At 45.1% G+C, this 72,089-nt stretch overlaps 1 long non-coding RNA gene across 1 annotated transcript; it reads right to left on the bottom strand.

Moving 5' to 3' along the window:
- Positions 1 to 14,470: 14,470 nt before the first annotated feature.
- On the bottom strand, positions 14,471 to 36,350 carry LOC115481136. Its single transcript, XR_003943896.1, has 3 exons — positions 36,339 to 36,350; positions 33,566 to 33,572; positions 14,471 to 14,688 (listed from the first exon to the last, which is right to left on the bottom strand). It is a non-coding gene; the product is annotated as an uncharacterized LOC115481136 (long non-coding RNA).
- Positions 36,351 to 72,089: the final 35,739 nt, after the last annotated feature.

Genomic DNA, 72,089 nt, shown 5'->3' on the forward strand with positions numbered 1-72,089 from the left:
GTCTGGTTTGTGTCATTTGGGTGTACTGAAGCTGTAACAGCTTACAGAAATTGTTTATAATGAAAAAAATCATGAATTACTTTTCGTCTCCTATACCGACTAAAAGGAAATTAGTCGATAATGAAGACGAAATCAAAGAGCCTGAAGTACTTGCTTCATCATTGTCTTGTATTGAACAATAAAATAATGACAATCGTTGGCCTACTTGTTGGACTTTTGAACAAAAGAATGAATTTTGCCAAAAATATGATTGGCTCTCTATACAAAATAAAAAACTTGGTTGTAAGCCATGTCAAAAAGTTGGAATTCTTGGTGTTGAGAAAAAGATGGGAATGAAAATATCAAAAGAGTGGGCCAATAATGAAATCACTTATTTTGGTGAAACAAGACAGCAGCAGCTAACATCCCTACGTAAGAAATTATTTGACCACAAGGAAAGTTCATCTCATAAAGCTGCTTTGAAATTGGTGGCAGAAGCCACAAAGAGGTGCTAGAGTAAAATCTATTGGTCGTGAGAAAGAGATAACTGCCAAAATCTTTTGCACAGCTTACAAAGTGGTAAAGAAGAACCAGTGCTTTAATAATTTGAAGCTGAAATAGATGTACAGGAACTTAATGGTCTTGATATGGGCCACATACTTCACTCTACAAATGCATGCATCAACATTATTCATCATATTAGTAGTGGAATGAGAAAAAACTTGTTTCAAAAAATTGTAAATTCTAAATGTAAAATATCTCTCTATATAAAACACACCTCCAACGTTCCAAATTTGTAGTTGCAAGATCACAGCACCCTCGCGTCAAAACACGATGACGTCGAGGGCGGAGCAATGAATGACATCGCACACCCATTACTACGCGCACTGATCACCTGATCGACGCGACACTGAGCCAGACTACAGCGGGCTACTGCAACATCAGTACAGGACCGGCCTCTGCCGTCAAAGCAGAAGTGGAGTGGAGCAGAGTCCTGCGCGACTACAGCAGCTCCACTGTCGCTGCACGATGGCTTTTTTTTACAATCTTACGGGGTCGGGAAGCTGCGCAGATAACAGAAACTGATTTCTCCAGCAAACTACCGCGATGTTAAGAGGCCAGGCGCAATAAAAACAACAACGGTGGCAACACACACTCCCATCTCTGTAAAAGAAAAAAAAACATAAAGTAAATGCAAGAAGGGGAGACTAACATGAAAGAAAATGGCGGAAGGCTGTCATAAAAAACTACCTGAAGCAGGGAAGGGGAGGGGGAGGGGATGAAAAAGGAAAGGGTGAGGGGAAGGAAGGGGGGGGGAGGGAAAACAGGGGGGAGAAGGAAGGAGAGGGGGAGGGGGGGTTCCAGCCACACACACACACACTCTCATTCTCACACACACTCACACACAGCCACACTCTATGTCAAACAAACCCACACACACGCACATGCACATCAGTCTCTCTAACAAAGTCACTCACACACACTCTCTCTCAAACCTCTCAAACATACACACTACGATGAAAACCTTGCTAGCGCCTGTTTCATTGGTCTCCGAAACAGGCCTTTTTTACTAGTCATTAATAATTGATGAAGGAACAACCCTCAGTCAAAAATCCACATTGATTGTATACGTCCAGATATTTATCACAGATTGCGGAATGCCTGAACCAGTACATTTATTTCTTGATTTGATTGAATTATCAGATGTAACAGCGAAAGGAATTTTCAGCTCTTTGCTTCATAATCTCAATTCTATTGGTATGACAGAGGAATACATGCAGGATGATTTAGTTTCTGTTGCTTGTGATGGAGCAAATGTAATGTTGGGGGCTTGTGGTGGAGTTAAGAAATTGCTAAAAGACAAATTTCCTTCAGTTCTTGTATGGCATTGTGCTAATCACAGATTAGAATTGTCAGTCCATGATCCTGTAAGGGAAAATTATGTTCTTACCGTGATAATTTTCTTTCCTTTAGTCATAGCATATGCCAGCCATTACAGATGGGTTGTGTCCATCAACCAGCAGAGGGAGATAGAGAGCACACTTTTTCAGTGCCTCATACCAGCTTGCTCCACTGCCTCTCCTTCAGTAATTGAAGCTTCCAAAGCAGTATGGCAAACCGCAATGGGAATAACATGAGCTTTCCTCACAGCGAACGATGGCCCTACAACAAAGGGCATTAACTCAGAATGGAGGGAATGAAACATCCTCCCGGAGGGCATAAACTCATCCTCCACTGAGACAAACTGGAGGGAATAAACTCATCCTCCGGAGGGAATAAACTCATCCTCCAAAACATGAAACTGGAGGGAATTAAGTCATCCTCCTTTAATTGAACAAGAATCCTGAAGACTGTTTTCCGACTTTCTCCAAGGACGGAATCTCCAGGAAACATGAACAGAACCTGAAATAGATTACAGCAGATAGCAATCAGACAGGGAGGGATCATGGCTGCATCTGCTATGACTAAAGGAAAGAAAATTATCACAGTAAGAACCTAATTTTCCCTTCCTTGTCATCAAGCAGATGCAGCCATTACAGATGGGATGTATCAAAGCAATCCATAGATAGGGCGGGAACAAGCCACACCACGCGCCAGCACTTGAGCTCCAAAATGTGCGTCCCTCCTGGCAGCCACATCCAGCCTGTAATGCCGGGCAAAAGAGAGCTTAGAAGCCTATGTGGCTGCACTACAAATCTCTTGAAGAGAGAGTGCTCCAGTTTCAGCCCAAGAAGAGGAAATTCCTCTAGTGGAATGCGCCTTAAAGGCATCAGGCGGAGGCCGGCCGGCAAGCAAATAAGCTGAAAAGATAGATTCTTTAAGCCAGCGGGCAATAGTGGCTTTAGACGCTGGAGACCCCTCTGCGAGGCCCTGATAGCAAAACAAACAGATGATCAGAGGTCCTGAAAGAGTTAGTAACTCGCAGATACTGCAGCAGAGTCCTGCACACGTTCAACAGGTGCAATTGCCCAAAAGAGTCTGGAAACATCCTCCTCTACAAGGAGGCAAGAAAATAGGTTGGTTTAGGTGAAACGCTGAAAACCACCTTGGGCAAGAAGGAAGGTACGGTCCGAACCGTGACCCCGGACTCCAAAAACTGCAGAAAAGGGTCTCTACGGACAGCGCCTGGAGCTCTGACACCCGTCTCGCCGAAGTAATGGCCACTAAAAAGACGGCCTTCAGTGTCAAATCTTTCTCTGAAGCACGCCGAAGCGCTTCAAAGGGAGCACCCTGAAGGGCTTTCAGCACTAGCCCCAGGTTCCACGCTGGACAAGGTGCACGCATGGGAGGACGGAGCCGAAGCACCCCTCTAAGAAACCGTGCCACATCTGGATGAACAGCTAAAGACACGCCTTCACCTTGCCACGCAGGGAGGCCAATGCTGCCACTTGCACCCACAGGGAATTATAGGCCAAGCCTTTTTGTACACCATCCTGCAAAAAGTCCAGAATCGGCGAGACAGGAGCCCGCAGGGGTGTGATCTCTTTAGAAGCACACCAGACTTCAAACTGGCGCCAAATCCTGGCATAAGCCACGGAAGTGAACGCTTGCGGGCTTGCAGGAGAGTGGTAATTACTTATTGGAATAGCCTTTGTCTCTCAATTGCACCCTCTCAATCGCCAGGCCATAAGACCAAATCGGCCGGCGTCCTCCATGGTCACCGGACCCTGTGACAACAGGTTGGGAACCAGAGGTAACTGAAGGGGATCCTCTACGAGCATCTGTCGGAGGTCCCCATACCAAGGCCTCCTGGGCCAATCCGGGGCGATGAGAACCACTTCTCCTGGATGCTGCCAAATCCGCAGGAGCACTCGCCCTATCAAGGGCCACGGAGGGAACACATACAGTAGGCCCGGAGGCCAGGGTTGAGCCAAGGCATCCACCCCGCCGAGCGAGGATCTCTCCATCTGCTGAAGAAGCACGGGACTTTGGCATTGGTGCTTGTCGCCATTAGATCCATCACGGGCTTGTCCTACTTGGCACATATCTGCAGGAATACTTTGTCTGCAAGTTCCCACTTCCGCTGGATCGATCTGATGCCTGCTTAGATAATCGGCTTGCACGTTGCTCTGACCTGCAATGTGAGCTGCCGACAGAAACTGTAGATGCAGCTCGGCCCAGTGGCAAATTTGTTCAGTCTGCACGGCTAGAGCTCTGCACTGAGTGCCGCCTTGTCGATTTATGTAGGCCATTGCTGTTGTTTGTCCGACATCACTCTGACAGCCAATCCTTCCAGGGTCACTTGAAAGGCCAGAAGCGCCTGAAAACACCGCTTTCAACTCTAGGCGGTTGATGGACCACTCCGACTCCTCGGGTGTCCATAGACCCTGGGCATGCTTCCCCTTGCAATGTGCGCCCCAGCCTTTTAGGCTGGCATCTGTCACCACTAGGCACCAATCGGGGAGCGCCAGCAGCATTCCTCGCCGCAGCATGCTGTCTGAGAGCCACAACTCCATGCTGAGTCGGGCCGCAGGGAGCCAAGAGAGTCTGCATTGATAACCCTGAGATACTGGAGACCATCTTTGGAGTAGAGCATACTGTAGAGGTCTCAGGTGCGCTCTCGCCCAGGGCACCAGTTCCATGGTGGCCGTCATCGATCCAAGCAGCTGGACAATGTCCCAAGCTCGCGGGCGGGGCATCCTCAGGAGCAGACGGACCTGATTCTGAAGCTTGCACCGCCTTTGCTCGGGTAGGTACACATACCCCGAGGCTGTGTCAAACCTGGCCCCAAAATATTCTAGAGACTGCGAGGGGGGTCAGGTGACTTTTGGCCAAATTGACGACCCAGCCCAGAGATTGAATTACTGAGACCACTCTGGCTGTGACATGCTGACTCTCTGCAGCAGAGTTTGCTCGAATGAGCCAGTTGTCCAGGTATGGGTGAACCTGAATACCCTCTCGCCTTAGAAAGGCAGCTACTACCACCATAACCTTCGAAAAGGTGCGGGGAGCTGTGGCGAGGCCAAAAGGCAAGCCCCAATACTGGAAATGCTTTCTCATCACCGCAAACCTCAGAAACTTCTGGTGCGGGGGCCAAATTGGAATGTGCAAGTAAGCTTCTTTGGTCCAGAGACATGAGAAACTCTCCTGGCTGTACCGCCGCAATGACGGAGCACAGGGTTTCCATGTGAAAATGCCGCACTCTCAGGGACTTGTTTAATTCTTTTAAGTCCAGAATAGGGCGAAAAGACCCTCCTTTTCGCGGCACCACAAAGTAGATGGAGTAGCGGCCGCAGCCGAGTGTTCGGCGGGAGGTACCGGGGACACGGCCCCTATCTGAATCAGACCTTGCAAAGTCTCCTCTACTGCCGCCCGTTTGGCGGCAGAACCGCATCTGGACTCCACAAACACGTCTCTTACAGGGGCGTGGAATTCTATTCTGTAACTGTCTCTGATCAGGTCCAAGACCCACTGATCTGAGGAAATGTTGGCCCACTCCTCGGCAAAGAGGGAAAGACGTCCTCCGATGACAGGACTCGAGAGAGGGCCGGCGCACCATCATTGAGAGGGTCACCCCTGAACTCCAGGCCTTGAGCCAGCGGCTGCGGAACGTTTGTCCGAGCGAAAGGAGTTCCTCTGCTGAAAACGGACACGAGAAGTGAACCCAGCAGAATGCCCGGGCAGTACCTTCGAGCTTCACGGAAGCGAGGTCTGTAAGAGGAGTGGACCGCCGCACCCTTAGAGGAAGGCCGAGGCCTATCTTCGGGCAAGCGCTGGGGTTTAGCCTCACCCAGGCCCTTCACAATTTTCTCCAACTCCTCACCAAACAGGAGAAGGCCTTGAAAGGGCAACTTCACCAACCTTTGCTTAGAGGCCATGTCCACCGCCCAATGCCGTAGCCAAAGAAGACGGCGAGCCGCCACTGCTACTGCCATGTGTTTAGCCGAAGCTCAGACAATATCATAAAGGGCGTCAGCAAGAAAGGACAAGGGCCGACTCCATCCGCAGAGCCACATCTAAAAAGGGCTCCGCTCCATCATCAGGCTGTTCCACTGCCTGTTGCAATCAAGCCAGGCAGGCTCTAGCAGCATAACAACTGCATGCAGACGCCCGAATAGTGAGACCTGCAAGTTCAAATACCGTTTAAAGTGCTGATTCCAGTCTACGGTCTTGAATATCCTTCAGGACAACACCTCCTTCAACAGGGAGGGGTAGTTCTCTTTGTCACAGCTGTGACTAGGGCATCCACTTTAGGCATAGCAAAGCGAGCCATATGCTCCTCACTTCAGAGGGTATAATTGCCCCATAGCCCTGGAAACTTTCAATGGTCCCTCGGGGTCAGCCCATTGAGCCGAAATAAGCTCTTGGATGGAGTCATGCAAAGGAAAGGCTCAAGCAGACTTTTTGGTACTAGCCATCCTAGGATTCACAGAGGAGGCTGAGCCACTGTCAGGGTCCTCAATAGAGAGAGCCTGCAGGGTATCAGAAATAAGCGCTGGCAGCTCATCACGGTGGAAAATCTCACCGCGGAGGGATCGTCTAGATCCTGAGTCACTTCTGCACCAGACTCTGGCTCCTCAGACCATGAAGGCCTGCCAGAGTCCTCCGAATCCTCACAGCCCGACCACGGGGGGGGGGGGGGGGGGGGGGGGGGGGGGGGGGGGGAAATGGAGGTGCAGCACTCTCTGAAGGGGAATGAGCCCTTCTGTGCTTCATATTCTGCAATTATCAGGAAATAACACCTCAGAGGGCATACCCAGGCTAGAATCCACCGGGGGGGGGGGGGGGCATTAGAAGAGGCCCCTGCAGGGCTTTATGGGAGAGCTCTTTTAAAACATGTATGCTTTATGCATTAATAAGACAAAATCAGGGGAGAAAAAACTCACCCTGGGCAACCGGATCTCTGCCGAGGCTAGTAGCTCTCATATCAGCCTCACTCCGAGGCCTCCCCCCGGGCTCAGGACTCTCCGTCTCAGCGGAGGTCGCGCCATGTGGTAAATTCAAAATGGTGTCCGCTGCCAGCTCAGAGCGAGAAGAATCGTCGCTCGCCATGCGCGGGCCAGCTCTAATGTCTGTACAGCACGATTACAGAGCCCCGCTGCTGATCTGCGCTTGCCACACTTGGAACAGCGTTTTACATTCTCTGCAGCCATCGCCGAAAACGGCGGTAAAATTCAAAATGGCGGTTTCGCGCCAAAATCGCCCCAATCGTGGGCCCACCCCGGAGGAGTCATAATATCACAGCTCCGGTCCCACAGAAAAAGGCAAGGAAAAACCTCTGTTCCTTTTTTTTTTAAACGCTGTGAGGAAAGCAGAGGTAAATAGAAACTCCGGAGGCTCAGGTGAGTGGGAAAGGCAGGGAAAGGGCGAACCTATGTGCCTGCATCCACTGTTGGTGGGGAAGGACAGGGAAAGCTAAGCAATGTGTCCACATCCACGGAGGTATGGGTAAGGCAGGGAAAGGGCGAACCTATGTGCCTTTAAAGTGAAGCTGCTATAGCCTCCAACACCCCGGCTAACAACTGGCAAGCGAGGAGCCACCTCCAGGCAGATTTTTGATGGAGCTCGAAGATGCTACAACCACTCTGCTAGGGAGATAGAGATTACTGAAGGAGAGGCAGTGGAGCAAGCTGGTATGAGGCACTGAAAAAAGTGTGCTCTCTATCTCCCTCTGCTGGTTGATGGACACAACCCATCTGTAATGGCTGCATCTGCTTGATGACAAGGAAAAGCTGTTTCAGGAATAAATAGATTCAAATCATTCATTGATAAGCTCAGTGGCGTACCAAGGGGGGGCGGGGGGGGGGGGGGCGGTCCGCCCCAGGTGTCAGTGGTGGGGGGGTGATCCGCTTCACTCCCGCTGCTCCCACCCTACCTTTAAAAAAAAAATTTTAAGCATCGTTGCAGGCAGCGCCTCGCGTCTGCCCTGCAGAAGTAAATCTCTTCGCTTCGAAGTTCGTCGTCGTCGGGCCTCACTATGTCCCGCCCTCCTATGAGGAAACTTCCTATGTCCGCAAGGGCGGGACATAGTGAGGCCCGACGACGACGAACTTCGAAGCGAAGAGATTTACTTCTGCAGGGCAGACGCGAGGCGCTGCCTGCAACGACGCTTCAAAATAATTTTTTTAAAGGTAGGGTGGGAGCAGGAGAGTCGGGTCGGGGTCCTCAGATGGGAGAGGGGTATTGTGGGGGTTCTCACATGGGGAGGGGAGGGGGTTTTATATGGAGAAGGGGACTGAGTGGGGAGGGGGGTCTCAGATGGGAGAGGGGTGTTGTAGGGTTCTTACATGGGGAGGGGAGGGGGTTTTATATGGGAGAAGGGGACTGGGGTGGGGAGGGGGTTCTCAGATGGGAGAGGGGTGTTCTGGAGGTTCTTAGATGGGGAGGGGGTTTTCAGATGGGAGAAGGGGACTGGAGTGGGGAGGGGGTTTCCAGATGGGAGAAGGGGACTGGGGTGGGGAGGGGAGGGGGTTCTCAGATGGGAGAGGGGTGTTCTGGGGGTTCTTAGATGGGGAGGGGGTTTTCAGATGGGAGAAGGGGACTGGAGTGGGGAGGGGGTTTCCAGATGGGAGAAGGGGAACTGGGGTGGGGAGAAGGGGACTGGCTGGGGAGGAGGTTCTCAAATGGGAGAGGAGAGGGGTGTTCTGGGGGTTCTCAGATGGGAGAAGGAGTGGGGAGGGGTTCTCAGATGGGAGAAGGGGTGGGGAGGGGTTCTCAGATGGGAGGAGAGAAGGGGTTCTCAGATGGGAGGAGGGGGCTCTCAAATGGGAGAAGGGGGCTGGAACTGGGGTCTGAGAAGGGGTCATGATGGAAAATGGGGCATGCCTGGGTCAGGTGGGAGAATGGGTCGGGCTGAAAAGGGGGGCAAGGCATGTGGATGAAGGTGGCTGAAACTGGGGGCTGAAGGAGGGTAGGTGGGATAAGGGGGCTAGTACTGGGACTGGGGGCTGAAAGGCAGCAGGGGCTGAAATTGTGGGGACTGGTGGCTGAAAAGGAGACAGGGAGAAGTGGCTGGGGCTGAAGCTCAGGACTGGTGACAGAAAAGGGCTGGGGTTGAAAACTGGGGGCTAAAAAGGGGACAGGGAGAAGTGGCTGGGGGCTAAAGCTCGGGACTGGTGGGAGACAAGGACTGGGGCTGAAACTGGGGACTGTGGGATAGTGGGGCTGGAACTAGGGGCTGGAAAAAAGGGGGCAGAGAGGGGACAGATCCTGGATGGAAGGGGGAGTGAGAGGGAGGGCAGACCCTAGATGGATGGGAGAGGGAGGGCAAATGGTGGGATTGAGCGGACAGAGAGAAAGGGCAGACAGTGGATGGAAGCGATAGAAAGGGCAGAAAGTGAATGGAAGGGGGAGAGAGAGAGGGCAGATGTAGATGGCAGAGAGAGAAGAAAGACAGGTGCTGGATGGAAGGAAGACAGTGAAAAGAAGATGAGGAAAGCAGAAACCAGAGACAACAAACTGTAAATAAAATATATATTTTTATTTTTTTGCTTTAGGATAAAGTAGTATTGTAGCTGTGTTAATGTTTATAATAGAACATGTAAACAAGGTAATCTTTTTATTGGACTAATTTTAATACATTTTGGCTAACTTTCGGAGAACAAAACCCCCTTCCTCAGGTCCGGATAGGATATTGTAACAACACTATACTGTATTGACCTGAGGAAGGATGTTTTGGCCTCTGAAAGCTAAATGTATTAGTCCAATAAAATGGTATTATTTTATTTTCTAGATTTGTTTATTTCTATTTGTTAATTTGTAAAGTGGTGATTGGTACTTGTTAGTTTTTTCAAATTTACATCTGCTGTCTTTATGTTTTGCACAGTACTAGGGGACATTTCTGTTTCTGTGGTGTTTGCATTGTATGCAGAGTCTGGCATCTTGGGGGTTCAGTTTAATTTTTGTCTAAATAGAAAGTTTATTATTGCTTATTCTATAGTGGATTAGGGTGTATCTGTGTTTGTGAAAAAGACATGGCTTTCGGTTGGCATTGACTGTGCAAGATGGACGATCTGTGTTATTCTGCCTGGTTTTGTTTTACAGTAGGTGAATTGATGTTCTAGTGCTCACTGTAGTGTTTAAGATGCTTTCCTTTTCCTTGTGTGACTTGCTTATGGTATGCTAGAATTGCTCTATAGGTCCTGAGTGTTTTGTATTCTCGGCATGCCTAGTACTAGATTTTGGAGGGGGGGGGGGTGTTAAAAAATGACCGGCCCCGGGTGTCAACTACCCTAGGTACGCCACTGGATAAGCTATATGTGCTGTACCATGCTTCGCCGAAAATGTAGAGAATTACAATTGTGTGCAAAAACACTAGATATTCAGCTTTTGAAAATTGGTCGGATTTTAAGCACTCGCTGGGTAGCGTCCAGTTTTCGATCTGTTTCTGCAGTATGGCAGGACTATGAAGCACTGGTACTTCATTTTGAAGAAGCTAAGAAGGATTTTACCAGAGACAGTAAAGACAGAAGCATGTATGATGGTCTACAAAGGAAAATTACATCTGTAGAATTTGTGTTAGACTTAGGATTAATGTGTGATGCACTTCAAGAACTATCTGAACTAAGCCTAGATCTACAAGAATGTAATATGGATCTGTACAAAGCAAACAACAAATTAAAAGTCTCATTCAAATTTTGAAGAGAGAAAACAAAATCCTGGACCTTACTACAAAACATCAATTACTGCTGCCAGTAGTCTCGTATTCAAAGGGCCTGCCCTCCACCAAAAAGATAGGAAAGACGACCCTCCAATCTGTCCAGATGCATTTTATGAAAACCTGAAAATCTTTATAGCAAAGAGACTGCTTGACGATGAAGAAGCTGATCTACCTAAATGGGCCAAAGTGCTTGATCCCAAACAGTGGCCAGAGGACATCCAGAAGCATTTAACATTTGGTGAAACAGAAATAAGAAACTTATCCAAAAGGTTCCACCTGAATGAAAGGGAGATGATTCATGGATTCCGAGAATATCTGAATGAAAAAACAATTCCAGACAAATTGTTGCCTTTAAAGCTTACTCTTGACACCATTCCAATTTCCTCAAGTGAGTGTGAGCGAGGTTTTTCACAGATGAACCTTATTGTGACTACATCGAGATCTTCTTTGTTGGTAACCACAATATCAGCACTGATGTTCATCAAAATAGTTGGGCCTCCTCTAACTCAGTTTGATCCAACAAAATACATTCAGTCTTGGATGCTTTGTGGACATCGTTCTGCAATAGACACAAGAAGCAAGCAATGAAATCGAGACACTGAACCTATTCCTGGTATGACGCAGATTTGGAGCTTCATGTGGAAAAGCAATTATTAATATTTTACTTTCAGAATTTACAATTTTAAAAATACATGGTTGACATATTCAATAATATGAGTAGTGGACAAAACAAGAAGAATTTCTCACAACCTCAAGAGAGTATCAGAATGCCAACATGGACTTTAAACAAGTTAGGCACGATTTATACCCTAGATTTGGATTTACGGCTGACATCATATTCAAGGCATCTAAAAATGGCTATATAAAAGAGGCTGCTTGTTGATTAAAAAAAGGAAAAAAAAGATCTGTCATCTACCTAAATGGACCCTGGTGGTAGATGCACAGATGAACTTTATTGTGATTCTAAGATCCCTAGCCTTTGCTATTAAACACATGTGTATAAGATAACTGGAGACTTCTTGAGTTGAGGACATGAACCTCAAGTAGCAACTTATCGTGAAGGATTATGCCTATCTGTGGCTAGACATGCAAAACCTGGTCACCTGCAGTAATGATGTTCATCGAAAAATCATTGGGCGAGTTTGCAGTAGACACCAAAAGCCAACAAGCTGCAGTAGACACACTATGACACAAACCAGACTAGCAAAATTCAGACATTGAACCACCTGAATCAACTCATGGTGTTGCTCAGATGTAGAGCTTCTTCTGAACATGGCCAAAGGTATGTGTATTCAAAATTACTCTGGATTTATATGTAGTCATTTCAGTTCCATGTTTCCCCTTTATGCCTGCCCTATATGATGGGATATATTGACCTATGTATCCAGCAGCATAAAATAATTTGTGGTCACTAATCCATGTTCTGTGTATATATGACTGAGGTACAGTGTTCTTCTGATATATAGTTTCTGTGTGGAAAATCCTGTGTGTTATGTTTTATCAGTATGAGATGTATTGGTATTCTAGGGACTGGTGTAATATTCTCAAAGATGCTTTTTTATATGCTCTATGGCTGGTAAAGGGTGTGTGGCTGCTGTAGGGGTGTGGCCAATGTAGGGCAGAGCTATATGCAGGGGCGGAGCATTTATAGTAGCCCCACCCCTAAGGTTGCCCTGTATGAGTACCGGTACCTTTTTTCTTACAAAAAAAGCACTGCTCCCGTCTCACATGCTGAAACCTCCTCCGCAGGGACTCCAGGTCCCTGTGAACACCGAATCTTCTACAAGATATATGTTTGTACAGCAGGAGTCAGGGGATGGGCCTTCTTGCCTTCAGCACACAAATTCATTTGGCAATCAAATAGCACAGGCGCACAGCACTGATTTTTTTTTTTTTTTTTTTGGGGGGGGGGGGGGGGGGACATTCCATTGGTACAGGTGATGTCATAGAGGTGGCCATGAGGCCAGAGAGTACCATTTGTATGCATTATTGTAGGTATGTGGGAATGGTTTTCCTTTCTAGTACATAGATTTTATTAATGATTGTGCATGTACACATATTACTCATTATCCTTGAATGCAGACTCAAGTTAGTGCTTACATTGATGACAGAGCTCTTATAAGTGTAGCTACAGGAGGGGGACCTGATAGCCATGGGGGGGGGGGGGGGGGGAAGCAAACACTTACCTTTCCAGCCTGTCCCTGATGTGGGACCAGGCTGTCATAGACTCTATTCTAGGGGGCAGGTGGTGGTGGTGGAGGAAGAGCCTGTGGCGGTGCCTGAGGCACAGCTGCATGAGCAGCAGGCACTCGGCCTCAGTATAATTTGGCTCCCTACGGGGCTCCATGCTTCTCAGTGACTAACCGATAGAAAACATGGCGTTGCCTTATATGGACGGCCATCCGTGAGGGACGTGCTTTCGTGCACAGGTCCATAAATGGATGAGCATCCCATATATGGACGAGTGAGCACGTGGACGCTGTAAGTATAGACGTCCATGACGTGCATGAATGGTTGTCATGCATGTGGGCCCTTATTTGAATGATGCTTGCGGGGCTTACCTTATATAGATCAGTATGAAGAATGCGAACCTCTTCAGATATACCCAATATGCATATAGCTGCATGTTCCGCAAGTACAGTGCATGCAGTTCCGGACATCTAGATACGGGAAATATGAGGATATTGCTGGGCCTGCATGATCCTTCGGCAGTTCTGTGAGGAAGACGTCCTTGATTCCTGTATTTGACGCTTCTCATATTTCCGTACCTGGATGTCCGGAACTGCATGCACTGTACTTGCGGAACAACTAGGTACATTCTTTTTAGTATAGTTTGTGCGGGCGTGATTTGGTCATTTCCAACTGCGATAATCGAATGTCTAGGGCGCCCTTCCTACTACCCTTTGTCTGGTTGTTTTTTGGACGTTTTCAACTGCAATAATCGACGTCTAAGGACGTCCATATTAGTTTTCGATTATACCTACCTGATTTTGGGCGACTTCGCAAGGGCGTCCTAATTCGTACTTGGACGACCTTTCGATTATGCCCCTCCACATTACCCCTGTAATGCCAATTCTGTTTTAGCGATTTCCAGGAAAGACCGGCTGAGGAAGGGTGTTTGCTGGTAGTGGTACTGGTAAAAGCAAGCAGCCTTCCACAAACAACAAAATGCTAGTCAGGAAAAATGTTTGCTCCTACAAGAAAAGGGGATTTTAGGGAGGTTGTGTGATGGGGATAGTGAAAGAGAGGATGTGTTTGGAAATATGTGTGTCTGGATATTGAGTGTACTTTTGTTGCTATTGAAATCCTTCAATTTACATTTGTTAGAAAAATATATATATATTTCTGGTATGACTAATAAGAAAATATTGTTATTTCTATGGGTTTGGCTAAGCAGTAACATCAGATTAGCCCCCTTTGCAAAATTAGCCTCTGCATTCAGGCCCTTGTGGTTCTTTGGAGCTTCTAGAATAACTTTCTCATTTAATTCTGCTGGGTTTTATATCTTGAGAACTGGGACAGTGTCCCTTGGAGACAGTCCCCGATGGCACTAGTGAAATTTCATACCAGCTGTTACAAAGGCAAGCCTGCAGGGTATGTGTTTTTTCACATCCTGGTATCCTTTCATACAGAAATCCAACTGCTCTGCTAAAGAGCCCTGCCACGCTGTAAACTTCCAGTGTATGTACTTCTTGCTCACATGAGCTGAATCCCTTGTTTACAACTGCTGCTTTTTGAAATGAGGCGGAGGGCCAAAGTGCACAGAGTCGACATTAACGTGGCGCTGTGCACCCATGAACTCATGCCCTAGTGGTGGTGGGGTTGTTGCAGTGTCAGGGAAGTCCAGTGGCAGAAAGCAGGTTTCGTGCTCAGAGCAGGGGATTAAAAACCTGCAAGCTCAGTAGAAGAGCCCTCTTTTGCACCCGAGGACACAAAGGAAAGATGCCTACCCTCCTTCCCACCCACTGCTTTGCCAAAAATTTGCTCTTTTGTGCAAGTCGCAGCTTGGAGGGTGGGAATATCCGAGCCTGGGTGAGTGGAGTAGTGCTAATTCATCAAGCTATGACTGGTGCAGCTGGGTTCACTGAACCTGGATTGGGCGCACCTTGCTGCACAGCGGTAGCACCCTGGGTACAATGTTGAGCGCATTGATCAGTCTTGCTAATGGTGATGGACTGGGTGCATTACTTATGGAGCTTACAATGGATCGGGTATGCTGTTTGGCTGTTGTTGTGTTTGAACACAGCCATGTCTTGATAATAAAGCTGCAGCCAACTTGTTGCCATCTAATCTACAAAGTGTATGTGTTGTTATTTATTATATTGGTTAAGTGGAATGAGGGGCTGGGTTAGGGTGTCATGGTTGCCTATGTTATGACTTATTTTAAACATATTCACCTACTGTGCTATGAATGGCATATACAAAATTTATTTTGTGCTCCTTTGTGATCTGGCAGCAGGGAGTCAGTGGCATTAGGACACTAAATAAAAACAAATTCTGAGCTTTAAAATCTTTTGCACACTATAGAAAGTGTGTAAGAAATCACAGACTGAACCTGTTGTAAAGTCATCTCATGCGGGCAACCCAAACGGTTATTTTGAAGAAGATTATTTAGTTAATTCTAATCCTGAGCTTCCAAATGTCCCCTGTTGCTGGAGAAAATCTTCCACTGTCCTGGGTTTTGACGATCTCCTCAGTACAGAGTTGCATGGGGACAGAAATATCCCCTATCCCTTTCCCCATCCCCAATGGAATCTAACCCTTAGCTACTAAGATCCATTCCATCCCCACCTGTACCCGCAGGAGTTAACTCTATTATTTACAGTCCTCTGTTTTCTACCAACCCCAACAGCCTCCTGTGGTTTTTTGGATGGTATTCACTATTCAACCAGTGAGTTTTCCAAGTCTGAGTCTGGTGTTCCGGCTGCCTCTCAGTGCATTCCAAGCCTCATTCTGGAGTCACCAGAGATTTGACTACACTCCTGTGGGAATCCCATGGCAATTTCTTCCATCCCTGTGGGAATCCCACAATCCCCACTCTCATGCAGCTCTGTAATCCCTTGTGCATACATGAGAATTGTGGTTCCTGCTTCTACTGGATTTTGGGACCATAGGTACCACGGCAAATGGAAATGAAGACCAGAAACACTAGGACCATTCTGACATTTCCCTTGAGAAAACTTTCTGTAGGCTGTAGGGTTTATTTTGCTGGGAAATGGTGCACTTTGGACAAGGCGTTTTCAGAACAGCCTGTCACCAGTTCCTGGCTGCCTAAGTCATATCATTGTTCCTGATGTGAGTCAGTTGAGCTGTCATTCATTTGACCTCCACGTTCAGCCTTATCTTTGCCTAGTCCACAGCACAATTTGCACCTGTGACACCAAAGCCTCTGAAGGCAGGAACAGGACAAGAGAGTGCCCTCTCACATAATTTCTTTTCACTGTAGAAAGATTTTGGTTTCTCTGTTCTCTTGAAGTTTCAGTATTGCTAGCTTGACTACTCATTAACTTTTTAATTCAGGCATGCTTTTCTCACTCCTCTGTTATGTGAGAGGAATACTGTCTGGGCTCCCAGTAAAATGCAGAAGGAGCATGGAAGGCATACAGTGCTGATAATGAACAGCACAAGACGGATTCAGTTCTCTTCTGGGAGATGGCAAAGGCCGTTCTCCGAGGTGAGATCATATCGTACTTAGCCTTCAAAAAAAAGGCCAGGAATAGGGAGGTATTCCGGCTAGAGAGGACGGTGGCAGCCTTGAGGAAACATTATGGTCAGGGGCATTCCTTGAGTATTCGAAGACAGCTATTGGAAGCACAACAGGCCCTAAATGAACTTCTACAGGAGACGACACAGAAAGCGAATCTGTATTATACCAACTATATAGATTCGCTAATAAAAGTGGGAGATTTCTAGCCAGGCTTGCCAATAAGAGGCTTAGTGCTAAGAAGATACTGACAATGCAGACTAACGCAGGAGAACGGGTTAATATGATGAAGGCATAGTAGCAGCCTTGGCAGACTTCTTCCGCCAACTGTATACACAACAGGAGGATCTAGTGAGGCCCAGTGCTACATATCTTCATAGTATGGCTCTACCCAGGGTGTCCCCAGAGGACGCAGAGGTGTTGAATGCTCCGATAGAAGTGGAGGAGGTAGAATTAGTGATCAAGTGGAGTAAACTAGGGAAAGCTCCAGGGCCGGATGGCATGAGGAATGAATTTTACAAAATTCTAAACACTGAAATAAGTCCATTACTTACGGCAGTGTTTAATGTAGCCATACAACAGAAACAGATGCCCTTACATCTTAATAGAGCACAAATAAGTGTTTTACCCAAGCCTGGTAAACCAACGGATCGGCCGGATTCATATAGGCCGATTTCACTATTGAACGCAGAGCTAAAATTTTTGGCCAAGATACTGGCAAATCGATTAGCCAGAGTCTTACCCTCCTTGCTCCAGGATTCGCAGGTAGGGTTCACATGCGGTAGGGTAATAGCGAAAAATATGCGACGAATATGGGCAGCATTAGAACAGGTACGAACACAACAGACCCCGACATTGTTAATAAGTTTCGACGCTGAAAAAGCGTTCGATAGAGTGGATTAGAGTTTCTTATTCGGAGTGTTGAAAGAATATGGAATAACCTAAAGGCGGTTAGAGCCTTGTATGCAGATCCCAAGGCACAGATTTTTGCGAACGCGTTACGGTCGGAATGGTTTCAAATTAGGAGGGGTACGAGACAGGGATGTCCATTGTCTCCATTATTATTCGTTCTAGCTCTAGATCCCCTACTGAGAGAGATATAAAATAATGTAGATATTCGAGGAGTGACAATACGGAAGCACCATTTCAAGACAGCGGCATTTGCAGATGATCTATTGGTATTAATCATAGATCCCAGGCACTCACTACCGTATCTGATGGAAAGTCTAGAGGAATATGGGGACTTTTCAGGATTCAGGCTGAACCTCACGAAATCAGAGGCGTTAGCAAGCTCTGAAGAACTTCAAGGTGGGTGGGCAGATTGGTTTCCCCTTAGATGGGCGCAGGGGTCTTTCTGATATTTGGGGGTACACTTCCAATGGATACGCGGCGGCTTTATGATATCAACATAGCCAAGTTACTGCGGGATACAAACAATTGTCTCGATGGGCAATGCTTCCCCTGTCCCTCATGGGGCGGATACAGCTCTATCGAATGATAGTATTCCCTCGATGGTTATATGTGTTACAGGCTTTGCCATTACGACTGGCAAAATGGGATGTAATGGCACTTAGGAGGCTGGTGGTCAAATTCTGCTGGGGGGGAAAAAGTCTAGGATGAAATAGCAACATCTCATAGGGAACTGGAGACAGGGTGGGGCTGGGATTGCCAGACATCTGACTGTATAACCAAGCATGTCTTATGTCATCTGAGGGACTGGATACTAGGTACAACCACATACACGGATATGGGGATGGAACGCGCATTTTTCCATCCGTGGCATTTGAACTATTTGCTACACGTTGAAAGGAAAGCTGCCAGAAAGAATAAGGGACAGTGTATTGCTGGGGCCATTGTGGCATATGTGGAGGGAGCTATTGCAGCGCTGGGGTCAGGACCCTACAGCTAGTGTATTGATGCCGTTAACTGGGAATGATTCTTTCACCCCCGGTAGAGAGAATGTGGTGTTTCGTAGACTTCAGGAACAGGGGGTGGAACTGTTGGAAAATTTTATTCAGGAAGACGGAACCTTGGTACCAGTAGAAGATTTTGTGCAAAGGTGGTCAGGGGGACCGGCGATAATATTGGCCTATCATCAACTAGCCCACTACACACGTAGCTTATCGAAAGAAGGACTGTCTCTGCGATTTGGGAGACAGCTTTGGGAATTTATAGGGGGAGATGCGTTGGGTCAGGTCTCGGTATCTTGGTTTTGCAAAGAACTAGAGAAGGGACAACCAGAAAAACAAGTCCTAGAGATGGCTACTAGATGGAGCATTGAAGCACAGCAGCCAATATCTGAGTGCCACATAAAACAATCGCTGAAAGGGATATCGGGGATAGTGCATAGTGCAGAACTCCAAGAATGTCAGTTCAGGACAGTACACAGAGCCTATTTCTCTCCCAGAAGGGCATTTCAAGCAAAAGTCATAGAATCTGACCATTGCCTAAAATGTAAGCAGGGAGATGCTACATTGACACACTGTATGTGGCAATGCAGGAGTATTAGATCCTTCTGGGGGGGACTACGTAACTACTTAAGTGGGGTATTAGGGTATCAAATTGATATTACCTTTGATAGAATGCTATTCGGAAACCTGGGACAGTGGGGGGTGGGGACACAAGGAGAACGACTGTTTATAAGTAAATCTTGCATAGTGGGGAAAAAGTGTATCCTTAATCATTGGGTAATGGACATGCCTCCCTCCCATTGGTACTGGAGAAATAAACTTCATCAACTTATGCTCTGGGAGGCGAGAGGGGCACGATTGACACCAAGAAGGCAGGTCCGGTTTCTGAGTATTTGGCAGAAATATATAAATACAATTTCTCCACAAGCACGCAGCCAAGTACTTAATGGGCTACCTTGGGGTAGAGGAGGAGATTAGAACTGATAATGTTACCACCCCTCTCGGCTGGACTGTAGTGATGTGCTCCCAGATACCTGATGGTTGTAGTCGTGGCGAATATCCAGGGAACACACACTCACAACCGAGGGAGTGGAACAAATAAACTAACCTCGTCCTTTACTCTCAAAGAATAAAGGAGGAAAAGAATCTAAATTTAGGATTTGTTCCTTATCAATATCAATAGAAATCAAACAAATAAAACATGGAAAAGAAAATAAGATGATACCTTTTTTATTAGACATAACTTAATACATTTCTTGATTAGCTTTCGAAGGTTGCCCTTCTTCCTCAGATCGGAAATAAGCAAATGTGCTAGCTGACAGTGTATATAAGTGAAAACATTCAAGCATTACTATGACAGTCTGACAGGGTGGGAGGAGGGGAGTGGGTAGGAAGTATGCATGGGGACATCAAAGCATATCATTGATATTCTAACAGGATGGGTGTGGGTAGGTGAGGGGTGGGGTGATCAACAGAGACATACAGCTTTATGGTTTATAATGGGCTAGGAACCCCAGATCCTTGTTAAGTTCTTTCTGTTGGGTGTTAAAATATTCAATCATTCTGACTTCAAGGTCTTACGTTCTTTTATGGTTTAAAGTTACCTTTCAGTATTCTCACTGTGAAATCACTGGTACAGTGTCCTGGTTCTGTGAAGTGCTGTCCCTCCGGGGTGGGGGCCCTAATGGCTGTATTGTTCATGTGATGTCTATGCAAATTGAATCTTGTCTTAAGCATCTGGCCTGTTTCTCCAATATAGCATCCTTCGTTACATTTTTTACACTGAATGATATATACCACATTGGAAGATGAGCAAGTGAAAGATCCCTTTATGTTGAATATCTTTCCTTTGTGGGTAACTGTGGGGTCCTGTGAAATATTTTGGCATAGTTTGCAACTGGATAAATTACAGGGACGTGTGCCCTTCTGTTCCTTTTCAGTCTGTGATGGAAGTTTACTTCTGATTAGCTTGTGTTTTAAGTTGGGTGGTTGTCGGAAGGCCAGTACTGGTGGGGATGGGAATATCTCTTTCAGTAATTCATCTTCCTGGAGTATAGGTTGTAGATCTCTTATGATTTTCCTCAGTTTTTCCAGCTCTGGATTGTATGTCACTACAAGGGGAATTCTGTCTGTGGATTTTTTCTCCTTGTACTGTAACAGATTCTCCCTGGGTGTTTTGAGGGAGGAGGCAATATTCTTGGAGATTATTTTGGGGTTGTAGCCTTTCTGTTTGAAGGATGCAGTCAGGCTTTTAAGGTGTCTGTCTCTGTCCCCTGGGTCAGAGCAGATACGGTGGTATCTTGTGGCTTGGCTGTAAATGATGGATCTTTTTGTATGTGAAGGATGGAAGCTGGAGTTGTGGAGGTAGCTGCATCTGTCTGTGGGTTTCTTGTATATAGATGTTTGTATACAGCCATCACTGATTGAGACCGTGGGTGTCCAAAAAATTGACTTTTTCTGGGGAGTAGTCAATTTTGAATCTGATTGTAGGATGGTATGTATTGAAAGCAGAATAAAATTGTTTCAGAGTTTCTTCACCCTCCGTCCAAATCACCCTTCTGGTCACGATGGATGTAGAATCACTATACAGCAACATTCCACATGCGGATGGCATAGCTGCATGTGGAAGACTCCTAAAAAAATCCACACTGGACCATCAATACTCACCAGAAACTATTACAAAATTAATCAAATTCATTTTAACTCACAACTACTTCCGCTTTAACAATGATATCTATCTGCAAATAATGGGCACTGCGATGGGCACCAGGACAGCACCCCAATATGCCAACCTTTTTATGGCTGAGCTGGAAGAGACATTTCTGAATACACACCAGACCAAAGCTCTAAAATACTACCGATACATCGATGGCATTTCAATCTGGAGAATACAGCACACTCAGACAACAGCAGCGCTGGATTTTCTTTATTCTGAAGTCAGATTCCAAACCTTGCTTGCACTGAACTCAGACCTCTCACAAACAACACACCTTCCCCCCAGACACAGTTTAATGGCTTCTTTCTTCAAATCACAGATTCACCTCTCAGTCCTTCCCCTGGGTCAGAGTTAAAATCCTTACACACTTTTTCCTGACACCCTTATAGTTTCTTTCACTTAGTATAACTACCAGCAGAAATCACAGTCTCTCAGAACCTGAGTCTCAACTGTTTTCCCCCATTCTAAAAAGAGTAGGCAGCCATGTGTCCACTTAATACCTGAGCCTACAGACTCTCATTCCACCTTCCATGACCTTAAATTCCCTTAGAACTTAACCATTCCATTCACTGCATGCTGGGACATACATACTCCTGTTTCACTTCAAACCAGGGCCGTGCCTAGGGTCTCTGGCGCCCCCCTGCAGACTATCAGTTGGCGCCCCCCCCTGCAGACTATCAGTTGGCGGCGCCCCCCCCCCCCGTGAAAATGATCGCTCACCACTTGCCACACTGACAGAAATTGTCAGCAATATTCTTAGAAACAAATTGCTATACATTGCAAAATAAGATAGCAGGTGTAAATTCTCAAAGTGGACATATTCCAAACACTAAAATGAAAATAAAATGATTTTTTTCTACCTTTGTTGTCTGGTGACTTTCTTTTTCTGATCATGCTGGCCCAGTATCTGATTCTGCAGCTATCTGTCCTCTTAACTCCGTTTCCAGGGCTTCCTTTCCTCCTTTCTTCTTCATTTCTGGTCCTCAGCTTCTGCCTATTTTCTTCATCCATGTGCAGTTTTTCTCCTCTCTTCCTTTTCCCTCATTTCATCTCTTTCATCTTTCTTCCCTCCCCTCTATGTCCAGCAATTTCTCCTCTCTCCCTGAGCCCTGCCCTCCCAATCCATGCCCATCCATGCTCCTCTGTCCCCTGCCCCCTCCATTCATCCCTTTCCAGCAATTCCCCTCTCTCCCTGAGCCCTGCCCTCCCAATCCATGCCCATCCATGCTCCTCTGTCCCCTGCCCCCTCCATTCATCCCTATCCAGCAATTCCCCTCGCTCCCTGAGCCCTGCCCTCCCAATCCATGCCCATCCATGCTCCTCTGTCCCCTGCCCCCTCCATTCATCCTTTTCCAGCAATTCCCCTCTCTCCCTGAGCCCTGCCCTCCCAATCCATGCCCATCCATGCTCCTGTCCCCTGCCCCCTCCATTCATCCTTTTCCAGCAATTCCCCTCTCTCCCTTCCATGACTCCCCCTCGCATCCATGCTCTCGTCTCTCCCCTGCCCTCCCGCTCCCATTGTTCAACTGCCCGTCCTCTTCTCTCCCCCCAACATCCCTTTTCTTTTTAAATTTACCTCCGTGGCGGTTCCGGCAGCGCAGCGTCAGTGAAGGAGGCGGTGCTGCGCTCCCGACGTCTGTAGCCTTTCCTTCGCTGTGTTCCGCCTTCTCGGATGACGTCAGAAGAAGGCGGAACACAGCGAACGGAAGGCTAGAGACGTCGGGAGCGCAGCGCCGCCTCCTTCACTGACGCTGCGCTGCCGGAACCGCCACGGAGGTAAATTTAAAAAGGAAAAAAAAAAGAAAAGGGATGTTGGGCGGGGGGGGGGGGGAGAAGAGGGCGGGCAGTTGAACAATGGGAGTGGGAGGGCGAGCGAGGTGAGCATGGTGCGGCGGCGCCCCCCAGAGGGAAGCGCCCCCCCTGCCATGCTTACCTCGCTTACCGTGTTGGCACGGCCCTGCTTCAAACCAAACTAAATTTGGTTTAAAACTTCTCACAGCTTTCTATTAGTACAGCTCTCTCCCACCCAAAATACATCAGTTTTTCCCCACATGTATTCAGCAACACAATCATGAAAAAGGCAGTCTGTTTATTGAAGTACTCACTTTTAAGCTCAAATCATCTCATTCTCAGCACCAAAGCTCACCTTCACTCACTTTCAATATTAAAGTACCCTTTTTCAATATCACATTTCACTTTAAACTCACAAAATCAATATTTTATTCTTACTTTTACACAGACACACACTATACGTTTTTTCTTTCTCAATCCATGTTCACAGCCCTGGTCTCTCTGCTCACTCCAGTCTCCCTGGCAACTCACCCCCCCCCCCCCCCAGAGGATCTGACATCACTCAACCAATCAACTTGTCAGAGAAAGACAGTTTTTTTTTTCTGATCTGTTTAGAATCTCCCTCCCCCATAGAAGCAGTGTTGCCAGGTGGGCGGTTTTCCCGCCCAATTGGGCGGTTTTCCGCGACCCGCGGCGGGAAATTTTTGCCCGCGGCGGGTCGCGGTTTTTTGGGCTTCTTTTTTTCTTTTCCGCGGTTTTTCGGGCGGTTTTTTCGGCCGCGGGGGGCGGGGTTAGTGACGTTTTGGGTGGGGTTAGTGACGTTTTGGGCGGGGCCGATGACGGGGGAGGCGGGGCCGGTGACGTGGGAGGCGGGGCCGGTGACGGCGGGGGCGGGGTTGATGACGGCGGGGGCGGGGTGATGACGCGGGGGTGGGGGTGTCAGGGGCGGGGTTTAAGTTTGGGCGGGTTTTGGGCTGTTTTTACGCTGGATTGGGTGGGAAAAAAATTTTCCACCTGGCAACACTGCATAGAAGTAAATGCAAAACTTCCTATACAGAGAATTTTAAAGTCAAATATTAACCTGACTTGTACCCAAAACAGCAAGGAACATTTTAAAGTACAATCCCCACTTAATCATGCTTTATTTCTTGAAAAATAAAACCACATTTAAGAAACATCTCACACTTTCTTCAGCTAACTCCATTAACAATTCCCAAACTAAACTTTAAACCTTTTCCAGCCAGCAGCCTCCACCAAAACCCTGGAACAGCCCCCCCAGAGCCCCAGGAAAAAACATTTAATATATGTTACCATATATTACAATAAGTTATGAGATATGGAACAGGACAAGAAGGGGAGGGGGGATGAGGGGAGGGGGGAAAAGAATGCATACTATCAGATAGCGAAGGCCTGAATGTTGGAGCTTTTAATTGACAAGCATTGTTGAAGTTAAAGGAACACCTTAGTGAAGTTGTAATATCAGGGTACAACATTGACAGAATAAACAATTGGTTACCAGAGGAGAATGGGAGAGGAGGGGAAGGGGGGAATTGGGAGGGAGGAATTGGGAGGGGCAGACTGTAAAATTAAAAGTTAAAAAATTGATGCCTGTTAGTTAGCAATTACTGTACAGCCACATTGGGATCTGGTGTTTGATCTGTGCAGAGTTTGTTTGAAAACGTTTATTGTGTTGCAGCATCAAATAAAAAATGTTTAAAATTAAAAAAAAAATGCAGAAGGAGCATGGGCTAAAAATGCCAGAGGAGACCCCCCAGCAAAAATGCATAGGGGGTAGGGCCTGAAAATGCCATAGGAAACTCCAGTAAAATGCAGAAGGGGCAGGGGAGTTAAAATGTAGAGGAGAGGCCAGTAAAATACAGAAGGGGTAGGGACTAAAAATGCTGGATATTCAGACTCCAGAGTTAGTGCAGCTCCTGTCTGGCCTTGGCTCTTCCACTCAGGTGCAAACTATGAATTATGGAAACCAAGACTGGAATTGCATACTGTGAGAATGTGGTGTGAACTTTGCAGGATTCATTTTTTATTTCCTTTTGTCTGTCTTTTTCTATATTTTGGACTACTAATTGTTTGAAATGATTGTGTAATGCAGATCATTTTCAATTGTATGACAACTTGTTATAATGTCCTGTGTAACTTTTTTTTAAAGTAACCTTTAATACAACCTTCAACAGCAATGAAGAAAATCTCCAATTATTTATCTCCAGTTTGCTTAACTGAGCTGACCTTAGAGTAATTGCCGCACCCCACACAGTAACATTGTATTATGAAATCCTTCAGGCAGTAAACTGTAGGGATGGGCATCCAGAAAATGCTTGTTTGTGTTGCTGTTGTTTTGTGTGTGTGTGTGTGTGTTGTTTACAGGAATTTTCATTTTAGTCAGGTTTTGCTGGCCATTTCATCATTTTGTCAGTTTCCAACTCTTTGGAAATAGTGCACGCCATGTGGAAACAGGATTGGCATAAGTGCTAGTACCCAAAGTTAGGCCCCCCCCCCCACTCTCTCCTTCCTGCCCAGAACCTTCCCGAACGGGCCCAGCCCTCATTTAACTGGGCCCGTTGAGACAAGCTCTTGGGCCTTTCTATGGACTACATTATCCCACAAAAATGATAATCACACTGAACAATAACACACACTGTTATATTGAACTTGAGGAGCTGAAGTCTTTCATCAATCAATACAATAACACAGGCATGTCGAGCTAATATTCGTCTCTTGCTCATACAATCACTGTGAATTTGTTATTTCCCTTTATTAGCAGTTGCTGAGTTAACTATTATCTCAGTCAGATATTGCACTTTCATTTGTTCTCAAGTATTTAACATGTTGTTCAACTAATGCCTTATTTGGATTGTATGCCAGGTTTTGTCTCTAATTTACTGTTTGAGGGATTGAGCTATAACTACCCTGCCTCTGTTTCCATTCTCTTCCCCGATTGATCTCTATTATAGGGCTGAACATTTTGCTCTTTATGCCTACAAGATTTTCAGTTTTCTCTGCTGATTTTATGATTTGTTTTTAGGAGTGGAGGAGTAGCCTAGTGGTTAGTGCAGTGGACTTTGATCTTGGGAAACTGGGTTCAATTCCCACTGCAGCTCCTTGTGACTGTGGTCAAGTCACTTAACCCACCATTGCCCCAAGTACAAAATAAGTACCTGTATATATGTAAACCACTTTGAATGTAGTTGCAAATTATCACAGAAAGGTGGTATATTTATTTGCTGCATTGAGGAGGGTTTTAGATTTGTTAGGAACTGGGCAACATTCTGGGAAATGGGGAGCCTATTCCGAAAGGATGGGCTCCACCTTAACCAGGGTGGGACCAGGCTGCTGGCGTCAGCATTTAAAAAGGAGATAAAGCAGCTTTTAAACTAGAAATGGGGGGAAGGCCGACAGTCGCTCAAAAGCGCATGGTTCGGGATAAGGTATCTTGCAAAGATACCTCACAAACAGGTAAGATAGGATTTCTGGATAGTGAGGTTGCACAACAGACCGTGGTAGGCCAGGTGCCCTTAAATACAACTAAAGATCAGGCAAAAGATGGCAAATCAGTAGTGTCCAGTACTAAGCATCAGGCAAATAGGAACAACAAACATACTCTGAAATGTCTATATGTAAATGCTAGGAGTCTAAGAAATAAGATGGGAGAGTTGGAATATATTACACTAAATGAAAAACTGGATATAATAGGCATTAGTGAGACCTGGTGGAAGGAGGATAACCAGCGGGACACTGTCATACCGGGGTACAAAGTATATCGTAGTCATAGGAGCCAACTTTTCAAAATTATTTGGGGTGCTAAGCACAATGGAAATTACCCCTCCCTGGACACATACAAGGAATTTTCTCAATATTGGGGGTGCTCAAGCACCCACAGCACCCACAGAGTCGGCTCCAATGTGATAGGGTGGACCGGACTGGTGGAGGGGTAGCATTGTATATTAACGAGAGCCTTGACTCAGATAGATTACAAATTCAGCAGGACACAAATCACACCTTTGAATCATTGTGGATTGAAATTCCATGTATAAAGCGGAAAAGGACGGTGATAGGAGTGTACTACCGTCCGCCTCGCCAGGATGAGCAGGTAGACACAGAAATGATAAAAGAAATCAGAGACGCAAACAAAATGGGCAATGTGATAATAATGGGTGACTTCAATTATCCAAATATAGACTGGGTAAATGTAACATTGGGACACGCTAGAGAGGTACAATTCCTTGATGAAATCAAGGACAGCTTTATGGAGCAGCTGGTGCAGGAGCCGACGAGAGAAGGAAAAATTCTAGATTTGGTCCTTAGTGGAGCACATGATCTGGTGGGGAACGTTAAGGTACTGGGGCCGCTTGATAACAGTGATCATAATATGATCAGTTTTGATATCAACCTTGAAGTAACTATACATAGGAAGTCAAATACATTAGCGTTTAACTTTAAAAAAGGAGACTATGATAAAATGAGAAGAACGGTGGAAAAAAAAACTTAGGGGGACAACTGAGAGGGTAAAAACTGTACAATAGGCTTGGACACTGTTCAGAAATACCATCCTGGAGGCCCAGGCCAAACATATTCCACTAATTAGAAAAGAAAGACGGAACTCCAAAAGACAGCCGGCCTACTTGAAAAGTGAGGTGAAGGAAGCTATTAGGACTAAAAGAAATGCCTTCAGAAAACGGAAGAAGGAACCGTCTGAAAATAACAAGAAGCAGCATAAGGAGTGTCAAAGCAAATGCAAGGCACAGATAAAGAAGGCCAAGAGAGATTACGAAAAAAAAGATAGCATTAGAGGCAAAAAAACATAGTAAAATTTTTTTTCGGTATATTAAAAGCAGGAAGCTGGCAAAAGAATCGGTTGGGTTGCTGGATGACCGAGGGGTAAAAGGGGCGATCAAGGAAGACAAAGACGTAGCGGAGAGATTGAATGCTTTGCTTCGGTCTTCACCGAGGAAGATTTGGGTGGGATACCGGTGTCGGAAATGATATTTCAAGCGGACGAGTCAGAGAAACTTACTGACTTCACGGTAAACCTGGAGGACGTAATGGGGCAGTTCAGCAAACTGAAGAGTAGCAAATCTCCTGGACCGGATGGTATTCATCCTAGAGTACTGATAGAACTGAAAAATGAGCTTGCGGAGCTACTGTTAGTGATATGCAATTTATCCTTAAAATCGAGCGTGGTACCGGAAGATTGGAGGGTGGCCAATGTAACGCCCATTTTTAAAAAAGGTTCCAGGGGAGATACGGGAAATTATAGACCGGTGAGTCTGACGTCGTTGCCAGGGAAAATGGTAGAGGCTATTATTAAAAACAAAATTACAGAGCACATCCGAGGACATGGATTACTGAGACCAAGTCAGCACGGCTTTTGTGTGGGGAAATCTTGCCTGACCAATTTACTTCAATTCTTTGAAGGATTAAACAAACAGGTGGACAAAGGGGAGCCAGTTGATATTGTGTATCTGGATTTTCAAAAGGCATTTGACAAGGTACCTCATGAAAGGCTACAGAGGAAATTGGAGGGTCATGGGATAGGATGAAAAGCCCTATTGTGGATTAAAAACTGGTTGAAGGGTAGGAAACAGAGAGTAGGGTTAAATGGGCAGTATTCACAATGGAGAAGGGTAGTTAGTGGGGTTCCTCAGGGGTCTGTGCTAGGACTGCTGCTTTTTAATATATTTATAAATGATTTAGAGATGGGAGTAACTAGCGAGGTAATTAAATTTGCTGATGACACAAAGTTATTCAAACTCGCAACAGGATTGTGAAAAATTACAGAAGGACCTTACGAGGCTGGGAGACTGGGCGGCTAAATGGCAGATGACGTTTAATGTGAGCAAGTGCAAGGTGATGCATGTGGGAAAAAAGAACCCGAATTATAGCTACGTCATGCAAGGTTCCATGTTAGGCGTTATGGAACAAGAAAGTGATCTGGGTGTCGTTGTCGATAATACACTGAAACCTTCTGCTCAGTGTGTTGCTGCAGCTCGGAAAGTGAATAGAATGTTGGGTATTATTAAGAAAGGTATGGAAAACAGGTGTGAGGATGTTATAATGCCGTTATATCGCTCCATGGTGCGACCGCACCTTGAGTATTGTGTTCAATTCTGGTCGCCGCATCACAAGAAAGATATAGTGGAATTGGAAAAGGTGCAGCGAAGGGCGACTAAATGATAGCGGGGATGGGACAACTTTCCTATGAAGAAAGACTAAGGAGGCTAGGGCTTTTCAGCTTGGAGAAGAGATGGCTGAGGGGAGACATGATAGAGGTATATAAAATAATGAGTGGAGTGGAACAGGTGGATGTGAAGCGTCTGTTCACGCTTTCCAAAAATACTAGGACTAGGGGGCATGCGATGAAACTACAGTGTAGTAAATTTAAAACAAATCGGAGAAAATCTTTCTTCACTCAACGCGTAATTAAACTCTGGAATTCGTTGCCGGAGAACGTGGTGAAGGCGGTTAGCTTGGCAGAGTTTAAAAAGAGGTTAGACGGTTTCCTAAAGGACAAGTCCATAAACCGCTACGACTAATGGACTTGGGAAAAATCCACAATTCCAGGAATAACTTGTATAGAATGTTTGTATGTTTGGGAAGCTTGCCAGGTTCCCTTGGCCTGGATTGGCCGCTGTCGTGGACAGGATGCTGGGCTCGATGGACCCTTGGTCTTTTCCCAGTGTGGCATTAATTATGTACTTATATTATGTACTTATATCCCACATTTCCCACCTATTTGCAGGCTCAATATGGCTTACATTGTTCTGTTATGGTGATCGCCATTCCGGAGTGAGAGATACAAGTGGTATTACATTAAAGATCATGATTGACATAGTAGATTAAGCAGTCAAGTATAAAGAGTTCATATTCAGAATAAGAGATAAAGTAGTATTGCGTTAAAGTTCGTTCGTGGTAGAGTAGGCTTTGGTAGGTGAGTATAGAGAGTTAGGTTTTATTCAGTTCAGGCTTGAGTTTCGCTGTCTGGTAATTAGGATTGATCGTTGCGGTATGCCTTGTTGAACAGGCAGGTCTTCAGTGATTTCTGAAAGTTGGTTAGGAGGCTTATTTTCGAAAGAGAAAAACGCCCAAATTCCGACCTAAATCGGGAGATGGACGTCTTTCTCTTGTGGGTGCCCAAATCGGTATAATCGAAAGCCGATTTTGGGCTTTTCCAACTGCACCGTCGCGGGAACGCATAAAGTTGACGGGAGCGTGTTGGAGGCGTGGTGAAGGCGGGACTGAGGCGTGGTTATCGGCTGAGCAGAGATGTGCGTGCTCGGCCGATAATGGAAAAAAGAAAGGCGTTTTCAGAGAGAATTTAGGTCACTTTTGTTGGACCCGTTTTTTTTCACGAACAGGTCCCAAAAAAGTGCCCTAAATGACCAGATGACCACCGGAGGGAACCGGGGATGACCTCCCCTGACTCCCCCAGTGGTCACTAACCCCCTCCCACCAAAAAAAACCCGAATGTTAAACACTTTTTTCCCAACTTGTAAGCCAGCCTCAAATGTCATCCCCAGCTCCATGACAGCAGTATGCAGGTCCCCGAAGTAATTTTAGTTTAGTTAGTGCTGTGCGGGACCCATGCAGAGAGGAAAAATCGGAAGAAAAAAAAAAAACAAGCAAGTGCAGTCAGGGACGTCTAAATTAGCAGGATAGTAAAAGGGGGAATCAAACCAGCAACCTTCTGATTACAAACTCAGTGCTCTAGCCAGTGAACCACATTATTCAGGTGCTTAGATGTCCTTCCCCTTCCATTAAGTCTCTTCAAGTTTCTGTCAGCCAATCACCGCTATTTAGCTGACACAGATGTCAGCTAAATGAGCTGTGATTGGCTGACAGAAACTTGGAGAGACTTAATGGAAAGAAACTTGGAGAGACTTAATAGAAAGGGAAGAACGTCTAATCAGTGGTGCACTGGCTAGAGCACTAGAGCTTGTAATCAAAAGGTTGCTGGTTCAATTCCCCCTTTTACTATCTTTTAATTTGGACGTCCCTGACTGCACTTGCTTGCTTGTTTTTTTTTTCTTCCGATTTTTCCTCTCTGCATGGGTCACGCGCAGCACCAACTAAAGTAAAATTGCTCTGGGGACCTGCATACTACTGTCATGGAGCTAGGTATGATATTTGAGGCTGGCATAGAGGCATCTCAGGGGGACCAGTGCACTATGAATGCTGGCCCCTCCCATGACCAAATGCCTTGGATTTGGTCGTTTTTGAGCTGGGATGCTTCGGTTTCGATTATCGCTAAAAAACAAAAACGCCCAGCTCAAAAAACGCCCTAATCCAATGTATTTTCGAAAAAAAAAATGGACGTCCATTTTTTTCGAAAATACAGTTCGGCCCGCCCCTTCACGGACCCGTTTTCGGAGATGGACGTTTTTACAAATGGGCGTTTGCGTTCGATTATGCCCCTCTAGGTCACGCATTTTTTTCACGGCGAGTGGTAGTGCATTCCATAACTGCATGCTTATGTAGGAAAAGCTGGATGCATATGTTTTATATTATACTAGTAAAAATGGCCCGTTTCTGAGACCAATGAAACGGGCGCTAGCAAGGTTTTCATCGTAGTGTGTATGTTTGAGAGAGTGTGTGTGAGAGTGAGTGTGTGAGAGAGAGACACAGAGTGAGTGTGTGTGTGTGTGTGTGTGTGTGTGTGTGAGAAAGAATGAGTGTCTGCCTGAGGGGCCCCCCTCCATCTGCCACCCTCCTTCCCCCTCCCCCCGTCTTCCCTTCCCCCCTTTCCTTTCCTTTCCCATCCCATGTTTGTTCCCAGCGCCCCCCCTCCCTCCGCCTTTCAGGATCGTGGCCCCTCCGTCTCCTGGCCTTTTTCCCCATCGTAGTGTGTATGTTTGAGAGAGTGTGTGTGACAGTGAGTGTGTGATAGAGACAGAGTGAATGTGCGAGTGTGTGTGTGACAGAGTGAGAATGTCTGTGTGAGAGTGTGTGTGTGTGTGAGAGAATGAGAGTGTGGCGCAGGGCCCCCCCCCCCTCCGTCTCCCGCCCTGTGTTCCCTTTCCCCCTGTCCTTCTCCTCCCCCTCCTATTTCCTCCCCTCCCCCTCCCAGCTTCAGGGTCATGGCCTCCCCTCCCTACGCCTTTCAGGATCGTGACTCCTCCGTCTGCCGCCCTTTTTCCCTTTCCCCCCTGACTTCCCTCCCCTCCCCTTTTTCCTGTTCTTCCCCCTTCCCCCCTCCCAGCTTCAGGTTCGAGTGCCCCCCTCCCTCTGCCTTTCAGGGTCGTGGCGCTCCCTCCCACTGTGACGTTCGAGCTGGCTCCCTTCCTCCGACGTTGAGGCAGGCAGGCTGGCTCCCTCCGACGTTCAGGCTGCCTGCCTGCGTCCCTCCCTCCCTCCGACGTTGTGCGGGGCGATGTTATTCGTCCGTTTGTGCGTCCCTCCCTCCGATGTTGTGCAGGGCGATGTTATTCGTCCGTGTGTTGCAGGTCGTCGATAGCGCTCCGTCAAAATGGGCACGGAGAGGGGGAGATGAGATCACGTTTCGTCGAGTCGCTCCGTGGAAATGGCCGCTGAGAGGGGGAGATGATATCCGGTTTGCCCAACAGTGTCTGCTCCGCCCTCGACGCCATCACGTTGTGATGCGAGGGCGGGGTAGACACTGCTGTGCAAACTGGATATCTAGACCGCCTCAAAGTTCCGGCTTGAGGCTTCATTAGAACATTGGTGGTGCCTTTTATATATAGAGATAATATTGTGTATCTGTTTTGTCCCTGGTAAATAGTTTCAAACTGACTCACAATAGAACCAGAACAGCAATCTTCAACCAGTGGTATTCCTTATCAATAGATATTACTTTACTTAAAGAGCACCCTCAGATAATCCCACTATAAATACTACACAGTAAATTACTGTGACATAGTGGTGTAGCATCTCATTCATCGGGTTGCTCCTATATATTTTGTAAAATGCTTAATCCGGAAGGGTAATTTTGTTGAAGCAGAGGTGGAGCTCCTGGTCCAAGAATAGTACAGCGGCACCGGAGTCTGTTTGCTCCCACAGGGCAGAGGCTGGCTGCAACAATAAAGCAGCGCGAATGGGAGGCAGTATGGGACAGCCTGAATGCTGTCTTCCATGCTGGGAGAGACGTGGAGGACTGCAAGAGGAGTGGCAGAAGCTGAGGAGGGATGTTCGGAGGAAGGCGGGGGCCAATCCCCCAGGCAATGACACTGCCAACCTCACGCCCATGGAGCTGATGGTGCACTCCCTCCTACCCCAGGAGGGCATCCACGGGATTGGCTCCCTGGACACCTCGGGCCAGGCTGAGGACTCAGGTAGGTGTTTCATTATGCAGTTGGGGTATCTGTTGTGCTGCAGTACACTTGTGTTATAGAAGTTGGGGCCAGGGGGAGGGAGGTGAGGAGTGGGGGGCAGGAGGAGGGAGGTTGGGGGGGGGGGGAGTATCTCTGGCTGTCTTTATGTATATTAATAGGCCACCTTTATGATGCTGTTGTGACCTGGTAACCCCTACTCACTAGCTCTCTACCCTTACTCCCTATCCTACCGTTGTCATTGGTTTCCTCTTACTTGTCCTGTGTGCCCATATTTATTGAATTGTAAGCTCTATTTGAGTAGTGGTAGTGGTCATGTGTGTTATAGGAGCAAGCAGACAGGGTGGGTGCTGTGTGTGTGTGTGAGCACCCCCAATATTGAGGAAAGATCATGTAGCTGTGCAGGGAGGAGTGTTGGTCACTGGGCTTAGCACCCCCAATACTACTTTCCAGTTGGCTCCTATGGGTGTGTGTAGGTTACTACTGTGGCAGAACTTTGGGGGCCGTCCTTCCCTACTACTCCCTCCTATTTCCCATTAACAAACTGTGCCTAGTTCCTCCTGTGACCTCTGTGCTCTACTGAGTGTGGGCCACATGCATTCAACTGAAGGAGCCTGTAATGGGGGTCATAAAGCAGTTCTATGCAGTTTAGCAAGTCAGTAGTAACACAACACATGCTGCAATGTTGTTCAATGTAACAATTATACAACTAACAGCTTGTCCACAACGTTGTGAGTGGTGTCCTTCTCTTGGCTGCTCATCCACCACCTCTACCCAGCTGCCTGTGGGGCTCTCTCTTTCGCACCCGTGTCAATTCCATTCCTCCTCACCATCTCTTTGCTGGGTCATTAGGTTGGGGGACATGCCAATGTATATGAATGCTGAAAGACAAAAGTGGGTTATTTGCACCAACACTATTCCTCACTCTTGTGCTATACAGGTGATGACTCAGAGGAGGCTGGCCCTAGTGGCCTGCAAGGCCAACGCCCTACACCAGCAGTCCAGCCTCAACCTCCACAGCCTGCAGCACCAGCAGTCCAGCCTCCACCACCTGCACCAGCTGTGCAGCCTCTGCGTCCACCACCACCTGCACCAGCTGTCCAGCCTCTGCCACCACCACCACCACCACCTGCAGCACCAGCAGAGGCCGCACCTCCAGCACCGGAGGACTTTGGTGAGGAGGAGGAGGGCCCAGCTCCCCGCCAGAGGCCATCCGGCCAAAGGAGGCAACTCCTGCGGCTGGCCACGGAACTACTCCGCCACAACGTGCGCTTGGAGGAGTACCGGCAGCAGAAACTGGAGCTGCAAGCGCCAAGCACTGGAAGCACAGCAGCAAGCTCACCAGGAACTCCTCCAGGCGCAACGTGAAGGCCACCAGGAGGTGCTCCAGCAACTGAAACGGCTGAGCAGAGCATCCACACCTGCGCCCTCAGGGCAACCGCGCCTACTCCAGCCCCCGTGCTGCTGGAGCAGCCCCCTGCCATCAACATCCTCCTCCACTGACTACCACCACCACCAGCTAAGAGGTGGGCATTGCGATCCTCAGCCTCCGCACCCACTCCTGCAGCACCCACCAAATCTGCTCCCATTCTGGGTCCATGTGGCCAGACCACTAGAACCAAGAAGGTGGCCCGATTTCCACGGTGCAGCCGAAGCCGCAGGCTGCCGTGGGGATAGGGAGGAGGAGGACACTGGGAGCAGCAGCTCAGAAGAGGGTGAAGAGACTTCCCGTGCAGCACCAGCTGCAAAGGAAGGGCGTGGGAGGGGTAGGAGGGGACGGGGGAAGGGAAGGGGAAAATGATGGGACATGCTGTAGGGTGAGGGTTGGTGGGAGGGGGGTGGGTGTGGGAGGGGGGTGGTGGTGGTGGTGGTGGTGGGGTTGAACACACACATGCATTTAATGTAAAAAATAAATGTTCACTTACTTTCACCTAAAACTTGTTTCAATGAGTCTTTGTCTTGCTCTTACGCCAAGCTGGTAGGCATTGAGCTCTGCTCTGTGGGCTGGGGGTGGAGGGGGCTCCTCTTCCAGCTCATCTGGGGCCTCTTCTGGTGGTGGCTGTGGCTCCTCTGGGAGAGGCTGTCCTCTGTGCTGGGCCAAATTGTGTAACATGCAGCACGCCACAAAGATCTTGGCCACCTTTTCTGGACTGTAGAGCAGCTCTCCTCCAGACCGGTCCAGACAGCGGAAGCGGGTTTTTCAAGAAACCAAAGGTGCGCTCAATGATCCCCCGGGTGCTGCGATGTCGCCTATTGTAGGTTTCTTCTGGCCCTGGTTGTGGTGGATCAGGGGGGTCATGAGCCATGTCCTCTGCGGGTAGCCTCGGTCACCTTTGCAGAAAAGCAGAATGAGATAGATGAGTGTGTATCGCTTGGAGCAGGTACAGGGGGGGCGGGGGGATTTGGATAGTGGGTTGTGGTGGAAGAAGCCAGGGCGGAGGGTTGCCCAGTGGAGGAGGTCTAGTATGGGTGGTACAATGCATGTTGCACTTACCTAGTAGCCATCCACCAATGAACTCCCCTCGCTCGAACCTGCGGAAGATGCCCGAGTGCTGTAGGATGTAGGCATCGTGGCTGGAGCCGGGGGTACCTGGCACACACATCTAATATCTCCCCCTGGGCAGCACATACAACTTGCATGTTCATAGAATGAAATGCCTTCCTATTTCTGTAGGTGGCTTCGTGTGGCCGGGGGGGTCTGAGGGCTACGTGTGTGCAGTCTATCACACCGATGACCGAGGGGAATCTAGCAAGAGCATAGAAGGCGGCCATGTTGTTGTGCAGGGCCTGGGGGGTGGTGGGGAAAGTGATGTAGTGTGAGGTGTGAGTGATAAAGGCATCCAGGAACTGGGTGAGACAGTGTGAAATAGAAGCCTGGGTGAGGCCTGTGTTAGCAGCTAATACGGATTGAAAACTGCCAGTGGCCAGGACAGAGAGAGCGGAAGTGATTTTGAGGTGGGCAGGGATGGGGTTATTCCTACGTGTCTGGGGCTGAAGGAGGGGTTTCAGCTGCTCACACAGCTGACGAATGGTGGCCCTATCAAACCTGAACCTTGTTAGACACTGCTGGTCAGTGAGTTGTAGGAAGGTGGTGCGGGGCCTAAACACTCGGGGCCGTGAATACCTCCTGCGGTGGGTGGCCTCTTCGTGTAGCATGCATGCCACAAGTGCATTAAGTGCATTCATATCCCCACCACCAGTGCAAGTATTAGGACTAGTAGTCAAACAAACAACAACACACAGATCTTTCACTTCCAGCCACCATGCCCTCTGGCCACTCACATCGCCAAACAGTACAGGAACACAGAGACAAACGAGGTCAGGGAATAGAGGTATACACGTGGGAGGAGTGAATGGGGGAAGGGGGGAAGGGGGCGATGGAGCAAAGGAGTAGGAGTAAGGAACGGTCAAAGGTAAGTCACAAAAAGAGGCAGGCACACAGACGACCGTCACAGGTACTCAACACGCTCGGCTTTCTCTCTGCAACCACCACTTCAGCTCTTCCACCAACAATATCGCCACTCTCCAACTACACACAATCGCTAATGGGTCTAAAGACCGCTTTCCCCCTTGCTCTGGTCGCTTTTATTTCGGGTCCATCATATTACGCCCATCTTCCCGCTCAACCAGAGCCATTTCGCTATTCTTATACGTTGTACCCGTCCAGGTCGTATCACCGCCCCTAACACGCCCCCGACACGCCTCTTATTTGGACGTTTTTACGTGAACGTACAAGCGACACGGACGCACTGAAACATTGCTTTCGATTATATGGATTTACTCGTTTTTGTGAGATAAACGTCCATCTCCCGATTTAGGTCGGAACTTGGGCGTTTTTCTCGTTCGATTATAAGCAGGATAGCCTCCCAAAGTTCCATAGAAACCTATGGAACTTAGCCTCCCAAAGTGCTTTGAAAATATGCCTCTATGTGTCTCATATTTGGCAGACCAGGTGGAAATATGACCCAGGTTTGTTGCTGGGCCACCCTGTACTCGTCAGACCAATACCGAAAGGATTTACAACTTTTGTGCACAAAACCATAGTAGTTGCCATGCAAGTGATCCTGTCGGAGTGGGTATCCTATAATTATCCATCCTATTCCCAGTGGCGGACACGTATGATCCTGCTGTTGAGAGTCAAAAGGATGGGGGTGCACGACTTTAACTCTGGACCTGGTCTGCGGTTCCTAGATACTTGGCACCCATTGTTAGATACACTGACCCCAGCAGCCAGGAGTAGGTTGCTGAACCTTTAATAGTTTCCCAGGCAATGCATAAGAAAGGGGAGGGGGAGGGATTGTAAAAGGGAGGGAGGGAATTTTGGTAAATTGGGGGGGAGGGGGGAAGAGAGGGGTGGTAGGGAATTTATTAAAAACTGTATTAAGTTGTGGACATGGATGATGTTCTTTATTCCTGTTGTGATATAGACTTACAAATCTGAGTGTATAACTATCGCTTAGTATTTTTTTGTTGTACAGGATATTTGTCTTCAATAAAAAAGATAAATCATTTGTTTCCACAGTTTATTAAATTTAATGCTTGCTTCAATAATGTGTGTTTGATCCCCATGTGGTACTACTGGTAGAGTTTGTCGGAAATCTCCACCAAGTAGAAGAACTTTTCCACCAAAAGGTTTGTCATTCTTCATGATGTCTTTAAGTAGTGTATCTACAGCAGTAAGTGCCATAGTGGGAGCCATAGTAGATTCTCCCAAATTAGTATGCGAGCATCTCTAAGAATTGTAGCATTATTGGAGTTTAATCTTATAGTTGATGTTGAGTTTCAAGTAGAGGAACAGGTAATTTGAATTGTGATTGATAGGTGCGTCCTCCAGGAAGTAGGTTTGCTGCATTCCTGTTGATGCAACAGGAAGTGGCAATGTCACCATCTCCTCAGATGGTGGAGAGGATAGTTTTACATGTATAAGTTTTGCCAGTTCCAGCTGGGCCATCTAAGAAAAAGCAGTTTTTTTGTTGTTGATTTTCTTTGCATGCAGAAAGTATAGTATTGAGAACTTCTTGTTGCTCATGGTTTAGGTTTTGTTGCATTATTTCTGCCATGTGCTTTTCATCAGCAGCTTTGAATGCAAGGTTTGGATCTTCCACTTTGTGTATTGTTGGTGGTAATCCAAAGTGTTGTAGGTTTTTGCCATGTGTGTGGAAAATACTTTGAATTTTGAGAAGGCATAACTGTTCACAAACAGTGCATTCTTGTGTGCAACCATGCATATGTGTAAAATCTTCAAGCATGAAAGTTTTATATTTTGATAAATTTGTAAAGCATTACATGGTGCAGCAAAAACACAAATGTATGCTGCATGTGACTGCATCGTCTAATGTGTTTTCCCCACACAGCTTCATCGTGAATGAGTCCCATTTTCTTGGCTGCATCTTGGAATGTATTGTAAACAGTATGTTGAACTGTTTTTAAGTCTTGAAAACACTTAGCAGCAGGTTTGTGTAGTAGAATGAGTCTTAAGGAATAACGTTCAGGATCTGCTGCCAAAATGTACTGCATACATCCTGCCAATTGTTTTATTATTTCAGTTTTTCTCTGTTTCCACTTTCGTTGTGTTTTGTTAAAGGTATAGTACATAGGAATATCACTGTACAAAACATTATTTGCATGAGGATGTTCAGCATTAAGTTTAAAACCATGCTGTTAAAGTTGTGTCCCTTGTTTTAGCTGTTTCTACTGCAATGTCAATATTTTTGGATGGAAAACAATGCTCTGTTCATCTGGCAAATGGACTTCTAATCTCTGGATAGTGTGGGATTGTTGATGCATTTCAAATGCGTTAAGTCGCCATGCAGCTTCTGGTGCAGTAACATATCTTGAGTCTGTGAAGGTTTTAATTTCATCATGTTGTTGAGTTTCGTGCTCCGTGATGACAACATTAGCACAATCATGTCCTTTATACACATATTTAAAAAGGTATTTGACACTTTTAATAGATGCACAGACTTCTACATTAATATGTGAATTGTATTTCAGTAGTAAGAAAGGGTTATAAGGTACTACCCAAGTGTTATTAATGATTTTTCCATGTAAAAGTGTACCAACTCCATTATCCCGTCGACGGTATTTTGGGTATCCATCACAGTTTTGAATAGTTTCATTTTGAAATGGTTTTGGGAATTTTTTAGAACATTTCCCAGAAACCATGCATGGTAAATGTGAGGTGGTGTCCTTGCAAGGGCCATGTATCATATGTTTTGCAACAATAGCATGGAGACGTGGGAATTTTTCTTTGTCAGGTATTTCTGCACATACAATTTTATCAATTAACTCTGTATTTTTTGGCTTGTGCTCTTCTTTTAAGATAAGTAGAATATGTGCATGAGGTAAACCACGTTTTTGAAATTCTATTACATGTATTTTGGCAAGAGGGGTACCAAGTATGTGTTCTTTGCATATATCATGTGATAATTGTTTTAGTTTTAAATGAAACACCCTTGCCAATAAGTCTGGTCGAAATTCTGGTGTTTGTCCTTTTTGTAGGTTTTCATTTATCTCTTCCCATCTAGGGTTGCAGGTCATAGTGATAAATAGATCTGGTTTTCCATATTTCCGAATTATGGCCTTTGCATCTTGATAATTTTGGTGCATATTTCTTGGGCTGCCTGAAAATGTTGATGGTAAAATGAATGGCTGTCCAGGTGTAAATTGTGGGTCTGTACTTTCACTTGCAAGGTGGTCCATTAATCCTTTGTATTTTCTACTCGTAAAAGTTTTTGATTTTGTCTAATATAATTGAGTCTGTTGGGTTAGTTTTCCAGCTGAAAGGAAAGGATTGAAATCATCTCTTATAGCAAAACGGTATCCATAATACTGCATTTGTGTAACTCTATTTCTTTATTTGTTAGTTTTTTGCACATGTTCCTGAGACATTCAGGTTGCTCTGACAAAGGAATATTTATCCCCCAACTCTGATCTCCATGTGGGAAGAGTAATGGATATACCATAGGTTCGAGGTTTGGATCCAACACACTTATTATTTCTGTTTTGTTTTTTTTTATTTTCTGTGTTTCGACAGTGTATTATGAGATCTCTTTGTAAAGGAGGTTCGCCTTCACTGTTTTGAAAAATGAAAGCAACCTCATTGGCTCTGGGTGCATTGTATCTCCTGGGATCATGTTTCCGATCTTGAACAATTGCCATAGAAATTATAGGTGGTTCTATTGTTAGTCGTTGTGCTTCAGCTATACTTTCATTCTCTACTTCATACAGCATTTTACAGGCATCTGCAAATGGATTTTCAGATGCCATAAAGTTGCTTAATTGTGTCATTAATGTCTCATGGATGTGTGCATTTGGTAAGATTTGTAGTCTTTGAACAGCTGCTTCATCTGGATCTAGAATATACAGTATAGTTGAGCAAACTGTCTTTGTTTGTTTTTGTCCGGATGGAGTGATGCTGTTCTGTGGTAAATAGTGCCATTGATTCTAAAGCAGTAAGGGCCATATCCAGGTGGAAGTGAAATGTTAGCTCCCATAGATGCAAAGGCTAATGAACTATTAATGGAGTGAATGTTTTCAAAGAAATTTTTCGAATACTGATGTTCTCCGGACATAAGCTGGTTTATAAATTCATTTGATCTAATAGGTGGAAGATGTACTTTTCCTTTACTGCAGCATTTTGTAAATAAGTTGTCAGTAGGTGTTTCTTTTTAAAATGTTTAGCTTTGCAAAATATACATATAGCATTCATTGGTCCACAATTGTAATACTGAGTGGTGTTCTCATTTATAGAGTGTGTAATTGCAATTCCTGTGTTTGAAGTTGTAGTATTTGTTGTGTTTGTTGGTTGTTTGTCATTTTGTAATGTTTTTTGGTGGTGGTTGTTTGTGTCTGTAAATTTTTTTTTTTTTGCTGCACGCCTTTTTCGTTGTGCTTGTGTTCTTTTTTGTTTACGCATACTGTGTTCCTCGTCAGTTAGTGTTTTACTTTTTGTTTTCCTGGTCATTTTGCTTCCTGTGGCTTGTTGAGTTAGACATACATATTTTTGTTGAGTGGTAGTAGCACATGTTTTTCTTTGTGTTTCTGTTGTTTTTTCTTGACGTTGTGTCAGTTGTTTAGTACTTAGTGGTGTTTCCTTTTCTAATCTTAACCTTTTTGTTTCAGTTGGTTGTTGACTTACATGTGCCTTTTGCTCCTGGGTCATTGAGGCATGTCTTTTTCTTTGAGCTTGTGGTGCTTGTTCTTTACCTTGTTCCAGTTTTTGTAATGTTGACTTTTGTTTTTTAGTTGCTTGTTTGCGTTGTTGTGTCTTTTGCTCGAGGTGTCATAGAGGCACGTCTTTTTCGTTGGGCTTCTGTTTTTTGTTGTTGTAGTTGTTCTGGAGTTAGTGTTGTTTGCTTTTGTCTCTTGTAATTTTTTTTTGTAGTGGCTTGACGTATTTTGTCATGTTCTTTTAGGGATGCTCGCCATTTTTTTGTGCTTTTTGTTTTTTTTTTTTACGTGTTGCTATGTCATCAGAAGGTATTGTTTTTTTAAAGTTGTGTTTCCTGTACTTTTTGCTTGTAGTGGGTTGTTGATGTTGTACGTGTTCTTCGTGTGTAAAAGTTGTTTCACTTTTGCATTGTCCTTCATCTGTTTCCTGATGTTGTAGCTGTTGTTTTTCAGTTGTTGTTTTCCGTGTGTGTTTACTTTCAAAGTGTTCTTCATGTTGACGTGTTGTTTTGCAGTCAGTGTTTGTTTGCCATGTTTTTTCTTTGGTTTTTGCTTGTTGAAATTTACGTTCAGCCTCTTCTTCAGCAGGTAGTGGTTTTTGATAGTTGTGTTCTGCTGCTAGACTACAACTGGTACTGTCTTTGTTTGTTTTGTTTGTGGTATCCATATTGTTTTGGTGGTGCTGTCTGCTATGTGTAGATCAATGGCTGAGTTCAATTCTGGTTTTGGCAGTATCCTGGTTGGTATGTGTTTGTCCAGTATTCTGAAAGAAATTAAAGGGGTAATATGTAAGTCTTTTAGTTATTTATGATTTTGGGATGTTTGATAATATGTGAAAGACTGTGTACGTTATAGAAATAGTGTCATTGTGTCTCAGACAGTGTAAAGATTTTCTATTTGCAGGGGTTTTTTTGTCCCCTACATGTTTGATGATGAAGCTCCATACTGGTAGTGTATTGTGTAACAGCAGTTGTTCTCCGTTGTGTGGTTCATAGGAAGCTGTTTGTTTTCTCTGTCTGCTTTTCTGAAAGAAATTAATTTGCATGTTTAGAAAGTACTGTCTAATAAGAGTTATATAGGAATCATGAAGGTTATTAAACCAATGTTATGATAGTTATTAAAAGTTAGTATGTGTCGTAGAGATAGTGAGTGTGTGTGTGGTAGAGTTAAAGAGTGAGGGGGAGTCTGTAACAGAGTTGTTAGTTGTTTATAGGGAGGAGGTGGGAGGGTGGTTATTGTCAGGGGTTAGGGGGGTTGTTGTTTTTGTTACAGTAGTGTTTTCAATCTCTTTGTTTGTTGTGGTGTTTATTTTCAATGTTGAGGTGAGGTGAAATTATTATTAGAAAGAGAGAGAGATTTTTAATAAATTGTTGTGGGTTATTGGTGTTAGAAATGGAGTTTGTGATAGAGGGACAGGGGGTGATATTGTGTACATAAGTATTTGATCCATGAGTGTTCATACCTGGTAATAGACTGTGTGAATGCAGTTGTTGTGCATATATTCTTTCACAGTGTGAGCGTAGAGAGGGGGTGTTGCCACGGTGCTCATTTGGTTGTTGTTTTTTTTGTCTTGTTTTCCTGTTGTAAAAGAAATGAAGCAGGCATTATTTGAATGTTTGTGAACAGTAAATATGACACTGTGTGGAGTTTATGATGTGTGAAGGTTGTTGCTCCTTTCAGTTATGTTGCCTTCCTCTGTGGTTGCATTCCTGTATTAAAGAAAGCAAAATGGTAGATTTTAGTCAAACATTTGCGGCATAGGTTCCATAGGTTTCTCTTTGGAGTTGAATTTCTGAAGAGTTGTTGCATGACGCAGAGCCAGTAGCAGCTGTCTGATAGTGCTTCTGTGTTATTGCGTTGCTTGTTGAAGTTTGGTGTTGGTAGTTGTTTTCCCTTCTACTGCGGTGCCATTGCTGCATTGAATAAGGTAAAATAGGAGAATTAAGGAAAACATTGATGTCATAAGTGCAATACAAATATCAATGAAAGGTGTGGTTAGGGCTTGTGAAGTTGGAGGCTGCATTAGTATGTTTGTGTGTGTGAGTCAGTAATTGTGTATGGGTGTGAGAGTCTCGGTAGGGGAGTTGCGGTGATGGGGAATTGTGTCCGTGCATGAGTGTGTGTGTGGGGCAGTGACACAGTATGTCTGAGAGTGAGTGTAGTTGTAGTTTTTTTTACGTAGTGTGCTTTGTTTCAGTTTTTGGTTGAAGGGGTTTTGGAGGGGGGAGGGAGTGTTTGTGTGTGTGAGTGAGAGAGATGTTAAAAGGCATGTTTTAGTGCCAGTAATGTTTCAGCTGTAGTATTAGTCAACCCCACCGCCATTTGTGAATTTATAATGCATGTGTGTGTCACAGAGAGAGATCTAGTGTGTGTTTCTGTGTAAGTGAGATCAGTGTGTGTAACTGAGCGAGTGGTGTTGAGTGTTTGTGTGTCAGAGTTTTTTTCTGTGTGTCAGAATGTAAGAGGGGTGAAGGGCTCAGTGTTTAATTGCTAGTGTGTTGTGGGGTAGTAGGGTTTAGTTATGTTGTTCCTATGTGTGTTTTTGAAAGGTGTGGTTAGTGCTGGCAAAGTTGGAGGCTGCATTAGTATGTGTGTGTGTGTGTGAGTCAGTAATTCTGTATGGGTGTGAGAGTCTCGGTAGGGGGTTGTGGTGATGGTGAATTTTTGTTTTTGTTTTCTTGCATGAATGTGTTGTAAGTGATTTTGTGTGTTTGTGTGAGTGTGTTTGTTTGTGAGGGTGGGTTGTATTGGGTGCTTGTTTGGGAGTGTCTTTTTTTTGTGTTATTGTATGTGTGTGTGAGGATGGAGGGGGGGGGTGTTGTTGTTGAACTGTGAAGGTATAGGTGTATGAGGTGGAGGAGAGGGTTTCCTTGTATGTCTGTTGCTCCCAAAATTGGAGGAAGTGTCTGGGTGCTTTGTGGGTTTTTTTTTCTGTTTTGCAAGTCCGTTGGAGCATTTGCCTTTAGTAGGAGGGGGCGTGGTTTAGTTTGTTTCTGCTTCTCTCAGGTTAGTCCAAATCGGAAAAAGGTTGGTTCATTGGGCTTTTTTTGGGGCGTTGTTGTGGGCCACTGGATTCCGGAGAAGCGTTTCGGTAGACTGGTGGACCTGTACTTTGGAGTTATCATGTTTGCGCCTTTGGAAACGGCAAAACCGCTGTTCGTTCTGTGGTTTTTGAAGGTCGGGGTTTGGAGGCGTGCGAGGAGCGCGCAAAGGCTGGGGCACAGTGCAGGAAGCATAGCGGTGGAGCCGACGTTGCGTTTGTTTGCTGGGGAAGGATTTCCGTCTGTGGCGGGGAAGCAGGTACAGGCCATTCGCGCGTGGCTACGTTCGCTGCCTATTGTGGTCAGGCTGGCATCGGCGGAATCGCAGGTCACGCCAAGTGCAGTTTCTGAGGGGGGGGTTGTGTTCGGAGGGTTCTTCTGGCGTTGGAGGGGTCTTTTTGAGGCTGTGTTTTTTTTTTTTGTTTGCTGGATTGCGTTTGTGATTAGGCATCAGATACCTGGATTTCAGCGCGGGCATCAGTGGTGTTCCTTGCTTCCTCCTGTCCAGAATGTGTTCTGTTTGTTTGTGGTGGTATTTGTCCTCCCTTAGTAGGTGCACGGGCATCAGTAGTGTTCCTTGTCTCCCTGCTGCTCTGAATGTGTTTGTTTGCGGTCAGTCTCCTCCCTTATTCCAATGCATTTGGTTTTGGTTGGTTCGTTTTGTGATGTGTTTCGTCGCATGGCAACCGTTCGGCCATCTCCCTTGGAGATGCCATTCATTCAGTGTCAGTGCTCCGCCCTCGACGTCATCAAGTTTGACGCGTGGGCAGGGCAGACACAAAGTGATCTCACCCCCTTCACTTTTGGAACGTTGGGTAAGTGAGGCTTCATTCGAACATTGGAGGTGCGTTTTATATAGAGAGATGTGTACTCCACCAGTTTCACTATCACTATTCAATCTCACTTAATGACACAATGTGCTTCTATCCTCAGAGATATATAAGGCAGGTGCTGTCTCAGCAAAACCAGTCACTTATCTGAATCTTGCATCTGAGGTGTGCCGTGACTGCATAATTGTAAAAGTTTCACATTCAATCCTTTGCCTTCCCCTGAAGACGCCCGAGACCGCGGGTTTCATTTATCTTTCCTCAGGGACTAGAGTTAAGGCGGTCTAGTATTCGTCCAGATTTCAAAATGCCAACTGCAGTCTTCTGAATGTTCCACATAGGTGATTTATAAAGCGCTTCTTAAATGGCTGCAATGTAGGTCCTCCCACTTTTGACGTCACTAACGAATTTAAAACTTTATTAGCATTTCAAAATGAGACGAATGAAGCTAATGAGGTAACCTAAAAACAGAATAATGAACTGCAACATCAGACTGTTATTATCATATCCAACTATGTTATCATATTATAGTATGCCACTCAATATTTTCATTAAGGCCTGCTGGATTAATGGTATTCAACTTAAAGATCCACCATTGTTCTCTGCGGGCCAAACTATTGGTTCGATCTGTGCCTCCAGGAACATCAATAATGTGGTCAATTATAAATCATCGTAGATCGCCAAATTTATGATTTATTTGAAGGCAGTGAGATACCAAAGGAGCAGTAATAGTTTGTGTGGTTAACCGACTTTTGTGTTCCGTTAGTCTAACCTTCATCTGTCTAATAGTACGTCCCACATAATATAACTCACAAGGGCACACTATTGCATATACAACAAAGGTAGTCATACAAGAGGTATTGTGTCTTAGTTAAAAGTCTGTTGAGTATATGGGTAAAACCCATTCTGTCATGCATGTAGTTTGGGAGCAAGGGCGATGCTCCCCCATCTCAGTTGTTTGAATGGTAAAAGTCCCACTTGTGTGAACAAGGTTATCCCGCAAATTGCGACCTCGAGTGTATGCTATACATGATGTCTGTTTGAACACTAAATGAAGAGATAACATTTGCCAATGTTTAAATATCAAGCGAGCCACTTGAGGGGCCATAGTAGAATAGCCCAGCACACAAACAAAATTATTCATCCGTTCCTTTGGTCGATCCAGTAACAGCAATGATCTCTTAGCATAAAGTGCCCGTCTATATGCTTGTTTGATGCAAGATTGAGAATAGCCTCGAGCTTGAAGCTTGGCTGTAAGTTTCACCGCTTGTTGCTTAAACATAGTGTCTGTGGAACATATTCTCCGCAACCTTAAAAATTGTCCAATAGGCAAAGACCACTTGAGTCCATGTGGATGATTACTATCAAATGATAGCAACGTATTTCGATCTGTTTTTTAATGAGAAACAGTAGTATGTAAATGTTCAGCTTCTTTAATAACCCACGTGTCCAAAAATGCAATGTGGGTCTTGTGTTTGGTCATAGTAAACTTTAAGCATGAATCTTTGGTATTGATCCAATTTAGAAACTCTGTCAACCGTGTTTCCATGGATGTCCAGATGAAAAAGACATCATCTATAAACCAATGTCAATGAACTATATCCAGAAACCACTGAGATGAATAAAGATAAGTCTCTTCAAACCGACTAACATATAAGTTGGCCACACTGGGGGCTGCCGCTGTGCCCATAGCAACCCCTCGTGTTTGAAGAAAAAACTGTGAATTAAACATAAAATAATTTTTCTTCAAAACCAATTCGGCCAAAGATATTAAAAATGTGGAAGGTATTCTCTCTTCTATAGAACGGGTGTTCAGTGTTTGTTCCACTATAGATAATGCTAACTCCTGAGAAATATTTGAGTACAATGACTCTATGTCCATAGTGACCAACCACGCTTCCATAGATACATCATTAATTTCAGATAATTGTCTCAAAAAATGAGAGGTATCACGAATATATGATCTGGCTGTGACTACAAACGATTGTAAAAAATGATCAAGAAATCTGGATGAAGGTTCCGCATAATGATACTATAGGACATCCAGGAGGTGTCTCAAGATTTTTATGGATTTTAGGCCTTGTGTAAAACACTGGTGTACGTACATTAGTTGGCTTCAAGAACCGAGTTTCTGTTTTTGTTAAATAACCTGCACTAGTAGCTTGATCTACTAAAATAGTGATCGCAGTTTGTAACCTCTTAACTGGGTCTTCCATTAATTCTTGATAATAAGATGTATCACGTAATTGACGATAAACTTCTGCTATATAGGACTCCACATCTTGAATCACAATGGAGCCCCCCTTATCAGCCGAACGTACCACAATACTCTTATCCTCTTGTAATTCTTTCAAAGATTGTTTATCTTGTCTGGAAAAGTTAGAATAATTTTTTCGGTGTTTTCTTTGAATGACTTCTCTTTTTTCTAATTCCTCCAAATCCTTAAACACCAAAGCTTTAAAAATAGCTTTGTGTGGATCCATAGGACCAGGGGGAATCCATCTAGATTTTTGACGAAGTATAGATAAATCCGCTGCCACATCTGATTGTTGAGAAAATACAATTTAACCTGCAAATTGCGGATAATAAGTGTCAAATCTACACGTTTAAAAAAATGGATTGTGTTGAACAGTTGGAACAAATGACAACCCTCGTTCTAACACTCTAGATTGTGCCACAGTCAGTTGTTTACTGGAAATATTTATGACATTTGAGTCCAAAGATGACTGGATTTGGTTATCAGTCCCCCCTGGGCTAAAAAAGATGTTGTTGTTGGAGGTATAACTGTATTTTGCTGCAAAGGATAATGTACATTCAGAATTGTAGCATTGTTCATGCTAGGGATTGAAGTTTGAGATAAAGACCCAACATGAGGTACATTGCCGGCTACTTGCACAAAAGTTGTTCTAGGAGCTTCTGAATAAGATTGTTGATATTGATGTTGATAATATGGCTGTTGTTGTTGTTGCTCCCATTGATCTCTACGACGTCCACGACTTCTACGTCGACTCCCTCTTCCACAGCGTCTCCCGCGCCTAAACTGGCTTCCATCTGAACTCTCATCAGAACTCGAAAATCCTGCTGGTACATTAAATTGGTTTCCTTCTTGTGTTACATTAATTATATACTGGTCCTAATGAGTAATCTTGTTGATCACGCTGAAATTTTTTGAGTTTAGTTTGACGTAAAAATTGATAATATTGGTCCAAAGCTGACAATTCCGAACTTAATTGTTCTTCTGGTTTAAATAATGTGTCCAGTGTAGAAGATAATGATTGCAATTGAGTTATAACTCCATCTAAATTGATCTGCAATTGTTTCACAACCGTTTCTTGTGCAGTTTCTACCACTAACAACATCAAGTCTCTAGAGCAGCGATTTAAAATAGCTGCCCAATGCTCCAAAAACATCATATTATCCTGAAATATTTTTGGTTCTTTTTGAATGCGTAACCCCCTAGGAATCTTTTGATGTTTAATGTATTCAATTAGTTGCTGTTCATGTAATTGTAATCTGATTACATTGCGTCTGTGTTGCACATAGCATTTTTCAAAGTAAAATAATTAATATCCCCTGCATACGGAGTAGTACTATAACGAAGCAGAGAAGATCGTTGTAGCCAAACATTGCTTGCCAATTAGCTACAATCAGGATACTATAAGTCTGCCCACAGAAACATATAATATTGTGTATCCATTTTGTCCCTGGTAAATAGTTCAAACTGACTCACAATAGAACCAGAACAGCAATCTTCAACCAGTGGTATTCCTTATCAATAGATATTACTTTACTTAAAGAGCACCCTCAGATAATCCCACTATAAATACTACACAGTAAATTACTGTGACATAGTGGTGTAGCATCTCATTCATCGGGCTGCTCATATATATTTTGTAAAATGCTTAATCCCAATGCAAGTGCTACCAAACTGGTGCTGTTATTTTAATATGTTTTTTATGTGACTTAATTTATATATATATATGTGTGTACTCCACCAGTTTCACTATCACTATTCAATCTCACTTAATGACACAATGTGCTTCTATCCTCAGAGATATATAAGGCAGGTGCTGTCTCAGCAAAACCAGACACTTATCTGAATCTTGCATCTGAGGTGTGCCGTGACTGCATAATTGTAAAAGTTTCACATACAATCCTTTGGCTTCCCCTGAAGACGCCCGACACTGCGGGTTTCATTTATCTTTCCTCAGGGACTAGGGTTAAGGTGGTCTAGTATTCATCCAGATCTCAAACGCCAATATGTTTTATATTCGGCTAATATTCTTAATACTGTAGCAAGTTTTAAATGATTGAAAAACTCAAAAACACTAAGATGGAGTCAGCAACAGGGGCGTAGCTACGGGTGGGCCTGGGTGGGCCCAGGCCCACCCAAACTATACTCAGGCCCACCCAGTTGTCCTGATAGGATGTGCGCTTTGGCGCCGAGCCTCCACGACGTGCAGCGTTTCGGTAGCCAGCAGCCCTCCAGTCCTCCTAGACTTAACTTTTTTTTTCTTAATTAGGGTCCCCTTTCTTGATCTAGACCTGGCCAGTCTAGCGCTGCACTCCCACGACGCTACTCACTATGAGGTCTGTTCTATCTTCACTCTGGATTCTGCTGCTTTGCCTTGCTCCCCCCCCCCCCCCATGTGCACGCTGGCGCCACAGTGCACTGCAAGACCCGGGAAGCTGTGAAACCTGTAATCCTTTCAGCACAGAGCAATTTTCTACCAGCAGAATTTGCTTAGGAAAATTCCTTTGAAAACTGCCTTAATTTCTGCCTCTGCTTTCTCTTTATCCTTTCAGAGGCACGTCTATGTTGCTTCTTTCATTTGCAAAGTGACCTGGTGCTTAAATTAGTGTTGCTGGGGCTCCTTTACTGTGCCCTCCAGAGCAATATCAGCCGTTTCTTGACCCTCCCCTGACCACCCTCAGCACTGCCCTGGGGCCCCAGGCCAGAACAGGCATAGGAGCCAGCACACACAGAACGAGCAGGGTGCTCGAGTCTGCACTGCCTGCCACCACATGCAAGCCAGCTGTCCTCCAGGTAAAATAAATAAAATGTTTTAATTTTAATGTGTACAGTGTAATGTTGGCTGGTGGTGGCTTCCTGGTGGGGGTAGGCTGTTCACTGCCTAGGACAAAAAAAGGTATGCATAATCATTAATATACCTATTTTTCCTAGGCAGTGAAGAGTCCAAAATATACCTTCATTTTGCCCTAGACAGTGAAGAGCCCACCCCCCACCCAGAAACCCACCAACAATAAATTTTAGTAGTGACCAGGTTAAAATTTTTAAAAGGTTGTAAATGTTGGTGGGTTTTTGGGTGAGGTTGGTCTCTGCATTGCCCAGGTTTAAAAAAAAAAAGTGTTCTAAATTTAATGTAGGCAGGTCTCTGGGTAGAGGTGGGCTCTGCAGGGACCAGGACATTAAAAAAAAAATTATATTTAGTGCTGGTGTCCTTTGGGGGAGGGGGGAGGAGATGACAGACCATGGGGGATGGCTAGGGGGTAGGACAGGGCTGACACTAGGCTACAGGGAGGAGTGGGGGAGGGGGTAAGGTAGGGCTGATGCCTAGCTATGGGATGGATGGTGGGGATGGTTGGGGAGGAGAGGGTAAGGTACAGAAGGGAAAGGCTGATGCTAGCTAAGAATGGACTTATGTCTGGTCAAGTTTGATATGGCATAACATAACTATATTGTTTTTTCCATTAAATATGTTTGGGGTTTATGTTGATGCAGGGCAGCTGTTGGGCAGAGAAATCCATCATCAAGTGCATTCTAAGGCATTATTTTGTAGTATGCCAAGAAACACTACTCATGCTTTTTATACATAGTGCCCACCCATGTTAGCTCTGGGCCCAACCAAAATGTCAGGTCTGGCTACGCCACTGGTCAGCAGTCCAGCAGTGAGAGGGGTGCTATCCAGTCTTTTAAATTGAGTGTCACATGTATGATTATCTCCCAGTTGATGAGATGTCATATGTCATATGTGTGTGCCCGATGCAAAGAGCTCCTAGCTCTTAGAGAACATGTACATTCTCTTGAGGCTAGAGTAGCAGACTTGGTGGAGCTGAGGGAGACAGAGAGGTACATAGAGGAGACCTACAGGGATGTTGTAGAGAAGACCCACCTCAAGTCTGGTAGCCCTTGTGCTACCTTGGAGGAGGGAGGTCTCCTAGAAGGAGAGCATCACCCTGGTGAAAGAGGAAGTACTCCTGTAGCCAGGACCTGCCCACAGGGGATGTACTATCCTCTCGCACGAGGAAATGTCTCCAAGTGTTGCTCTGGGAGGGAAAGGTTAGGACAGCTGTTGTAGTTGGTGATTCGATCATTAGGCCTATAGATAGCTGGGTGGCTGGTGGACATGAGGATCACCTGGTGACTTGCCTGCCTGGTGCGAAGGTGGCGGACCTCACGCGTCACCTAGATAGGATTTTAGATAGTGCTGGGGAGGAGCCGGCTGTCTTGGTACACGTGGGTACCAACGATGTAGGAAAATGTGGGAGAGAGGTTCTGGAAGCCAAATTTAGGCTCTTAAGTAGAATGGGCAACATTCTGGGAAAGGGGGTGCCTATTCCGAAAGGATGGGCTCCACCTTAACCAGGGTGGGTCCAGGATGCTGGCGTCGGCATTTAAAAAGGAGATAGAACAGCTTTTAAACTAGCAATGGGGGGGGGGGGGGGGGGGGGGGAAGGCTGACAGTCGCTCAAAAGCGCATGGTTCAGGATAAGGTATCTTGCAAGGATACCTCACAAACAGGGAAGATAGGGTTTCTGGATAGTGAGGTTGCACAACAGACCGTGGTAGGTCAGGTTCCCTTAAATACAACTAAAGATCAGACAAAAGATGGCAAATCAATAGTGTCAAGTACTAAGCATCATGCAAATAGGAACAACAAACACACTCTGAAATGTCTATATGCAAATGCTAGGAGTCAAAGAAATATTTGCTGCATTGAGGATGGTTTTAGATTTGCTAGGAACTAGGCAACATTCTGGGGAAGGGGGAGCCTATTCCGAAAGGATGGGCTCCACCTTAACTAGGGTGGGACCAGGCTGCTGGCGTCGGCATTTAAAAAGGAGATAGAGCAGCTTTTAAACTAGAAACGGGGGGGAAGGCCGACAGTCTCTCAAAAGCGCATGGTTCGGGATAAGGTATCTTGCAAAGATACCTCACAAACAGGGAAGATAGGGCTTCTGGATAGTGAGGTTGCACAACAGACCATGGTAGGTCAGGTGCCCTTGGAGGGGTAGCATTGTATATTAACGAGAGCCTTGACTCAGATAGATTACAAATTCAGCAGGACACAAATCACACCTTTGAATCATTGTGGGTTGAAATTCCATGTATAAAGGGGGAAAAGGACGGTGATAGGAGTGTACTACCGTCCGCCTCACCAGGATGAGCAGGTAGACGCAGAAATGATAAAAGAAATCAGAGACGCAAAACAAAATGAGCAATGTGATAATAATGGGTGACTTCAATTATCCAAATATAGACTGGGTAAATGTAACATTGGGACACGCTAGAGAGGTACAATTCCTTGATGAAATCAAGGACAGCTTTATGGAGCAGCTGGTGCAGGACGAGAGAAGGAAAAATTCTAGACTTGGTCCTTAGTGGAGCGTATGATCTGGTGGGGAACGTTAAGGTACTGGGGCCACTTGATAACAGTGATCATAATATGATCAGTTTTGATATCACCTTGTAGTAACTATACACAGGAAGTCAAATACGTTAGCGTTTAACTTTAAAAAAGGAGACTATGATAAAATGAGAAGAACGGTGGAAAAAAAAACTTAGGGGGACAACTGAGAGGGTAAAAACTGTACGGTAGGCATGGACACTGTTCAAAAATACCATCCTGGAGGCCCAGGCCAAACATATTCCACTAATTAGAAAAGAAAGATGGAACTCCAAAAGACACCCGGCCTGCTTGAAAAGTGAGGTGAAGGAAGCTATTAGGACTTAAAGAAATGCCTTCAGAAAATGGAAGAAGGAACCATCTGAAAATAAGAAGCAGCATAAGGAGTGTCAAAGCAAATTCAAGGCGCAGATAAAGAAAGCCAAGAGGGATTACAAAAAAAAAGCATTACAGGCAAAAAACATAGCAAAAAGGAAGCCGGCAAAAGAATCGGTTGGGCTTGCTGGACGACCGAAGGGTAAAAGGGGCGATCAAGGAAGATAGAGACGTAGCAGAGAGATTGAATGAATTCTTTGCTTCGGTGTTCAGCGAGGAAGATTTGGGTGTGATACCGGTGTCGGAAATGGTATTTCAAGCGGACGAGTCAGAGAAACTTACTGACTTCACAGTAAACCTGGAGGACGTAATGGGGCAGTTCAGCAAACTGAAGAGTAGCAAATCTCCTGGACCGGATGGTATTCATCCTAGAGTACTGATAGAACTGAAAAATTAGCTTGCGGAGCTACTGTTAGTGACATGCAATTTATCCTTAAAATCGAGTGTGGTACCGGAAGATTGGAGGGTGGCCAATGTAACGCCCATTTTTAAAAAAGGTTCCATGGGAGATCCAGGAAATTATAGACCGGTGAGTCTGACGTCGTTGCCGGGGAAAATGGCAGAGGCTATTATTAAAAACAAAATTACAGAGCACATCCGAGGACATGGATTACTGAGACCGAGTCAGCACGGCTTTTGTGTGGGGAAATCTTGCCTGACCAATTTACTTCAATTCTTTGAAGGAGTAAACAAACATGTGGACAAAGGGGAGCCGGTTGATATTGTGTATCTGATTTTCAAAAGGCGTTTGACAAGGTACCTCATGAAAGGCTACAGAGGAAATTGGAGGGTCATGGGATAGGAGGAAATGTCCTATTGTGGATTAAAAACTGGTTGAAGGATAGGAAACAGAGAGTGGGGTTAAATGGGCAGAGGACATGGATTACTGAGACCGAGTCAGCACGGCTTTTGTGTGGGGAAATCTTGCCTGACCAATTTACTTCAATTCTTTGAAGGAGTAAACAAACATAAGTACATAAGTAATGCCACACTGGGAAAAGACCAAGGGTCCATCGAGCCCAGCATCCTATCCACAACAGCGGCCAATCCAGGCCAAGGGCACCTGGCAAGCTTCCCAATCGTACAAACATTCTATACATGTTATTCCTGGAATTGTGGATTTTTCCCAAGTCCATTTAGTAGTGGTTTATGGACTTGTCCTTTAGGAAACCGTCTAACCCCTTTTTAAACTCTGTCAAGCTAACCGCCTTCACCACGTTCACCAGCAACAAATTCCAGAGTTTAATTACGTGTTGGGTGAAGAAACATTTTCTCCTATTTGTTTTAAATTTACTACACTGTAGTTTCATCGCATGCTCCCTAGTCCTAGTATTTTTGGAAAGCGTGAACAGATGCTTCACATCCACCTGTTCCACTCCACTCATTATTTTATATACCTCTATCATGTCTCCCCTCAGCCGTATCTTCTCCAAGCTGAAAAACCCTAGCCTCCTTAGCCTTTCTTCATAGGGAAGTCGTCCCATCCCCGCTATCATTTTAGTCGCCCTTCGCTGCACCTTTTCCAGTTCCACTATATCTTTCTTGAGATGCGGCGACCAGAATTGAACACAATACTCAAGGTGCGGTCGCACCATGGAGCGATATAACGGCATTATAACATCCTCACACCTGTTTTCTATGCCTTTCCTAACAATACCCAACATTCTATTCGCTTCCGAGCTGCAGCAGCACACTGAGCAGAAGGTTTCAGTGTATTATCGACTACGACACCCCAGATTCCGTTCTTGGTCCGTAACTCCTAACGTGGAACCTTGCATGACGTAGCTATAATTCGGGTTCTTTTTTCCCACATGCATCACCTTGCACTTGCTCACATTAAACGTCATCTGCTATCTAGCCGCCCAGTCTCCCAGTCTCGTAAGGTCCTCTTGTAATTTTTCACAATCCTGTCGCGAGTTAACGACTTTGAATAACTTTGTGTCATCAGCAAATTTAATTACCTCGCTAGTTACTCCCATCTCTAAATCATTTATAAATATATTAAAAAGCAGCGGTCCTAGCACAGACCCCTGAGGAACCCCACTAACTACCCTTCTCCATTGTGAATACTTCCCATTTAACCCCACTCTCCAATCCTTCAACCAGTTTTTAATCCACAATAGGACTTTTCTTCCTTTTCCACATGTACCAAGACAGCCGACTCCTCCCCAGCACTATCTAGAATCCTATCTAGGTGACGCGTGAGGTCCACCACCTTCGCACCAGGCAGGCAAGTCACCAGGCGATCCTCACGTCCACCAGCCACCCAGCTATTTATATGCCTAATGATCGAATCACCAACTACAACAGCTGTCCTAACCTTCCCTCCCGGGCAGCACTTGGAGACATATCCTCGGTGCGAGAGGATAGTACATCCCCTGGTGGGCAGGTCCTGGCTACAGGAGTACTTCCTACTTCACCAGGGTGATGCTCTTCTTCTAGGAGACCTCCCTCCTCCAGGGTAGCACAAGGGCTACCAGACTGGAGGTGGGACTTCTCTACAACATCCCTGTAGGTCTCCTCTATGTACCTCTCTGTCTCCCTCAGCTCCACCAAGTCTGCTACTCTAGCCTTAAGAGAACGGACACGTTCTCTAAGAGCTAGGAGCTCTTTGCATCGGCCACACACATATGACATCTCACCAACTGGGAGATAATCATACATGTGACACTCAGTGCAAAAGACTGGATAGCACTCCTCTCGCTGCTGGACTGCTGACTCCATCTTAGTGTTTTTGAGTTTTGCAATAATTTAAAACTTGCTACAGTATTAAGTATATTAGCCTAATATAAAAGTGGTCTTTTAGTTTATGTGAGTACATTTTATGATTTATTTAGTGTTTCTTTCTTAGATGGTAATGAAATGTATTTAAAACTCTGTGAGAGCACTCCTTGCTTGTTACTCTAATTACAATAACTGAGTATAAATGAAGAGTTGTCGTAGGGTGGGTGGGAATACTAATTAGATCCTGCAGTGGCTGTTATATTCTATCTGTTAATGCTGTGGTACAAAGCTTTTAAAACTAAGTGGAAAAGACTATGAAGATTAGTGTTCAAATTTGCTTTTTATATTTTTATTTTTGCCTAACACTAGCCTAGAATTCCTCCTTTAAACCCCAATCTTTAAGTTCCCAAAGCACAAATCAAAGTAGCGTTCACTTACCAAAGAAATGTCCTCTTCTCTCAGAACTTCTCAGAAATAAAGTTCAGTGGGACCTTTCCTCTTTATATAGTTTGAATCTAAGGGGCCTCTTTTAAACAGGCTCTTTGGAGCTGATTCAGCAATTTATGCAAATATTCTACTTCCCCACACCCTAATTATCAATTAATTGAGGTCGCTGTATGAGCTAACTCTCCAGCAGCCAAGGAACAGAAAATAACTGCCTTTTAGAACAAAGGAGCTTTGGGCTGTTTAGTTTCTACCTCTAGAAAAGGTTTCAGTTTAAAACTATGGGGAAAGGGTTTGTACACTATCCAGCTTACAATCGAAAGTGATCGCCGGCCATTTCCTGACACAAATCGGGAGATGGCCGGCGATCTCGGAAAAGCGGCGAAATCTGTATAATCGAAAGCTGCGTTTTTGACAGCATCGCTGCTTTCCCGTCGCCTCGCCAGTGAAAGTTCAAAGGGGCGTGTCGCCGGCTAAGCGAAGGTGGGACATGGGTGGGCGTGGGCGTGGCTACCAGATGGCCGGCTTTCGCCGATAATGGAAAAAAAAAACCCGGTGATAAGCAGTATCTCGCCGGGTTTACTTGGTCCTTTTATTTTCACGACCAAGCCTCAAAAAGGTGCCTCAACTGACCAGATGACCACTGGAGGAAATGGGGGATGACCTCCCCATACTCCCCCAGTGGTCACCAACCCCCTCCCACACTAAAAAAATAAAATTAAAAACCTTTTTTGCCAGCCTGTATGCCAGCCTCAAAAGCCGTACCCACCTCCATGACAGCAGAATGTGTTCTGTCCTCCGACAGCCTTTCCCTGGTTGTGATGTGGCTCTCGGGTGAGTGTGACACCTTTTCTGTTAGGTGCACTGCAGAGTCACATCAGCAATGCATTGTGGTGGGTGTAGGGTACTGGGTTGTACTCCCATGGTGCTTTTCCCCCTGATAACTGGGGTCAGAGTGTGCCCTGTTTTACTTCCGTTAGTCCATGAGGTAGTGGCCATGTTTGTAAGCCAGTTTTAGATCCCTTTCATGTGTTAGCCACGTTAGAGAACTTAGTTCTTACCTTGAATGTGGCTGAAAGAGGGCATTGTACACGATTCTGCCAGCTCTGACCTACTGCTAATCTCAGGACCAGGAAGACTCTTTGCCAGTGGGGCACAACCTCTGATCTGCAGTTAACTGTGAGTAAACGTGCTTATTCAAATAAAGGACTTTTTCAAAGAGATTAGTGTTCAGGTGTCAACTGGTGTGGCAAGCTTATACAGCAGCAACAAGTCCTGTCCCTGGAGCACTTTTAGTGGGTACCGCAGTGCACTTAAGGCAGGCGGACCCAGACCATCCCCCCCCCCCCACCTGTAACACTTGTGCTGGTAATGGGAGCCCTCCAAAACCCACTGTACCCACATGTCTAGGGTGCCCAGTTGGTGTCCTGGCATGTCAGGGGGACCAGTGCGCTACAAATGCTGGCTCCTCCACGACCAAATGGTTTGGATTTTGCCGGGTTGGACATCGCCGGTATTTTTTTCCATTATCGCTGAAAAACAAACCCGGCCATCTCAAACCCGGGGAAATCCACGCCATTTGGCCAGGCTAAACCGTATTATCGAAAAAAATGGCCAGCCATCTTTTTCGATAATACGGTTTCCGGCCAACTGTAGCACCACTGCCACTATAGATCGCCGGCGACCTATTTGGCCAGCGACGTTCGATTATGCCCCTCCACGGCAACTAGTTAAGTACATACATAAGTACATAAGTAATGCCATACTGGGAAAAGACCAAGGGTCCATCGAGCCCAGCATCTTGTCCACGACAGCGGCCAATCCAGGCCAAGGGCACCTGGCAAGCTTCCCAAATGTACAAACATTCTATACATGTTATTCCTGGGATTTTGGATTTTTCCAAGTCCGTTTAGTAGCGGTTTATGGTCTTGTCCTTTAGGAAACCGTCTAACCCCTTTTTAAACTCTGCTAAGCTAACCGCCTTCACCACATTTTCCGGCAATGAATTCCAGAGTTTAATTACACATTGGGTGAAGAAAAATTTTCTCCGATTTGTTTTAAATTTACTACACTGTAGTTTAATTGCATGCCCCCTAGTCCTAGTATTTTTGGAAAGCGTGAACAGACGCTTCACATCCACCTGTTCCACTCCACTCATTATTTATATACCTCTATCATGTCTCCCATCAGCCGTCTCTTCTCCAAGCTGAATAGCCCTAGCCTCCTTAGTCTTTCTTCATAGGGAAGTCGTCCCATCCCCGCTATCATTTTAGTCGCCCTTCGCTGCACCTTTTCCAATTCTACTATATCTTTCTTGAGATGCGACGACCAGAATTGAACACAATACTCAAGGTGCGGTCACACCATGGAGCGATACAACGGCATTATAACATTCTCACACCTGTTTTCCATACCTTTCCTAATAATACCCAACATTCTATTCGCTTTCCGAGCCGCAGCAGCACACTGAGCAGAAGGGTTTAGTGTGTTATCGACGACGACACCCAGATCCCTTTCTTGGTCCGTAATTCCTAACGTGGAACCTTGCATGACGTAGCTATAATTCGGGTTCTTTTTTCCCACATGCATCACCTTGCACTTGCTCACATTAAATGTCATCTGCCATTTAGCTGCCCAGTCTCCCAGTCTCGTAAGGTCCTCTTGTAATTTTTCACAATCCTGTCGCGAGTTAACGACTTTGAATAACTTTGTGTCATCAGCAAATTTAATTACCTCGCTAGTTACTCCCATCTCTAAATCATTTATAAATATATTAAAAAGCAGCGGTCCTAGCACAGACCCCTGAGGAACCCCCACTAACTACCCTTCTCCATTGTGAATACTGCCCATTTAACCCCACTCTCTGTTTCCTATCCTTCAACCAGTTTTTAATCCACAATAGGACATTTCCTCCTATCCCATGACCCTCCAATTTCCTCTGTAGCCTTTCATGAGGTACCTTGTCAAACGCCTTTTGAAAATCCAGATACACAATATCAACCGGCTCCCCTTTGTCCACATGTTTGTTTACTCCTTCAAAGAATTGAAGTAAATTGGTCAGGCAAGATTTCCCCACACAAAAGCCGTGCTGACTCGGTCTCAGTAATCCATGTCCTCGGATGTGCTCTGTAATTTTGTTTTTAATAATAGCCTCTGCCATTTTCCCCGGCAACGACGTCAGACTCACCGGTCTATAATTTCCCGGATCTCCCCTGGAGCCTTTTTTAAAAATGGGCGTTACACTGGCCACCCTCCAATCTTCCGGTACCACACTCGATTTTAAGGATAAGTTGCATATCACTAGCAGTAGCTCCGCAAGCTAATTTTTTCAGTTCTATCAGTACTCTAGGATGAATACCATCCAGTCCAGGAGATTTGCTACTCTTCAGTTGCCGAACTGCCCCATTACGTCCTCCAGATTACCGTGAAGTCAGTAAGTTTCTCCGACTCGTCCGCTTGAAATACCATTTCCGACACCGGTGTCCCACCCAAATCTTCCTCGGTGAAGACCGAAGCAAAGAATTCATTCAATCTCTCCGCTATGTCTTTGTCTTCCTTGATCGCCCCTTTTACCCCTCGGTCATCCAGCGGCCCAACCGATTCTTTTGCCGGCTTCCTGCTTTTAATATACCGAAAAATTTTTTTACTATGTTTTTTTTGCCTCTAATGCTATCTTTTTTTCATAATCCCTCTTGGCCTTCTTTATCTGTGCCTTGCATTTGCTTTGACACTCCTTATGCTGCTTCTTGTTATTTTCAGACGGTTCCTTCTTCCATTTTCTGAAGGCGTTTCTTTTAGCCCTAATAGCTTCCTTCACCTCACTTTTCAACCAGGCCGGCTGTCTTTTGGAGTTCCATCTTTCTTTTCTAATTCGCGGAATATGTATGGCCTGGGCCTCCAGGATGGTATTTTTGAACAGCGTCCACGCCTGTTGTACTGTTTTTACTCTCTCAGTTGCCCCCCTAAGTTTTTTTTTACCGTTCTTCTCATTTTATCATAGTCTCCTTTTTTAAAGTTAAACGCTAACGTATTTGACTTTCTGTGTACAGTTACTTCAAGGTCGATATCAAAACTGATCATATTATGGTCACTGTTATCAAGCGGCCCCAGTACCATAACGTCCCTCACCAGATCACGCGCTCCACTAAGGACCAAGTCTAGAATATTTCCTTCTCTCGTCGGCTCCTGCACCAGTTGCTCCATAAAGCTGTCCTTGATTTCATCAAGGAATTGTATCTCTGTAGCGTGTCCCGATGTTACATTTACCCAGTCTATATTTGGATAATTGAAGTCACCCATTATTATCATATTGCCCATTTTGTTTGCGTCTCTGATTTCTTTTATCATTTCTGTGTCTTCCTGCTCATCCTGGCCATGCCCCCTCCCTACCCATCTTCAAATCTCTGCTTAAAACTCACCTTTTCAATGCTGCCTTCGGCGCCTAACCGCTCTAGAAATATGAAATGGCCCAATCTATCCACCCTATCAGATTAACTGTTCACTCGTCCTCCAATCTATCCACCCTATCAGATTAACTGTTCACTCGTCCTCTAGATTGTTCACTTGTCTTTAGATTGTTCTCTTGTCTTTTAGATTGTAAGCTCTTTGAGCAGGGACTGTCCTTCTATGTTTAAATTGTACAGCGCTGCGTAACCCTAGTAGCGCTTTAGAAATGCTAGTTAGTAGTAGTTAGTAGTAGAGGCGGACGGTAGTACACTCCTATCACCGTTTTTTCCCCTTTTATACATGGAATAGTTAATGATGGCAACTAGTTAATGTGGACAAAGGGGAGCCGGTTGATATCGTGTATCTGGATTTTTAAAAGGCGTTTGATAAGGTACCTCATGAAAGGCTACAGAGGAAATTGGAGGGTCATGGGATAGGAGGAAATGTCCTATTGTGGATTAAAAACTGGTTAAAGGATAGGAAACAGAGAATGGGGTTAAATGAGCAGTATTCACAATGGAGAAGGGTAGTTAGTGAGGTTCCTCAGGGGTCTGTGCTAGGACCACTGCTTTTTAATATATTTATAAATGATTTAGAGATGGGAGTAACTAGAGAGGTAATTAATTTGCTGATGACACAAAGTTATTCAAAGTTGTTAACTCGCGACAGGATTGTGAAAAATTACAGAAGGACCTTACGAGACTGGGCGGCTAAATGGCAGATGACGTTAATGTGAGCAAGTGCAAGGTGATGCACGTGGGAAAAAAGAACCCGAATTATAGCTACATTATGCAAGGTTCCACATTAGGAGTTACAGACCAAGAAAGGGATCTCGGTGTCCTAGTCGATAATACACTGAAACCTTCTGCTCAGTGTGCTGCTGCGGCTCGGAAAGTGAATAGAATGTTGGGTATTATTAGGAAAGGTATGGAAAACAGGTGTGAGGATGTTATAATGCCGTTGTATCGCTCCATGGTGCGAACGCACCTTGAGTATTGTGTTCAATTCTGGTCGCCGCATCTCAAGAAAGATATATTAGAATTGGAAAAGGTGCAGCAAAGGGCGACTAAAATGATAGCGGGGATGGACAACTTCCCCATGAAGAAAGACTAAGGAGGCTAGGGGTTTCAGCTTGGAGAAGAGATGGCTGAGGGGAGTCATGATAGAGGTATATAAAATAATGAGTGGAGTGGAACAGGTGGATGTGAAGCGTCTGTTTCATGTTTCCAAAAATACTAGGACTAGGGGGCATGCGATGAAACTACAGTGTAGTAAATTTAAAACAAATCGGAGAAAATCTTTCTTCACCCAACGCATTATTAAACTCTGGAATTCGTTGCTAGAGAATGTGGTGAAGGCGGTTAGCTTGGCAGAGTTTAAAAAGGGGTTAGACGGTTTCCTAAAGGACAACTCCATAAACCACTACTAAATGGACTTGGGAAAAATCCACAATTCCAGGAATAACATGTATAGAATGTTTGTACGTTTGGGAAGCTTGCCAGGTGCCCTTGGCCTGGATTAACCGCTGTCGTGGACAGGATGCTGGGCTCGATGGACCCTTGGTCTTTTCCCAGTGTGGCATTAGTTATGCACTTATGTACTTAATCAATACAGAATTATTTGTTAATATTTATGCTCCTAACCTAGATACATCTGAATTCTTCATTTATTTGAGCAAATCTCCGAATGTGGTCATAATCCAATCATCATGGCTGGTGACTTTAATCTCCCTTTAGACCCCAATTTAGATCATCAGTCTCATTCTGTTTTTCATTATACTAAATCCCATACAATATTACTCTCCTTAACTAATCAATGACTTGCTTGATCCATGGCGCACCCATAATCCTGACCGTAGAGATTACACTTACTTCTCTAACCCTCACCAGAGTCTCTCTCATATAGATTACTTTCTTATATCCTCTTCAATCTTAGATAATATTCACAAGTCTAAAACTGAATTGATTACTATCTCCAATTATGCCGCAATCTCCATTCAACTTCACTTAAATGCACTATGTAATACTTAAACTCCCAGGTTGTTAACTAACGAAGATAACATCTCTAAAATCCACAAATTTATATCGGACTTTTTCAGCATCAACAAATCCTCAGACACTAATTCCACTACCAAATGGGAGGCATTCAAAGTTTGCTTAAGCCCATCTACATAAAATGAATAACGTGCTATGTAATACTAAAAATCCTATATGGAGCTTGAACTCCAGTTTGTTAACTGACGAAGATAACAGTTCTAAAATCCACATTTATATCAGAATTTTTACATCAGAATTTTTCAGCATTAACAAATCCTCACACACTAATTCCACTACCAACTGGAAGGCATTCAAAGTTTGCTTATCCTTAGCAGCCCACCTACATAAAATGAATAACCAAAAATTGAGGGGCCCTTTTACAAAGCGGTGGTAAGCCCAATGTGGGCTTACTGCACACTCTTCCAGAACTACTGTTGGCCCAATGCGCCCGCCAGTGGTATTTCTGGCTCCAGCACATGCCATTTCCAGCGAGCCTGAACATTTTTTGTTATAGCGTGGCACTAACCCAGAGGTAATCAGGCGTCACCATGTCCTGCCCGGTACAGCCGTGTTACCGTGGGAGCCCTTACCAACACTTCAATGGGTGGCAGTAAGTGCTCCCCACCGCATGGCCACATAGTAAGAGTTATCTTACCACATGGGCATTTTTGGGAGGCATTTTACCCGCTGTGGTAAAAAGGGTCCTGGCACGTGGGAAAAATGGCCCCTGCCACTACTGCAGGGCCCTTTTTCCTGCAGCTTAGTAAAAGGATCCCTGAGTGAATTTGAAACAGAAATTTAAATCACTGGAACTACAATATTCAAATACCTCTGACTCCAATTTGCTTAATAAACTTATCCACTATAAATATGAATATAACAAGATATTGGCTTACAGAGCTGGAAATTAGATTTTTTTCAGAAACACACTTAATATGCTGAAATGAATAAAAGCAGTAGAATGTTAGCCAATTTTTAAAAAGAAAACGTACAAAAATTAAAATCCCATTAGTCTACAATATAAATAAAGTAGCATTAATCAAGTCTTCAGACATCCTCAACGCTTTCCATAAGTTTTATTCAGATCTTTGTGCTTCTGAATCTCTTTTGAATTCAGAGGGCCTACAGAGCTTTCTGAATTCTCTAGATAAGCCAACTTTCTCTGACGCCAATAAAAAATAGTAAATGCTCCTCTCCACACTCAAGAAATATTAGAAGCTATTAAATTACTACCTGCCAAAAAAGCCCCAGGTCCCGATGAACTTTCTAGTGAATTTTTCAAACTATTTAATTATGATTTGGCTGAACATCTAGTCTTACTTTTCACGGAATTGGAAAATAATGACAAAACTTTTAATAGATTTAGGGCCCTGTTTACAAAGGCTCACTAGCATTCTTTAGCGTGTGCTAACTATGTAGAAGCCCGTAATATTCCTATGGGCGCCTACACATTTAGTGCATGCTAATTTTTAGCACGTACTAATGAATGCTAGCGTGCTTTTGTAAACAGGGCCCTTTAACTAAGCTGTGGTAAGGGTTTAACATGTGGTTTGGCGTGCATATATAGTCATCGTATAGTTCCAGACACAGGAAAAACAGGATCAGCGTGCACCAATACCAGCGGTACTACATACCGCATGAATGGGTGGAGATGCGCAGAGAAGTGGGTGGAAGGTAGGCATGCCATCATATGAGTGACAGGACATGGCGCTAATGACACGCCTTATGGGTGTTTTTGCAGATTTCAGTAACGCCAGGGTAAAGGCTGGTGTTAACTGATTCCAAGCGCATGTGCATGCATTTACAATGTAGCACACGGCTGCGTGCACGCACGTACATGTATAACATCTCTAGTTCCACCTACTGTTTGGGCCTGTTGGTGCTGCGTCTCAGAACCAAAAACCCAGCACTTCACCCATACAAATTCCCCAACTGGTTTCTTAGCATCACCGGCCTGGTAAGTACCAAAAACAACTATAAACAAAAGAAGCTTCTTACATTACTAAAGTTTATTCTAATCCAAGAACAGGAAAAATAAGAAATAATAAAAAGTTTAGGAACAGCATACAAGAAACAGGATGGTGAGGGAGCATAGACAAAAGGGAAATGCCATGGAAATGGTCGTATATTCCTAAGCCCTAATAGGGGCTGGGGAAGATTTTCATTGACCCCCCCCCCCCTCGCTTTCCAGACCAGGCATTTATATAGGGTTAAGAACTGGTTTTTTTTTAAAGGAACACATCACACAGGAATACGTCAGGCAGGATATGTCATTTGTTTGTTACAATTGCCAACCGGCACATATTGCATTTCCCTAAAAGATACATCCTCAGTAAAACAATCTTTATCTTACTTCAAAGGAGTTAGGATTCCATTCCCACTGACCCATGCCATTCTCCTATCCTGTCCAGATTGCAGGGTTCTGTCTCTCTCCTCTGCCAGGACCCCGCCCCTGTCACCTTGAAATTAGTTCGCAGCCTAAAAGTCTCTAGAGGCTCTTTGAACACACTCATCATAAACAGTGGATGGTATGACTCACTGTCTTTCAATTACCTGCCCAGAGGAAGTAGGGAGGGGTGAGGTACTTGCTTGACACCGAATGGCCTTGCTTAATATCATAGTAATCCATAGAAAAAAAAGAAGTCTTCACTTCTTATGGTCTGTAGATTAATTCTTTATCTGCATGGTCTAGGCCTTCATAAGTACACCTCCACCAACACTACAAACATCTTCTGTCACCCAATAAAAGGTCAGCATTATCCTAGCATGCTTATATGCACAAAATGGCTGCTCTCTATGCCCCAGTGTGGGCAGATATTGCAGAGGGAAGACAGTGTAATACACAGCCACTGCCACAACCAGAGGGCCAGCATGAAGCACAAGTTCAGGTGGTGCAGGTTGTTCCATCACAGCGGGAACACGAGCAGCAGCTGGGCCAGGGTCACTGATGTCCTCAGAGACCGGAGGTACGACACCCACGTATTTTCTGTACACGCACCATCTTGCTAGGGTAACCCAAGGACCAGGTGGTGAACCTGTACCGGCTGAACTCAGCAGTCATTATGGGGCTCTATGAAAAAGTCAGGGCTGATCTTGGCCCCTTCACAGACAAGTCCCATGCTATACTTGGTCTCATAAACTGCTGAGCACATTACAGTTTTTCACCTCTGGCTCATTCCAACCATCTATGGCCACGGTTGATGGGATAGGGTTGCCTTCCGCCTCCAGGTGCCTCCACCAGGTACTGTGTGCCATGATAAGCTGGGTTAGGAATTACATCGTCTTCCCTAACAACCGGGAATAGTGGGCAGTTGTGAAGGAACACTTCTATAACATCCATAGGTTATCACAAGTAATGGGTGCAATTGATTACACCCATGTGGCACTCATTCCACCCAGCGTCAGAACGCATATCAGAACCATAAGCACTTCCACTCCCTGAACCTCCAGGTGGTCTGTGATGCCCACATTCACATCATGAACATGGTAATCAGTTTCCCAGGGTCTGCTCATGACTCCTACATCCTGCATCTCTGTGCCCTCCCCCATTCCTTCGAGGAGGGCAGGTAAGGCCACAGATGGCTGCTGGGTAAGTACTGTATGGAATCAGGCATTTGTCTCACATGTACTCAGTTTGTTATGTATTTCTGATACTGGCCATTTATTTTATTTCCATTTTGCTCACACCTTTTTCAGTACACTGGATATTTATCTGTCCCAGGAGGGCTCACACTGTAAGTTTGTACCTGAGGAAATGGAGGGTTAAGTGACTTGCCCAAGATCACAATGAGCAGCAGTGGGATTTGAACCGGCCACCTCTGGATTGCAAGACTGGTGCTCTAACCACTAGGCCACTCCATGTAGGCTAGTGCCTTGTTTAGAGGGCAGGTGTGGGGGGGGCGTCTTGTCACAATGTAAGTACAGAGCTGCTAAGTTCACCATCCCAGGAGGTAAACATCTGTTGTGGGCCAGGATCTAAGCACACATCATCAAGGTACATTGTGAGGTGCATTTTTCAGAGCACATAGGCTTAAAAAGTAGCTGATTCATCTATCGAACATTGTAAGGGTATGTGCTTTCATAAATACATAAGTATTGCCACACTGGGACAGACCAAAGGGCCATCAAACCCAGCATCCTGTTTCCAACAGTGGCCAAGCCAGGTCACAAATACCTGGCAATATCCCGAAAAAGTTCAATACATTTTATGCTGCTTATCCCAGAAATAAGCAGTGGATTTTCCCCAAGTCAATTTGATAATGGTCTATGGACTTTTCCTTTAGGAAGCCGTCCAGACCTTTTCTAAACCCCGCTAAGCTAACCACCTTTACCACATTCTCTTTGCAACGAATTCCAGAGTTTAATTACATGTTGAGTGAAGAAACATTTTCTCCAATTCGTATTCAATTTACTACTTTGTAGCTTCAGGGTGATGCTCTCTTTTAGAAGGCCTCCCTCCTCCAAGGTAGCACAGGGGCTGCCAGATTGGAGGTGGGACGTCTCTACAACAACCCTGTAGGCCTCCTCTATGTACCTCTCTGTCTCCCTCAGCTCCTCCAAGTCTACTACTCTAGCCTCAAGAGAATGAACTAGTTCTCTGAGAGTTAGGAGATCGTTGCATCGAGCACACACATATGACATCTCACCAAATGGGAGATAATCATACATGTGACACTCAATGCGAAAGACTGGATAGCACCCCTCTCGCTGCTGGACTATTTATTGTCTGCATGTTAGTATTATAGAGTTGTTTAATTAAAACTTAAGGTACTAGGGATATCAGATGAATATAATGATCCTTTTGACTGTGGTAATTTGTAATTTATTTAGGGTTTGCTTCTTAGAAACTAATTAAATGTAATTCAGACTTATCAATATCCTACAATTCCTCTTTTAAATCCTAATCTTTAAGCTGTGTCAGAAACTTTAAGTTTCAAAACTATGGGGGAAAGGGTATGGAGACTAGCTAATAAAGTTTGTTTGCTTTTTTTATTTAAAATTCTGTGTTTATCAATATCTTACAATTCCTCTTTTAAACCCTCATCTTTCAAATGAGTCTCTGTGCCATCCACAATACTCATCTCAAAGACTGAAAAACACTACAGTGGTTTGGGAAGTATCTTCCAAACAGGAACAGCCTAAAGATCTTACTCCACAATTGTTGAAGGTTTCATCGCTGTTTATAATGGCAAGTTATCCAGTGGTAGGCTGATTGTAGTGTAGTCCTGTTATGGAAATAATATCCTAGAGCAGTGTGTGAGTTGTAGTGCTTGATAATGGCTTTCACATCAGTGGTTCAAGTCCCATAATGCACCAACATAGTCTGCTCAGAAATCTCAAGACTGTCCCTTAATTTACAGGCTGGAATTGTCTAACTTGACATCTTAGATAATGCACAGAGTAGAAGACATACATTTCCCTTATTATCACAGCACTCTGTTCTGTTTCGTATACACAGATATCCTGTGCCATTATGGGATCTGTGAGACATATCACTGTGCTGTAAATAGTCCTATACTAATCCTACAATGCTGTGGGATGCTAGGCGAGGACCTGGGGTGAGCAGGCATTCCTCTGTTTGAAACTAGGTTATGTGACATGTCTGTGTGCGCACCCCCAACTGATGTGTAGGTCAGTGGTTCCTCAACCTGATCATGAAGTCACACAAGCCACTTGTGTTTTCACGATCTCAACAATCAGAAGTCATGAGAGAGATTTGCACATTGCATGCAAATCTCTCTCATGACTTCATGGTAGTGATACTGAAAACACAACTGGCTACTGTGATTCCCAGACCAGGTTGGAGAACCACAGGTCTAGGGTGTGAAGTATTACAGTTTTGAAAATAAGTAGAAATGCCTTTAAAAAAGTGGCCACATTGTACATTTAGCAGATTTATATGTAGTCCCTTTCAATCATGTCTTTGCATGTTAATATTGCCCAATTCAGAAACATGGAGTTAGGAGATAACACACACCTGCAGTGTGATCTGTAAGCCAGTCCATCACCTAGTCAATGTTCCCTAACTGTATGGATAATATAGCAATTTGTAGTGTGCAAACATGCCAAGGTCCAGGCTCCAGATTTTGGAACACACTTGGCTTTGAACTTACATCCCAGAGCAATGTGGGACATGTACTGCATGATACTGCTCTTGAAACCAGTGCAGTATGTCCCATAATGTACTTGGATAGTTGCTTAGAAATCCTGGACTGTGATCAAATCTCCAGCATGGATTGGGTTATTTTACATCTCTGTCTGTGCCTATTCTAATCAGCGTTTGTGGTATGTGGTGTCTAGGTGAATCGCTCTACATTATGGCAAGTGATGGTAAAGTCTGTTAACAAGTTTTGAACAAGGGGCCAGGTTTCAAGGGGACGTGTGCTTATATATTTCAAACAGACATGCTTGGTGGTGAGACACATGCGATTAGCTACACAGCAAGGGGTCAGGTCATTGCCTGTATATATCAGGTCTCTATTCACCATATAAGTGTGCCTATATCTCTTTTGGGCCGAGTAGGTTGCTAGCAGCCTACACATCATTGAAGTGTGAGTGTACAAGGTCTGTATAGATCCCTCTTCTATGACTGTCACAGCTCATGTGTGTGTTCAACTAGGGCTTCATCACACATGCCTTACTCGAATGATGTGTGTGTGTGCTGTTCACACAGGCTAGCCAATGTATTTGCTTGTACTGTGACATGGACACGGCCAAGTCAGGCCCATAAGCACAGAGATGGTTGTTTGTGTTTGTATATGTGTTTTTCATATTACAATAAGTATTTGTTCACATTGGGGGTTGAAATTAGCTTTTCATTACCCTGTCAGATTTGGTCTAGGGTGCATGCATCAGAATGTCCATGAAAGTGTCTTGGCCATTGTAATGATGATCAGTTCAAGGAGGAAGTTGATCATAGTTTGCATGGCCTCACAGTCATCAAATATAAATTATATTAATGTGCATTAAGGATCTGAAAAGTGTTACAGAATGGCTGATCAGGATGAATCTGCCCAGTGTGTCCATGTAGATAGGTTGGATTGCTTTCACAGATGTTAATGGAAATGTGATTGACTCCTCAGATTGCTAGTTGTGTCCCAGGCATAAGGCAACTCTGAACTTGACAATTCTAATTGATTCTCAGTGGAAGTGGCCAATTAGTACTTATGTGATGTGGAATACCTTACCTGTCACCTGATGGTAACAATATGTATCATTCATGTTTTAGGTGATGCAGGAGGATAAGGCTGTTGTGCCTGGCTTCTCACGCCAGTGCGTCATCCCGCAACACATGCAGAACAGTGGTATAATGAGCACACGAGGGGCATAATCGAATGAAAACGTCTATCTCCATGGGCGTTTATCTCCGAGAACGGGTCCGTGAAGGGGCGGACCGAACCGTATTTTCGAAAAAAATAGACGTCCATGTTTTATTCGACAATTTGTGAGCTGGGTGTTTTTGTTTTTCAGCGATAATGGAAAATGAAAGCGCCCACCTCAAAAATGAATAAATCCAAGGCATTTGTTCGTGGGAGGGGCCAGGATTCGTAGTGCACTGGTCCCCCTCAAATGCCAGGACACCAACCGGGCACTCTAGGGGGCACTTTTACAAAAACAAAAAAAAGGTAAAAGAGCTCCCAGGTGCATAGCACCCTTCCCTTGCGTGTTGAGCCCCCCAAATCCCCCTCAAAACCCACTGCCCACAAGTCTACACCATTACTATAGCCCTAAGGGGTGAAGGGGGGCACCTACATGTGGGTACAGTGGGTTTGGGGGGGGGGTTGGACGACTAAGCATTAAGCAGCACAATTGTAACAGGTAGGGGGGGATTGGCCTGGGTCCACCTGCCTGAAGTCCACTGCACCCCCTAACAACTGCTCCAGGGCCTGCATACTGCTGCCAGGGAGGTGGGTATGACATTTGAGGGTGAAAATAAAAAGTTGTGAAACATCATTTTTTGTGGTGGGAGGGGGTTAGTGACCACTGGGGGAGTCAGGGGAGGTCATCCCCGATTCCCTCTGGGGGTAATCTGGTCATTTAGGGCACTTTTTGGGGCCTTATTCGTGAAAAAACAGGGTCCAGGAAAAGTGCCCTAAATTCTAGCTACAAACGCATACTTTTTTTCAATTATCGGCGAAAGGCGCCCATCTCTGTTCGGGTGATAACCATGCCCCAGTCCCGCCTTCACCACGCCTCCGACACGCCCCCGCCAACTTTGTACGCTTCCGCGATGGAGTGCAATTGAAAACGTCCAAGTTCGGCTTTCGATTATACCGCGTTATTCGTTTTTATGAGATAAACGTCCATCTCCCGATTTAGGTCGGATCTTGGGCGTTTTTCTTGTTCGATTATAAGCAGGATAGCCACTCGCTCCATCATTGAGTGCACCTTTGATGTGTTAAAAAGCCGCTTTAGATGTCTGGATAGAACCGGAGGTGCCTTATAGTATGCCCCAGAGACTGTTGCTGAGATAGTGCTGGCTTGTTGCATGCTTCACAATATTGCTCTCAGGCACGGTGTCTCAGTGGACATTAATCTAGGTTTAATAACAGATCCACCCTGTCACCCTGCAGGTACATGGGAGAATACACAGGCTGGGAAACTGGTACAGCACCGGGTCATCAAGGAGTATAATGCTCATATGTATGTGCACTGTCCATCAATTCATGTATACATAGGTGGAGGTGGCCTAATCATTTTAGACACGTCAGTGATGGAGATGTGTCTTTTGGCAGAATTAGAGGTTCTTGCTGATTACCCACCACCCTGAGTCTTGTGCCAGTCGTGGAACAGCCTCTCCTAAGCTGAGCATAGCATATCACTTTTCAAATAACTGTTCAACATTGTGCTCACCAGTGTGTAGCTCTGGGTTCCTGTCTTGATGGGGTAGATGTTTCCCAACTCAGCCATCCAGCTGTAGTCACTTGGTCTGCTTTTGGTGTGCCTAAAATTATATGCCCCATCATGGATGGATCTCTGATTATGGAAGTAGCAGTGATGGCAAGGTCTACCCCATTGAGAGATGCACTGCACAGTGAGTGGGGACACATTCTGAAGTATATCAGTTTGGGCGAGACAGATCATGATAGAGCATAATGTAGTGCAGTGATGGCGAACCTATGGCTTGCGTGCCAGAGAGGGCACGCAGAGCTGTCGCCTCAGCCAGTTCCAGCCGCCCCGCCCTCTGAGCACCAGGGCTCACCTCCGAATAAAAGTCATACCTGGTCGGGGTTAAGGTGGCATCGGCAGCAGCAGCAGTAGTGAAAAGCGTGCTGACTCGGCACGCCTTCAGCTTTCCCTTCTGTCTCTCAAGCTCTGGTCCCACCCTCATTTCCTGTTTCTGCAAGGGCGGGACCACAGAGCTTGAGAGACAGAAG

This window comes from Microcaecilia unicolor, chromosome 11 (genome assembly GCF_901765095.1).
Source record: "Microcaecilia unicolor chromosome 11, aMicUni1.1, whole genome shotgun sequence".
Classification (NCBI taxonomy): domain Eukaryota; kingdom Metazoa; phylum Chordata; class Amphibia; order Gymnophiona; family Siphonopidae; genus Microcaecilia; species Microcaecilia unicolor.